Here is a 72,089-nt window from a genome sequence, read left to right on the forward strand (position 1 = left end):
GGGTTTTGATTACTCCCAGATCAAAAGGTCAACCAACTAAGGCACTTGAATGCCCGTTATTCCTGATTAGGGTTTCAAACCAAGCTCAAAGCTCCATAGGCCACATCTCCAACCATGGGCCCACGATTATGGTTCAAAAGTCAGGTCAGTTACACAGAAGGTCAAACACAAGATCCAATAGGAGCAAAGTCAAGAATTAGGGTTGGAACATACAAGTGAATGTCAAGATGTAGATCTCAGGAGTTAAGGTCCCAAAGAATCGAGCAGTTAGGGTTTCAACCCATATGATGAGAAAAACCACCATCTTCAGGCCAAAGCCCTGATATACTTGTTAGCAAATGTTAATCCCGAATGAATGATGCACATGCATAAGACATGGATGAGTATAAATGGATCTCAAGTTATAGGTTAGCAAAAATGGAGGGAGAATTTTGTGGTACAACAATGCTCATGCAAGTTTTGAAACTCAAATAGGTTCACTAAGATTATGACATATAGTGAATGAATCACATATTAGAATTCTATATCAGTATGAATACAGATAACAAGCAAATCTTTAGGAGTCCGCTTTACGCAATCTTACCATAGTATGATTTCGAAATAAACCCTGCTTCAATTAGGTCTTTTGAGGGTTTTAACGTGGCCTAGTTCACAATTTCAGAAAGAAAGGATATAAGACTCAAAACCTATTCTAACCCACTCATTCTCCGTGATGTTCTCCAGTCCTACGTTCAGTTAGCTTAAAACTAGCGTCCATCTTTTAGAAAAGGATTTTGGATATTATCAGAGATGGTTATGGAACCCAATAAGAATTTGGAGCGACAATCACTCACCTTTTGCTTTTGTTTACAATCATAGAGATTTTCTCTTGCTGAGGATTTTCATATTGATCCCCTTGTTCTTTTGTGTTACTTCCCTTTATTTTTTCCTGGACTGATCCTTTGGGATTCACAGTCCATTGGAATACCCTAACTTTTGCCCAAGTCAATCTTGTTTTCGAGCATTTGACTTAGCGGGCTTTTGATTGATTTTTTTCACTCATTTTTTGTATCGGAGTAAATCATGTGATATTCTGCTTGTTTGATTTGTTGCAAGGTTTGTGACTATCCCACTCCTTTTGTATGTGAGGGAAAACCATTCTGAATTTGTGATTTCAACCTTTTGAGAGGGATATGATATGATTGATCACTTGATGGGATACTCTCCTTTTTGAAATTTGAACGAAATGTCAAACTAACTGAAGACTACCATTCCTATGGTTAAACATGCAGGTTTTATGTGTAAAGAAAGAAACTCCTACTTCAAGGCCCAAAAGGATTGACTAGGGATTAACTTCCTTATATCTCCGATGTTTAGGGATTGGACAATGCCTTACATCATCAACACGGTCTTATTCAAAAGCATACAGGCAATGATCTTGTGCACTTTAATTGCACCATTCTCTTTTGATTTTGCTTGAGCAATAATTTAATACTGATAAGTAAAATATGAGTGAACACGAATGGATTTAATCAAAACCTACACGTTTATTGCATTATGATCATTATACAAAAACAAACAAGTTCACAATTGAACAATACATTGACAAACACAAAAATATTACAAATGAAAAGATTGAAAAATAATATGATTGTTGGCGGGATTAGCCTCATTATTCTTCTGCAGATGCAACCTCAATTATGAGCATTCTTCATCAGTGACTGCACTTACCCTTCTCAATCTTGACATTGGGCCATGCACTAGAGAAGGACAAAATCTTCTGATCCATAAGTTCTCGTACCCTAGTTTTGAACAGACCACAATCCTCGGTAGCATGTCCTACGTATCCGGCATGGAATGCACAAGAAGCCTTAGGATTATACTTCGGGCCATATTGGTAAACAACATGTGGTATTCCCTTCGGCACAATGAGTCCTTGATGGACAAGGTAAGCTAGCAACTGAGCATATGTCATAGGGATATGATCACATTGAGGCCGCTTCTTGTCATAATATTTGGTTTGTCTCTGCCCTTGATGGTTCTGTGGCGCAATTTGTTGACTTTTCAGCATTTGAACCTGATGGGCTGTTGATATTGGGACGTAACACCATGTGGGGATGAGTAGTATGGCATATGCACCAAAGGTATTTGTAACTGAGGATGATTCTGAGGAGTAGCCATTGGTAAGAACATCTGAGCAGAGTGCACCAAGCCAAGATTGACTATCCGACTAAAAGTTTGACCATATTGAACTCCAAATGGGATATAGGGTGCCTCGGTATATATGCACTAAGGTGCAACAATAATAGAATATGATTCCCCAGAATAGGCCAACAACATTCCAGGGGGGTATCGTTGATTTGGATACTGCATAATAGGTTGAACTATAGATGGAGGAGCCTGCACATGAATTGGAGGACCCTTGTATTTAAACCTCTTCTCCGTAGGTGCCTTAGTAGTCACAAGTGTAAAGCACAACAACTTCTGATTAATGAGCTCTTGAACTTTGGTCTTGAAAGGGTAATAATTCTCTATTGAATGCCCTATATGTTCGACATGATATCCACATATAGCATGAGGGTCATGCTTACGGTTGTAGGGGAACTTAGCAGGCTCGATTTGTTTAGGCACAATTGCCCCAACATTAACTAGAATATGTAGCAGATGTGCATAACTCATAGGAATTGGATCATTGCTTCTTTTGGTTGATTTGCTTCTGCTTCAGGTTCTGGTTGCTTTGAGCAGGCCTCTGATATGGAGGTGGACGTTGTTCTTGAGAAGGAAGTGGCATAATGCCTGCAACCATCTTATGTTTGTTATCTTTCTTTAGAATGTCTTCAACTTGCTCATCAATCACAACCTGATTTGTGTGGTCCGTTGTCATGCCATCCAAGAATATCCCTAAGACCATGTCAACTCTGTCAATGCTCTTACCCTCTTCCATGATTCTTCGATGATCGGTGTCAGCGAATTGTTGTCTTTCTGACGGAGGAATGAATATGGTGAGTTTTCTAGTTAACATGCATGAAATGCAAATGAATGAATGCATATGCTAGGGATGGAATGCAAATAATTATGGAACATCCATAGATTCAAAGCCTTAATGGTGTAGCAACCCAGGTTCAAGGCTCCGATATATGTTTAACAATGCAATAACATAGGTTAACAACACCAACAATCCGAATAATCTGCATATACTGCCTGATGTAGGATCAAAGGTTCGACGACCAAGAGAATAAGGTGTGTAGAGTCTATGATTTCCTACAGATAAACCCATATCCCCCTCACAGGTAGGTTATAGTCTTCAAAAGGTAGTCCTTATAAGGTCCCCTAGAGTCATCGACTCAAAATAAAAATACCCTGCCGGAGTGAATTCTCACAGGACAAAAGTACTTTCAAGTTAATCTAGTATGGGTGTGGTTTTTGTGACAACCCAACGCGCGAAACACAGGTGTACACGACTATCCACGAGTCTATCCTGAGTATGTACTCAGCTCGGGTATAGAGTTTTGTAAGAACAAAAATTGTTCTACAACAGATTCCATGATTTTGATGATAACAAAGGATGAAACCAAAAATGGCACCCTAACGAAAAGTTTCTAAGTGTGCAGGGTTCTAAGGAAAGAAGGAAGAAATCATCAGATACAGAATCATATCAGATACAAATTATCAGAAGACCAGAAGCATCTGAAGTAGAAACACGTTTGAGAAAGTCTAACTCTGAGCAAAACAGCAAAGTATCAGAAGCATCTGAACAAGAAGTACGCTCTAGAAGTTCTGACTCTGAACAACGTATGTCAAACTTCAGAAGTTCTCAGCGCTATCTGAAGTAACCATCAGAACTCTCAACAGATCAACATCAGAAGTTAGATAGCAAGATTCCAAGATCTCCAGAAACACGAAGACCTTGATTATGGAATTGCTAAATAAGGAAGAGTAACGTTAACTTCAAGTAAAGTTATGGAAACGGACTTCCTAATACAGAAAGAGACGTTAACTCCAAATTCAAATGAATATGAACTATTTTTGGAAAGTAATCATTCAAGAAGAGAAAGTTACTTTGGCAACAAGTAACATAAGTTATGGCACTAATTATTATTCAAGAGTTATTATCTGCTATGATCTTTCAAACGGCTCTTTCTCTCCTATATAAAGGATTGCAAATCAACATTGGGAAGTTAGAGAAAACAAGCACATACTGAAACATCAACACACATAAATTCATTTTATTCTCTCAATCTTCACGAAGCTTTTGCTTGAAACGTGAAACCTTTTTTGTTCTTATTGTTGTAATATTTTGCTTATCTTAGAAGCACTCTAGATTACATAAGCTTTTATCTTTGTTGTATTTCCTCAAGTGACTCTGTGTAGTCTGTATACTTGAGAGGACTAAGAGATCTTTCTCTTAGACGTTGTTTGTAATCAATCTTTCAAGATTAGTGGATTAAGTCCTTGTTGAAGGCGAAATCACCTTGGCTGGGTGGACTGGAGTAGCTTTGTGTTATAAGCGAACCAGTATAAAAATCCTTGGGTGATTTTCATTTTGAAAAAGCGCTTATTTTCAAAACAATTCAAACCCCCCCTTTCTTGTTTTTCTCACCTTCAATTGGTATCAGAGCTCCAGCTCTGTTATTGATTTTCTAATCAAACACTTAACAGTGTAGAGAGATCCAGAACGAGAAAAACTATGGCCCACACAAATGAAAAGGATAGTTACAATGCTAAGCCTCCTGTCTTTGATGGAGAGAAATTCGATTACTGGAAAGATAGAATCGAAAGTTTCTTTCTAGGCTATGATGCTGATCTCTGGGACATTGTCACAGATGGATACAAACCTCCTGTCACAGAGGATGGAGCTGAAGTTCCCAGAAGTAAGATGTCAGATGATCAGAAGCGAGTTTTCAAAAATCATCACAAGGCCAGAACCATACTCCTCAATGCTATATCTTATAACGAGTATGAAAAGATCACCAACAGAGAAACAGCCAAAGACATACTTGACTCTCTAAGGATGACTCATGAAGGAAACTCTCAGGTCAAAGAGACAAAGGCTCTGGCGCTTATTCAGAAATATGAAGCTTTCAAAATGGAAGATGATGAAGCCATAGAGGCAATGTTCTCTAGATTCCAAACTCTGATTGCAGGTCTCAAAGTTCTAGACAAAGGATACACAACTGCAGACCACGTCAAAAAGATAGTCAGAAGTCTGCCAAAGAAATGGAGACCCATGGTTACTGCTCTGAAGCTGTCAAAGGATCTGAACAATATCAGTTTTGAAGAACTTGTTAGCTCCCTCAGAAGTCATGAGATAGAACTAGAGGAAGATGAGCCTCAGAAAAGGAACAAGTCCATAGCATTAAAGTCCAGATATGAAAGACGCAAACCTGACAGAACCAAAGCTCTCCAGGCAGAAACTGAAGATACTGATGACTCTGAACTAGAAGATTCTGATGATGAAGAAGAATTGTTCCTCCTGACCAGAAGAGTTAAACAACTCTGGAAAAAGAGGAACAACAACTTCAGAAGACCAAGACCCAGAGGGGATCGATCAGAATCAACCTCAAAAGGTAAAACTAATAAAGATATTACTTGCTATGAATGTAAAGAAACAGGTCACTACAGAAATGAATGCCCCAAGCTAAAGAAAGACAATTCTAGAAAAGAAAGTTTCAAGAAAAATACCTTCAGGACAAAGAAAGGATTAATGGCTACCTGGGATGATAGTGAATCTGAGTCATCAGAATCTGACTCTGATGAAAAGGCCAACGTGGCACTTATGGCTACCACATCCAGGAGCAGCTCAGATGAAGAATCTGAAGAGGTATTTTCTGAACTCTCTCGATCTGATCTAGAATCATGCTTGTCAGAAACTCTTAACTCATATCAGAAATTAAAACAAAAGCTTAAAAACATAAAAGGCTGTTTTAAAGCAAAATTTGAAGAATGTGGCAAGCTTGAGATGACAATTCTAGCACGAGAAGATACAATCAGATCTTTAACATTAGAAAGAGATGGAGCAAAAAGAAAAAGCTTAGAATTAGAAGAAGCGTTGTCTCAAGCACCACAAACTTCAAATAAAATAATTTTTGAATACGAAGAAGCCTTTCAAGAATTTCTGAAAAATGGAATAGGTAGGAGTATTATGGCATCCATGATTTATGGAGTCAGTCAGAACAATAAAAAGGGAATTGGGTATGATCCTAAGGAAGTTAAAACTTCTTCTAGTGACCAACTTAAATCTCCATTTTCATATCACTATACACACACACAAGAACAAAAATTTGAAAATGCTAGAAAACCCAAAGTTATAAGAAACTCTGGGAAGACTAATAAAAAAGGACCCAAGAGATTCTGGGTACCGAAGGATAAGATTGTCTATGTTGCAGATATCCTATGCAGCAAAGTTCAGACACCAGTCATGATACCTGGACTCTGGATGCTCGCGACACATGACGGGAAGAAAGTCTATGTTCCAAAGTCTGGAACTTAAAGACGCTGGATTTATAGGCTTTGGAGGAGATCAGAAAGGAAGGATCAGAGGCTCCGGAACTATTGGTAATGGTACTCTTCCCTCTATATCTGATGTTCTTTACGTAGAAGGATTAATGCATAACTTGTTATCCATAAGTCAATTAAGTGATAACGGTTATGATGTAATCTTTAATCAAAAAACATGTAAAGCCATTAATCAGAACAATGGCTCTGTCCTTTTCACAGGCAAGAGGAAAAACAACATTTATAAAATTAATCTTTCTGATTTAAAAGAACAAAATGTTAAATGTCTGATGACTGTTCACGAAGAGCAATGGGTATGGCATAGACGCTTGGGCCACGTTAGCATGAGGAAACTTTCTCAACTAAATAAACTCGAGTTAGTCAGAGGCCTACCTAAACTGAAGTTTTCTTCAGATGCTCTGTGTGAAGCATGTCAGAAAGGAAAATTTTCAAAAACATCCTTTAAAAAGAAAAATGTTGTTTCTACCTCTAAGCCTCTGGAACTTCTCCACATTGACTTATTTGGTCCTGTGAAAACAACATCAGTCAATGGAAAGAAGTATGGACTAGTCATTGTTGATGATTACAGTCGCTGGACATGGGTGAAATTCCTAAAGCACAAGAGTGAGTCTCACTCTGTATTCACTAGTTTCTGCTCCAAAGTGCAAAAAGAATTTGACTCTAAAATTATTAGAGTCAGAAGTGATCATGGTGGAGAATTTGAAAACAAAGATTTTGAGGAATTATTTGACTCTAATGGAATATCCCATGATTTCTCCTGCCCTAGAACTCCACAACGAAATGGAGTTGTAGAGAGGAAGAATAGGACACTCCAAGAGATGGCCAGAACCATGATCAATGAATCTAATGTGGCAAAGCATTTTTGGGCAGAAGCTGTAAATACAGCATGTTACATTCAGAATAGAATCTCTATAAGACCTATTCTGGAAAAGACTCCCTATGAACTGTGTAAAGGAAGAAAACCAAACATTTCATATTTTCATCCTTTTGGATGTTCTTGCTTTATCTTAAACACTAAAGAACATCTGAACAAGTTCGATTCCAAAGCACAGAAAGGTATTATGTTAGGATACTCAGAACGCTCTAAAGGCTACAGAGTATACAACACAGAAACCAAAATTATGGAAGAATCAATTCATGTCAGATTTGATGATAAGCTTGACCCTGAAAAGTCAAAGCTAGTTGAAAATTTTGCAGATTTAGAAATCACTCTTGCAGGATCTGATAAAACTCCAGAAGCAACTGTCACTCAGAATTCTGAAGAAATTAAATCCTCAGAAATCCCAAAGAAAGTTAAAAGTCGTATCAATGTATCTGAAGATTTGATTCTGGGAAACAAAGACGAACCTGTTAGAACCAGATCTACCTTCAGGACCTCTGAAGATACTCCTCTAGGACTAATATCTCTGATTGAGCCTACGTCCTGTGATGAAGCACTTCAAGATAACGACTGGGTTTCAGCCATGCAAGAAGAATTAGATCAATTCACAAAGAATGATGTCTGGGATCTTGTTCCAAAGCCCAGAGGCACTCATGTTATTGGAACCAGATGGGTATTCAGAAACAAGCTGAATGAGAAAGGAGAAGTCGTCAGAAACAAAGCTCGACTGGTAGCTCAAGGTTATAGTCAACAAGAAGGTATTGATTATAATGAAACTTTTGCTCCAGTCGCAAGGTTAGAATCTATTCGTCTTCTTGTATCTTTTGCTATTAACCATTCTATTAAACTATATCAAATGGATGTCAAGAGTGCATTCCTTAATGGTTATATATCAGAAGAAGTATATGTCAACCAACCTCCAGGTTTTGAAAATTCAAATTTTCCAGAACATGTTTTTAAACTTAAAAAATCTTTATATGGACTTAAACAAGCTCCCAGAGCTTGGTATGAACGTTTAAGCAATTTTCTTCTGGAACACAATTTTATCAGAGGGAAAGTTGACTCCACACTCTTCTGTAAGAACCTTAAGAATGATCTCATGATATGCCAGATATACGTTGATGATATTATTTTTGGTTCAGTTAACGCCTCTGTTTGTCAAGAATTCTCTAAGTTAATGCAGGCAGAATTTGAAATGAGCTTAATGCAAGAACTAAAGTTCTTTCTGGGAATTCAAATTAACCAAACTTCAGAAGTTACATATGTTCATCAAAGCAAATATATTAAAGATGTTCTGAAGAAATTTGACATGGCTGACTGCAACTCTGCAAAAACTCCAATGCATCCAACATGCATTCTTGAAAAGGAAGAAGTAAGCGCAAAGGTTTGTCAAAAGCTCTATCGAGGTATGATAGGCTCTCTTCTCTATCTGACTGCTACTCGTCCTGATATTCTCTTTAGTGTCTGTCTCTGTGCCAGATTCCAATCAGATCCTAGAGAATCTCATTTAACAGCAGTTAAGAGAATTCTTAAGTATCTGAAAGGAACTCCTAACCTGGGCCTGATGTATAAGAAAACATCAGAGTATAGACTTTCTGGTTACTGTGATGCAGATTATGCAGGAGATAGACTAGAACGAAAAAGCACATCTGGAAATTGCCAGCTTCTGGGAAACAATCTAATATCCTGGGCTAGCAAAAGACAGTCAACTATCACTCTATCAACTGCAGAAGCAGAATATATCTCAACATCACTGTGCACAACTCAGATGCTCTGGATGAAGCATCAGTTAGAAGATCTGCAAATCTTTGAGAGTAACATTCCTATCTTCTGTGATAATACTGCTGCCATTTGTCTAAGTAAGAATCCCATTCTACATTCCAGAGCTAAACACATTGAAATAAAACATCATTTTATCAGAGACTATGTTCAGAAAGGGATAGTAACATTGAAGTTCATTGATACAGATCATCAATGGGCAGATATCTTTACTAAGCCTCTAGCTGAAGATAGATTTCTTTTTATCTTAGAAAATCTGAACATTCGAAATTGCCCTGAATGAAGTGTGGCTCTGAAGATGTAAAATGAGACTTTGACATAAACAAATGTGTTTCTGCCTCTGACTCTGATACTTCTACCAGTTAAGAAGATATCTGAGTTAGAAATCTCCAGGAACCAATCCTTTGGTATTCCTGAAGATCAGATACATCAACACGTGGAGCACTTAGCGTCTAACCCTAGAACTTCTAGACAGCTGTCCAGAAGAAAAACGTTTAAGATCTCCTCGAGCAGTGTGCATACTGTTGGGATTAGACATTCATTAATGAGCCTTAATCATTTTTCCCCCAAGCGTGCTAACTTGTGCTTTGTGCTAACGCTGAATAGTGTGTCGTTTTGCATGTGTTTTCGTTTAGGGTATTTAAACTCTTTTCTCACATTTCACACACTTATCACTCTCACTCACTCTCAAACCCTCTCTGAAGCATTTCTACAAACTCTTCATCTTCACCTTCATCTTCATCAACTATGGATGCTCAACAACAACAAGTTTTCAACTTTTCTCAGCAAATGGAATCCAACACCACTGCCCAAAGTTCAAGCATTCCAACTCCAACTGTTACAGGCGTTTCCATTACTCCAGTGTACAAGGAACCCCATATTCTAGAGCGTCAACCTCACATTAACCTAGCAACTCCCTTTGAGGGACTGGATGTGTTATGTGAAACACTGGTGGATTTTGACAACATGAGGAGAAATGGAGTAGATCTTACTGAGGAACTCCGTATTCAAGGGTGGGAAAACTACTTCCAAAGGCTTTATGGCCCTGTTTACCCAAATCTCATCAAAGAATTCTGGAGATTTGCTGATGCTGATGACCACTTCATCGTCTCCTTCGTATTGGGGGTAAAGATAGTGATTACTGAAAAGTCAATTGCTTCTTTACTAAACATGGAGAAAACTGGAGGAAAAAGGATTTACAACATCAACCCTAGGTCAAAGCGCATTGCTGAAGTAATCAATCCAACCATCTTCAAACATAACACTGAAGGAAATCCTTCAAAGAACAAAGAGCTTCATCAGAACCTCAGAGTATGGCTCAAGATCATTCTGGGAACCATTCATCATCGCCCAACATCAAACTCCTCTGACTACATCAATGCAGATCAGAAGTGCATTCTTTATTGCATTCACAAGGGTGTAAAGCTCTGCCTTTCTGCACTTCTCTTCAGATATCTCAGAGACTCTGTAAGGGAGACAAGAAACAACATGAAACCCAGATCCTACATCCCTCTGGGAAGGCTTATATCTGATGTTTTCATTGAGAATGGGTTGGTAGATCATCTGGAGAAGAACAGGCTGATGCAAGATCTGGCGATAGATACTGGAAAGCCTCTGAATGCCAGAAATCTCAAGAGTATGGGAATTCTGAAGAAGATTCAAGTCAGACCCACTATGGATACCTCCTGGGATGCCTTGAAAGATCAGAGGAAGCTGCCCCATGGTCTTGCAAGGTTCTTCAAGAATGAACCTGTAGATGCAATCCTCCTCTACATGCAGCGTCTGAAGGATGAAGGAGTTGATATCTCTGACTTCAGACTGGATGAGTGTCTAGAGTCAGAAGAAGACTTTGTCAGATTCAAAAGAGGTCCCTCTAAGCATAAGTCTTCAAAGGCAAAGAGAGCAAGAATAGGAGAAACTTCTGGAACCAGATCTCCAGCGCCTCTGCAAGAAACTACTGGTACGTCTGCTCCCTCTATTCCCTCTGAACAACTTATGGCTTCTTCTAATCCTCTCCCAACACCACCCATATACACAACCTCTGAAACCCCACCTTCTACAATCAGAACCTCACTACCTCCACCTCAAATTAATCTTGCCCAAACATCTTTACCACGTTCTGAAGAAATGAGCCAAACCACTTCCTCTTCATCATCTTCAGCCCCAGAATCACCCCCATACCTTGACCTCTCCTCTGACCAAGAATACTCTGATCCTAACTCTCCAACCTTAGCCCAAATTCAGGCTCAAAACCTTGCTTCACAACAACCAACACAATCTGAAGCAACTTCACCTCCCCCAGAACAAACAACCAACATACCTTCTGAACCTGAAGCTGAAACTGAACCTCTAACATTAGACTTAAACCCTCTTTACGCTTCACCCCAAAGATCTGAACCTCAACCTAAAGCAGAATCTGAACCTCAACCTGAAGCTGAACCTGAACCACTAACTTTAAATCTCAGCCCTCCAACCTCTTCACCTCAAACCTCTGAACCTGACCTTTCTATACCTACCCTTGAGGAAGCCATAATGCTGTTCGCAGAGGCTTCAGTACAAAAGGTCAAGTCTCTGACCATTAACTCTGAAGTCAGTGATGATCCTGACTCTGTAAGGACACACTGGAACAAAGTCATTGGCTGGATGACCTCTGAGGCTTTTAAACTGAAGCACATCTCTGAACAAGTCAGAAACGACTTCACCAGAGATGGTGAGGCAAGACTCCAGGAAAGACTTGCAAGAGAAGCTGAAGCTAGAAGGTTAGAGGAAGAGAGATTGGCAAAGGAAGCTGAAGAAGAAGCCAGAAGGCTGGAAGAAGAAAGAGCAAGGGAAGCTGAAATTCTAAGGGTAAAGGAAACTGAAGCTAAAGCTCTGGCTGATGCTGCTGCTGCTGCCGAAGCTGAGGCACAAGCTGCTGCCGAAGCTGAAGCAAAGGCCGCTGCTGAAGCACAGCAGACTCTGACTCAGGGGGAGTCCTCATCTGTTGTTCCTATGGTTATCCAGACGCTGGAAAAACTGAAGAAAGATCAGAAGGAACTTCGTGCCAGAATGGATAAACAAGACTCTGTCAACGACAACATTCAGAACATGCTGGCTCTATTGCTTCAGAGAATGCCTCCGCCTCCCAACCCTTAGGCACTTAGGATTTTGTTTGCTTGTTGTTTTTGCCTTTCTATGTTTCTGATGTTTACTTGTTCCTTTTGCCTCTGTTGCTTTTTTATCTGAATACAATGTTTTTCTCTTGAATTTTATTTCTACTATGTCTTTTTTATTCTGACAAAAAGGGGGAGAAGTCATTAATAGCTATGATGAAAATACTGTCTAAATACCTTAGGCACTCTGCAACATATTTTTCTTAAAAATAAATTTATCTAACTCTAGACTTAAGAAATTGCAGAAGGTATCAAGAAACCTCATTGCTTGAAAGCTCTGGTAAGAACTTCTGAACTCCCTAGCCTATCTCAGGGGGAGCTCTTGTCTATCTGATCTGATATTGTTTATGTTTCATCTGCTAATTAAGTTTGTTTTGTCATCATCAAAAAGGGGGAGATTGTAAGAACAAAAATTGTTCTACAACAGATTCCATGATTTTGATGATAACAAAGGATGAAACCAAAAATGGCACCCTAACGAAAAGTTTCTAAGTGTGCAGGGTTCTAAGGAAAGAAGGAAGAAATCATCAGATACAGAATCATATCAGATACAAATTATCAGAAGACCAGAAGCATCTGAAGTAGAAACACGTTTGAGAAAGTCTAACTCTGAGCAAAACAGCAAAGTATCAGAAGCATCTGAACAAGAAGTACGCTCTAGAAGTTCTGACTCTGAACAACGTATGTCAAACTTCAGAAGTTCTCAGCGCTATCTGAAGTAACCATCAGAACTCTCAACAGATCAACATCAGAAGTTAGATAGCAAGATTCCAAGATCTCCAGAAACACGAAGACCTTGATTATGGAATTGCTAAATAAGGAAGAGTAACGTTAACTTCAAGTAAAGTTATGGAAACGGACTTCCTAATACAGAAAGAGACGTTAACTCCAAATTCAAATGAATAGGAACTATTTTTGGAAAGTAATCATTCAAGAAGAGAAAGTTACTTTGGCAACAAGCAACATAAGTTATGGCACTAATTATTATTCAAGAGTTATTATCTGCTATGATCTTTCAAACGGCTCTTTCTCTCCTATATAAAGGATTGCAAATCAACATTGGGAAGTTAGAGAAAACAAGCACATACTGAAACATCAACACACATAAACTCATTTTATTCTCTCAATCTTCACGAAGCTTTTGCTTGAAACGTGAAACCTTTTTTGTTCTTATTGTTGTAATATTTTGCTTATCTTAGAAGCACTCTAGATTACATAAGCTTTTATCTTTGTTGTATTTCCTCAAGTGACTCTGTGTAGTCTGTATACTTGAGAGGACTAAGAGATCTTTCTCTTAGACGTTGTTTGTAATCAATCTTTCAAGATTAGTGGATTAAGTCCTTGTTGAAGGCGAAATCACCTTGGCCGGGTGGACTGGAGTAGCTTTGTGTTATAAGCGAACCAGTATAAAAATCCTTGGGTGATTTTCATTTTGAAAAAGCGCTTATTTTCAAAACAATTCAAACCCCCCCTTTCTTGTTTTTCTCACCTTCAAGTTTCACTCATGTATCATAACCCTAACCCAACAGAGAGTATAACAGATAATATCCAATATAAACAGTATTTAAAGCAATAAAGAATACGATAGATAAATAGAGTAAAACAAAACGGTAAACACCTATATCAAGCGAAAAAAACCAAAGCTAGTATCGACTCCTTTTAGCGACTAGGAAGTACTCCAAGTAGCGAAGTGTCGCCAACTAAAGCTAGCGGAAATATGCTCGAACACATCGCACGCCTGAACATATAACAAAGTCTCCATCAAACTTTATTTATTCCCTAAGGAAAGGGAAAACATCAATAAAACCCCGGGGAAAGAGATCTGTTGGGTAAGGAAGTCAGTTATGCAAGGGGAAGGTATTAACACCCTTAACATCCATGGTACTCCATGAGAACCGTTTTGATTGTTCTTGCTCGACTAGGTGTTATATCTAAAGATTAATCGTGAAAGAATCAAGGAAAAGGAAGAGAAATAGATAAAGTGCTCAGTGAGGATTGAGGCCCTCCTGCCTACATATCCTCATAGTGCAATGAGGAATTCAGATCTTTATAGTTCATAGAACTAGTGGTGGGAGGTGAAAAGAAGTTGTGATAACAGTATGGTCTAAACCAAAGAATCAGTGTGTTTGAACTCCAACAAGGGGTGAAGTATGAACCCAAGAGTAAAGGTGGAGTTGACCAATATGTGGACTAGCCGGAAGCGTCGGCCACTATATGGTATAGTCGAAAACAAGGAGAATTAAGTGTTTGGGTACGAGACAAACAACTCTTGGTTCACAAGATGACACAAGATGAAGCTCAAAGAGATAATGTATTTGGCTCAAAGAATTGGTATATCACATAGAGTGAATGAAGTTAGAATATGAATTCATCATGGAGATGAATGACCAAAGTCACAGAAGTGAAGGGTTTGGTAACAAGTGACTGGAAAGGTATACTTTCAAACCAAAAGTAGAGTGTATTGGAATTCATAGGAGAAATGGGTTTTGTACCATAGAGGGAAACAATGTCTTAGTAAAAAAAAAGGAATTAAATGTCTAGGTACGAGCCAAATAACTCTAGGTACAAATGCGGATTACCACTATATGGTCCTAAAAGGGTGTATATGGAATTCCCAAAGAAAATGTATCTGATTTCAAAGAAACAGTATGTCATTAAGGTGAACGATTCAATGATTGAAGATAGATAATGGATCTTGAAAGATATGGATGATGCCCTAAGGCGGAAGAAGGAATAATTAAAAGTATGCTCACCAAGGATTCACATCCTCGTGCCTATGTATTCTCATTGTGTAATGAGAAAATTAGAGTGTTTGTAGTTCATGGAACCATGAAAATAAAGAAAGATTGAAAGTGATGAAAAGTATAACTTGTACTAACAAAATGGTAACAGGGGAACCCACAAAGGAGAGTGAGCTTTGAACCAAAGAGTAAACAATCGTCTTATCCAAAAAGAATGTATTAAATGTCTGGGTACGATCCAAACAACTCTTGGTTCATAAGATGGATTGTCGTTATATCATCCTAAAATGGTATATACAGGGCCCAAAGAAAGTATTGAAGTGTACAAGGAACAATATATCACTGGTTGGGGAACAAACAGTTCGAGATCAAGTAAGAATGGTATCTTGGATCCATGGAAGAATAAACTCTGAATCAAAGAGTAAACAAGCGTCTTAGCCAAAAAAGAATGAATTAAATGTTTGGGGACGATCCAAACAACTCTCGATTCATGAGATGGACTGCCGTTATATATTCCTAAAAGGATGTACATGGAGTCCAATGAGAAGTATATTTGATCTCAAAAAGATGGTATTAATTGATGAATGAAGAATGAATGATTAATAAATAAGGTATCCCACGAAGAATCTAAATTCTCTTGCCTATGTATTCTCACTGTGCAATGAGAAAGTAAGAGCTTTCGTAGTTCAACCTACTACGAATGAAACAAAGGAAGATATATTTATTTTCCGGGATACACAACCCTTCAAGGCTGAAAAAGAAGTGCCAAGGTTCACCACCTTCTAGGCACGATATCACTACCAGAGTTTATAATTCTGAAGGCATGAAATTGAACTGCCAAGGTTTACCACCTCTCAAGGCAAGGAACTGAATCAGAGTGCCAAGGTTTATCACCTTATAGGGAAAAGAGAAACATATGCCAAAGTCCATGACTCTTAGGGAAAAGAACTGAATTGGACTACCAAGGTTTATCACCTTACAAGGCAAGGAAACTGATTAGACTGCCAATGTTTATCACCTTACACGACAAAGAGAAATAGATGCCAGAGTCCATAACTCTCAGGGCAAAGAACTGAATTGAATTACCAAGGTTTATCACCTTACAAGGCAAAGAGAAATAGATGCTAGAGTCTATGACTCTCAAGGAAGAACTATATTGGATTGCCAAGGTTTATCACCTTTCAAGGCTATTTCCAAGGTTTACTACCTTACAAGGCAAATAGTTGATTGAAAGAGGGTGTACAACCATAAGTTACTAGTAGCAAATGTGCTCCATTATTGAAGTGTTGAATGAGATAATGCTAACTTGAAGAAGACTTGTCAGTTGTATGATTCAAATTGCACTAAAGTCTATGAACAAAGGAAAATACCTTGATCAACTGGGTTATGCGTCTCATACCCAAGGATATCCTAGACAAGGATATGAATTCTCGACTCTCATCATTCTTTGTTTCTTAAGGCTTATAACATGCAACTCAAATCAAAATTAACAAGTTGTTAATATCAGATCATGTATGTCGATCTTATTGATGTAATACTACTTGTTGTAGGAGAAGACTTGACAATCATATAATTCGAATTGTGCTCAAGTCTATGAATAAAGATGAATACGATGAGCATCTGGGTCGTACGTCCCGTACCCAAAGATATTCATAATGAGTTAATGGAATTCTCCAATATAATTCCATCTCTATTTCTTAAGGCTTGTGCCACACACTCATAATTATGATCGTTAAGCGTTGATACCTTTGTTGTGCTTGAGAAGTAGTCCACTTTGATAGCTATGCTTGATTGATGTTGACTTTAAAGACTTGATCTTGCATTTGAACCTTGAGGTCTTGAGCTCCTGAGATTCAGAATGTCCACAATAGGTTGAGCACCATGGACTTGCTATATCAAGTGATCAAGGGTCTTTTGATCACTTGAATAGGCTTGGGGTTTTACAGTACAAGTACAAAGGATTTGGTTTACCAAAGTGACCTTTGGTCAACACTAATAAGTGAGATTGAAATGAATAATTGAATCATGTACAATAATAGCCTATTGAATTAATCAACTAAGATAAAAAAAATTAGACAAATCTGATTAAGGCCCTAAGCTAAGGGAGCATGTATTAAAAATCAAGATTTTAAGCTGTAAGGGCAAAATGGTCATTTCACATGAATATTCAATTTAAGGACAAAATTAAACCCTAATCAATATCCTAACTAAAAACTAAAAGTTAATCAAGTTCTAAGAAAACTATTTTTATCAAATCAAAGAAACCTAATTATTTTTAGAAATCTAACTAAACAAAAAAAATCACTAATATTCTAATTAATCCTAATTTTTATTCTAATTAAAATCCTAATTCTAATTAGTCCTAAAAATCTAACTTAATTAAACTAATCCTAAAAAACTCTAAATGACATAATTAATAAAAAAACTAAAAAAACAAAATGAATCAAGAACAAAAGAAATAATGAGCTCAAATTAAGGGTGTAAAAAGCAATTAAAATAAGGCTCAATGACCCAAAAGACCCACATAAGCAGTTTTGTTTTATTCCGTTTTGTCTTATATTCTGTTTTGTCTTATATGTCATGCTGAACCAGTCATGCTACGACACATGGCGCTGTCCAGAAAAGTGAAAAAAAAGAAAAAGAGGTAGAACACGTGTCACGATTCTGGGAGTTCTGAGTTTAATCAATAATTGTTCATTAATTAATTACACACAATCTTGAATTTTGATCTACTAAAAATTAATAAATCAAAAAACTAATATACAAATTATATATCATCGAACTCGATTTTTTGTGAGGAATCCAAATATGCGATCGAATTTTGCAAATGAGCCACAAATTTTGAAGAATTAGGCGAAAAGGTGAAAATAAAGTATGTAAAAAATTGAATGATTCGCATTCATTATAATGATTCATGAAAAAATAATCACATATTCAGAATCATGATGAAAAAACACTTCTAATGATATATTCATACGTAATTAACGATTAAGAATTAAAAAATCACTATTTTTAAGTTTATGTGTTTTGTGCAAAATAAGTGTTTATTTAATAAACAACATTCAAAATAATAGCTAAAATTAATCAACAAGCAAAAATTCAATAATTCATGACAAAGGTGTGAAAGAGATAAAAGATTACCAACGGAACGGAGAATTGCTCCGGTTAGTGTTGAAAATTGAAGCGTCGAAAAGAAATCTGAAAAACTTCAAGAATAAGCTCCATTAATCCAATTAACTTTCAAGCTTTGATAACTATTCTTGATGATGAATGAACGTAGAAGATGAATCGTGAATGTAGAATATTGATGAATAAGTTTAAATTGATGAATCTTGGATGATGATTGTTGATAAATCTTGATAAACTTTAAATGATGATTGTTGATGATAATGCTTGAATTGTTGATTGATGATTTATTGAAATTGGATTGTGGCTAAGTTCCACCATTTTAGAACTTCAATGTGAAGTTCTAAATGGTGATGAAGATGAACTTTAGTGAGGGTGAGGGAGAAGATAAATATTGAGAGAGAAATTGAGAAGAAAAAGTGGTAGAAAAATAATGTTTAATTGTGAATTTTCCAAGTTAGGTTAGTTAACCCCCAAATATGAAAAATAACATGTTTATATAGAATTGGTATGTGAATGATCATCCTTGGATTGTGATCCAAGTAATTGATTTATCAACGGTTAGGAGTTAATTTAATCCTTAGCTACGGATCGAAAATTTCAACCATAGGATTAAATGTTAAGAGTGGCTAGGATTGAGTGAAAAAATGGAAGTTAATATTTGTGTTTGTTTGGAAGTTTTGTGTTAGTTTGGAAGTTATGGTAGTTAAGGGTAATTAGGTAAATGAATGACTTGTGGAGAAATAGGTAGTTAAGGATAGTTAAAGACCAATGATGTTGAAGTTTAACAAAAGTACCAAGTTAGGATGTAAGGCAGAGAGTCACTAGTAATTGAACTTGATTTTTCATACATTTGCCTTGATTTTTCTACCACTTTTGGCTTGAACTTTGAGTGGCTTAACCCATGACTTTTAGTACTTTTGAGAAGTGATTTTTTCCACTAAATGAATGAAATTTCCCTTTTATTCCAACTTTGTCCTTTCCTTTGAATCCAAGCAATCCTCTGAATTAATTGATGGTCGTTTCAATCTCTTATGATAACCATGAATCTCAAATAAAGAGATGATCCCCACCACAAGTAATACGGGAAATAAACCTAAATAATTACCAAATAATATCCACCTCTAAAATCCACTTAAACTGATTAAATCCATTATCATCGAACCTTTGACCTAAATGTATTACCATATGCAAATGCCGATGAGTGCATGATCAAAATAGAAAGAAATATGCAAATGAACAAAACCACAAACCAGGAAAATTAAAAAAAGTAGGGCAAATTTTGGGGTATGACAACGACCATCAACTTGACAATCTTCCTCTTCGTCATACCTTTGGAGGGATTCCTTTCCCTCAGGGAAGTACTAGTGATGGAAGCAGTGTATTTTAATTTACCCATATGTCCTTCCTCTTACGTAGTATTTGTATCCTTTCCTTTGGCCCAACAACAACTTTTCTTCTTTGAGGAGTCTTCCTGGAATTTCTTGTTATCCCTAATATACTCATTTATCTTTTCTTTATTATTCACCCCTTTAATTGCATCCTTCATTTCAATATAATCATTTGTGTTATGGTTGTGACTTTCGTTGAAATGATATTATTTGGGTTGGTTTGTCCAAGAAGACTTTCTTACTGGATACAAGTTCCTAATCTCTACTTCTTTGAACTCTTTGTTTGAATATTCTTTCCAAATTTTATCCCGTGAAATGTTCAATGAAGTATAAGCATCAAATCATGACTATGGTCCACACTCTCTTTCTTCTTTATGGTGACAAACATCTCTCTCCGACAGAAGGCTAGGTCCTAAATTCCATGATCCCTATTTGATCCACATGACCAAGAGTTTTCACTCATAATTGATACAAGATTATTCCCTAATAAGTAAATATTTCAAACTATGGGTTTCCTTGAGTCCCATATTTTCCCAAAATTTACAGTTCAACCTCAAACTTCTAAGATCCATATGTCCAATCCTTTATTTGTGCCCCCATGGCTACTGCCACTTTGGTAAAATGGTCAATGTACCTGCATAGAGTTTCCTTCTTTCCTGATTAATCCCACTGAGAATGACCATAATAGTGGGTTGACACTTCAGTGCAGTGAAGTTGGAGATAAAGGCTTTGCAGAAGTCTATATATGAACATGTGCTTTTTCCTAGGAGGATTTTGTACTAGGTCATTGCATATCTAATTAGGATTAGTGAAAAGAGTTTTCACTTTACAACCTCTTTGATAAGGTAGTAATCCAATCAATCATCCACGTACATGACAGGTTTGTTTAGATCCCAATCGCATCATAGCTTTGGACCTGGGAGGTTTTTTTTACCGATATTGGGATTCTACTCTCTAAGATGCATGAGGATAAGAGATTTCTCTTCCTCTTCGGGATTGGATCATCTTTTTCATATTTTTCCCTTTTACAAGGATGTAGGACTTCTATGAGGGAGTGCGACCGTTGCTTCCTCCTTCACGACCGAGGGAAGGAGTATGATGTATTTGGTGGCGTCAACCTTGTGATTTGGAACTTCTCTTTTAGGTGTTGTCGTCCTAACTGAGGCCAGTTCTAGAACGGCAATTTGATTTCTTTGGGAGACCATATTTTGTCCCACGTTGTTCTTCAGGTTAACTTGTTGCAGGCTATCTTCAATTCTGAATAGTCTTTCTCATAGGGCAAGTTAGTTTTATTGTTGAACCATGTTGTAAATACTATTCAGCAAATCATTTTCTCCCCGTACGTCGAGGTTAGCCTATGATAGATGAAAGCCAAAAAATATTTATTGTCTAGGTATCATAGGCAGTGGTGGAGGTTTGAGCGAAGGCTGACCCTGATGAAATTATTGCACAGATCTGGGGCATAGAAAAGGCTGGAAAACTCAATGGTCTGCTCTAGGTTGAATGAGATGTTACTCAAAGGAAGAGATAAAGATTTCACTAGGACTGGATCATCTACTATTTTAGGAAGAGGTAGTGGATCTTTGACAAATTTGATAGTGGCGCCAAAAGCTTGTCTTTGAACGGAAAAACGAGTGGCTTTGGTTGCCACCATATTCGATGGATATTAAAGAGGATCTGCTATAAGGAAAGTTAGAAATCAAGGGAAGTGATCAGGAACAGAGATCTATAGTTAGAATGGAGGAGATCTAAATTTCTAATTATAGAGATCTAAATTTTGAAATAAGCGGAAATTAGATTGATGTTTCCCACAAACGACGCCAATATTCCATAGTGGAACTAGAGTTGATTGGTAAACAAAGAGGCAGAGCTACCTATGGTGGTTCTGGGCTTCTGATGCGATGGATATGGGATTGATCTACAAAGTTAGTACTCAAACGCTCAAGTTAGCAAGAGAGTAAAAAATAGTGTACGAATTGGAATGGATTTGAGTACTTGAGAAATGGTGTGTTTTCCTTTTTAAATGAGAGAAGAGGTTGGCAGTTGAAAGCATGAAGTGAAACATGAATCATAATTAGTCGTTAGATTGATCTAAACAGTCAGTAGAACTCCTTTATGCAGAATTACTTATTCAAAGGATAATTAAAGTCTACATGTTTTATGTTTTACTCTTCTGACCTTGTTATTAAGCCTTTATCTTTAGGCGTCGTGGACAACACAAAACAAAAATATTTTGCTAGAATAAAGTATAACTTGAGATGAAAAGAGTAATATAACGAAACCTTTTTATATTTATTGTCTGTGTTTTGAAAACCAGTTGAGAAAATCTATAAGAAAAAAAGAATTCTATCTGATTTGTAACAATAAAATTTATTTTAAAAAATCTAATTAAGTCTAAAGAAAGACTTAAAATCCCAAAATGAAATAGTAAATTTTGACTTTTGATTAAAGAGGGATCCATATTTATTATTAATAATTATTTGAGGAATTTTATGCAATTTGTTTTACTAATAATTAAAAATATTACATGTGTCATTGTTGCACAATTTACCCTTATAAACAAGGTGTTTTGGGGAAGCTTTGTGTTATATGCATTTGGGTTGAGTCAATGTACATTTCTTTTGTCTAATCTTCTCTATAATTTCATATTTTCCCTTGCATCATGTTCTGATCAGATTCTGTGTATTTTCGCATCCAAACTCACTCTTTTCTTAGTCCTTTTTTTCAATTAACTTTGAAGAATATAATAAATTTTTATTTCTCTACATTGTCCTCAATTATTTTTTGTCATACTCATACTTTTATTTTGTTTTCAGGGAATATGGCTTGTCCTCAAAAAGATGGTACCACTCTACTTCATCATTTTTACAAATTTGATTGATTTTTTTATCGATTTGATTTATACATAGATCTATACATATTCAGACACTATGTTTTTTCTTTGGATTATTTACAGGATCAAACAAAACACATCCTTTATTTGGGCAAGAATGACTTGATTTTGAGGTAATTTTACTCAATTAAAATGTTATTTCTTTTCAATTTGAGAATTGTATCTAATGTCAATAATTATTGATTGATTCACATCACATGTTTCTTCTCTATACATTGATTTAAAATAGGTTTTTATTAGTTTTTTTTTATATGAAACAGATATTAAATGGTTCTGCTTTATACCCTTTAGTAATGCCTGGATAAACTTAGAAAACTTGTGAATTAATTCTAAAACCTCATGAAACGAGATACTAACCTGAAGTGTTGTCAACATTTCTATAAATTTTTCAAACATTTCTGCCTTATCTTCATGTACCAATTTCTTCTTAATGAAGGGGTAAGGTGGTTTTAAGTAATCCGATAATTATGAATTTGGATTACTCAAGACTTGCTTCTTTGTTCTCCTCCAATGGGAGTTTTTATCTATCAGTTGATCAATGGTGAATCCTCTTTCCTCTTCGTCACCCTGATTTCCACTCTCCTTTTTTTAATCACATATTCTTCTTTCTCAACCACATCCTCTTTAATTTTTTCATCTTCACCCTTTTCGGTAATCACCCAAAAACCTATTTCTACAGCCTTGCATGATTCATTCTTAGGATTATCTACAGTGTTACCTGCATCTCTAAATTTTTGATCGACACATCATGCTTTCTACTCATTATTTCATGGTTCTTATTCACCTGATCAAATCTACTCATCATTTCATGGTTCTGCAAGGTCTCTTCTAACTGTGAAGGTTCAAACAGAGCTTGTTGGCCGTGTTGCATACCCTGATTAGCACTTGAATTTTGATTATTGCTCCAACAAAAATTCGGGTTATCCTTCCATTCTAGATTGTAGGTGTTGGAATAAGGGTTGTTCTTCTAAAAATTAGCAAATTGGACTTCTTCGCTTGACCCTTCCAAAGAGAACCTTTCATTTGCATGTTCTCATCCACAAAAATAAAACCTAAGTGTTTGTACCTGGCCCACGTTAGCTTTACCTAAGTTGCTTTCAACTAGCTTTTTATTTAATAATTCAATATGAGCTAACAATGCAGTATGGGTATCAACAACTAACATACCTTTGGGCGTGCCCACAATTTCGATTTTTACTGATCTTTCACTTTTTGAATGGTTATGATTCATACACATCTTCTCAATAAGGTATTTTGCTTGTGGTTTGGTCATTAATCGGATAGTGCCTCCCGCAGAAGCATCCAAAACATGTGTGACTGACTCTTGAGACCTTTAATGAAATTTTTCATCTGCTCCATATTATTCATATTGTGATTCGGGCATCTGCGTCACAAAAGTTTGAATCTTTCCCATGAGTCATAAAGCGACTCAGTTTTATGTGCTCGAAATTTACAATCTCTGCTTTTCACTCGGTAAACTAAGTAGCAGTGAAGAATATTTCTAGGAATTTTTCCTCCAATACCTTTGAAGTTAGAATTGTTCCATTTGGAAGGCAAAGTAACCAATCCTTAGCCCTTCCAATTAGTGAGAACCCAAACAACCTTAATTTAACTTGGTCTTCAGTGGCATCAGTTGGTTTGTACATCAAAGTTATTTTGTAGAAGCATGCAAGATGCTCCCACAGGTCTTTAATCGCACTCCGGTTGAACGGATTGTCTCTTAAACCTGAAGCAAAAAATTATTAATATCAAAGTTAGTAGGGTTTGCTGGTACAAACCCTCTCAAAACATGTCCTTGATCGGTTCTTTTACAGTAATCCCCCGTAGTTTGGGGTGGTATAACTGCCATGGTGATTTCCTCTTTAGGGTCAGAATAAATCAGTGGTTGATCTTCAGCTAAGATCCCTTGAGCTATATTTGCCTCTCTGACTGCTATCCTAATAGCACGTGCAGTTATTTCAATTTCTAGACCAAATGGTGTCAACACTGATCCTGAGCTGTGCATACACAAATAGGAAATACCTCAGTAGCACTATGATTATTAAGAAAATAAAATAAAAAAGATTAAAAATAACATGTTGCATAAACATCGCCTTGTTGAAATATCGACAGTCACCGACAACGACGCCAAAGACATGATAACTTCTCAGCAAGTGTACCAATAATGTCGCAGTAATAAAAAGATCGAATCGATAGGGACTTCTCTTTAATAAGACAAATTGTGTGCAATATATAGAAAATAGGAAAAAGGGGGGACGAGGTTTGAGTTTGCAATGCGAAAATTAAATAAGTGTTTGAACAAAATTACGAAAGCGGACAGGTTGTGTTTAGAATTCTCTATTTCTCTATAGTTGATGTTTGATGTCTTATATGAATGATCCTATCACTATAACCTCACAGGAAATTAACAAATCCGTTATAACCGATCCCTCGCGAAATAACTCACTAATCGCTACTCGGAGCTTCTCATCCCTAGTCCACCAACATAATTAAGATTATGTGATGCATATAACGTTAATTCCATATGCCACTACTCGAGGTCTCCTATTCCTATTCAACCAACATAAGTACAATAATTTCCATAGGTCCAACACATTGACTAATGGTCAGTATTCTCTATGTTCCCACAATCAATATAAAAGAGTATCTCACATCAAAATCATTAATAACAACAAGCAATTGGATAGGATTATAGATCAAAAAGTTTATACAAAGTCAAATCAACATATTACCCAACAATATTGAAATATGTTCATCATAACACAACCTAACCTAGAGGATCTTAGCTACTCATAATTCAGATTATAATCCCAAAATGATAGATGAAAATAGCATGTGAATTCCCTTGAAGTAATGGCCTCCAATGACTTCCAAAGCCCTAAAAATCATCCTTGATGATGTAAAAATCATGATTTGCTCTCCAAAATTCGTAACCCTTACCAAAGTGCAGAATTTCCCCTTAAAAAGAGATCAGAATGGATCAAACGCATTAGAAAGAGCCTAGAAAAAGGGGTCATCGCACACGTGATGACTTGCATCGCGCACAATGTAACCTTTATGTTAGTATCGTGTGTGCGATGATGCGCGTGATTGACCCAAATTGCACTCTTTTGCTCCCTTTTTCACCTAAATTTTCATTAAGTACAATCTCTTCATACTTAGCTATTTTCCTCATTCTTTGGTCTTTCTTCTTCATTTAAGCTCATATTTCACTTGTTTTGATCCGATTCTTCGACTAAATTAATGGAATAACAGACTATCATCAAGGGGTGAGCCCATATTTGAAACTTTGTACCTTGCTTTCTTTGTGTGTATGAGAGTTGGCATAGTGGAAATTTTGATTGCTTTAGGCATACACTTATGGAATTTTAGAAAGCACCCATGAGTTTTTGTGATGGGGGTTTGATCTCTTTTGCTTGTACCCTAAACTCATTGTTACCTTACATAATCATGATGAAAAGAGAGAGTTTAGTTTTAAAGTTGTTGTTTCTTTAATCAAATAACATAATACATTATAGTAGTGTGTTATTGCATTTACAAAACAACTGCATTAAGATAACCAGGTGGCATAGCCACTATTTATTTGCCACCGGGGACGTGGTGGTTAGCTTTGACTTCACATGGATCAACCACTTGTACTTTTCTAGCAGAGATGATATGCCTTACTTGTAGGAGGCCAGATAATCATATCTCGAAACTGTCTGATCACAAAAGCTAAATTAATATCCATATATTTTCCTTGCCTTCTTTCTGATCCTGCTGCAAAGCCTTATAGATCATTTATCCCCCATATATGTAAACATTTATCATTATAGGCTCGTCATAGAAAAATAACAAGGAGTCCTTAGATGATGAAGAGGCCAGTATCTGTCACATGAAAAATCATCAAGATGATGAGGTAACCTCTTAGTTTTCTTATCAAGATCTTTTCTACATTTGTAAGAAGCTAATAAAAGAAACAAGTAAATTAGAGAAAACTTTTCTCTATTTCCAAGGATACTAACTCTTCCCTTGAATCTAAAACTAAGACCTATTGGAAGAAATATAAAATCTTAGGGAGATACAAAATGTTCTAATATATAAATCTTTCACTTCGAATGAAGAAGTAGATGGACTTATCAAATGATATGAATGTGATGCTTTGAAAAATGAAATTTGTGATCTTCAAAAAACACTTGGCAATTTTACTAAAGGAAGAGACAACTTGAATATTTTGTTAGGAAACCAAAAAGCTTCCTACAATAAAGTCGGTATTTGCTACAAACCCAAGAACAATAGTAAGAACTTTAGTAATATTTTTAATACAAAATCTACACCTCATTGAAAAATCTTAAAATTTAATTATAGAATAAAGATGGTCATACCACCATGTTCTTCTTCATTAAAAAGGGTAACCAAAACAAATAATGACACTCTCCTTCATACTTTTATAAAAGGCATTTTGATCACAAAATGAAAAATATATTTTTCTCATCACATCCTTGTGTTTCTAATATAAAATCTAGTGGTGAAAATATTTCTGAAACTAATAGTATATGACTCAAAATGGTCTACATACCTAATGTTAAGACCTAAGTTTTTATTTCATGAAGCATGATTTATAGTTTCAAACGCTAAATGGTACCTTGATAGAGGCTGATCAAAGCATATGACCAGTTGAAACTTTATTCTTCTCATTCACTCCTAAGTATGGAGGTTAATTCTCTTATGTTGATAAAAACAAGGGAAATTTCTAGGTTTTGGTATTGTTGGTAAGTCCCCCAATCCAACGATTGAGGGGGTTCTTTTGGTTTAAGGGTTAAAACATGATTTACTAGGAAAGCTTATTTTTTTCTAAGAGATGAACTAGGAATCTTAAATAAATCATGCATGGATTAATATGATGAATTGTTTCTTCTCCTTCTTCTTGCTCCCTTTATCTAAATGATTATATGTGATTTATGTGAAATTTTTGTTTCCCGCCTTTTTGATTATGCCAAAGGAGGAGAAGTATACTCTTAGGGGGAGTAGAGCATACTCTTTACTCATCTAAGGAGGAGTTTAATAACTCCAAAATTTATTTATCTATTTTCTTGTTTACCACCTCCTTGTGAGATGAATTTTCATCATAAAAAGGGGGAGAATATTGAACTATGTGCTTGCAGGTATGGAGCTAAGGATCCTAATATGGTTGACTATCTTGGTGTTTTGATGATAACCATGATGACACTTGCTGAAGTTTGTGGTGATATCTTTTCAACTCCTAGGTGATAGTGATTAACTTGAAGATATATCAAGTCTTTTCAAGTATAAGATTTAAGGTTCTAGTCAAGTGCTTATATGATAGGTGTATCTAGCAAAGGAATTTGAAAGCTTCAAAGTTGTGAAAGAGAGGAAGTGTGAAAGCTCATCGGGTCGTGTATGTCTGAGTGACTAGAGTGTTATGAAAGTAGGAGAGTAACTCCTGATGTACTCAGGAAACTCACACACACACATACTTTTTTTTAAAGGTCTCTCTTTATTTGAAAAAATCACCTAAAAATGTTCTTAGGGCATATCTAAGTGATTAAAGGAGTGTTTGATTGATTGGAAATATTTTTCTAACTAAAGAATCCATTAGACCTAATAACCTAATCAATTATTTTTTATTGTTTGCGTAAAAAAATGATTGGAACATTCTCTTAATGACCGGTAATAGCTAAATAACAAAACCTTCCATTTGTGGCTTGAAAAATCAATTATTGGGGGTCAATAATCAATCATCCTATAAATTTGGCCCATGGTTTGTTTCCTTTTTTATTTGTATTTTATCATATATAAAAGAGGCCTCTCCTCATTCGAAAACACATAAAAATTTAAAGTTTTCCTATTTCTTACCATTTTATTGATATCCTCTTCTCTATTAAATATTTTCTCTCAACCAAAGTTGCCTTAGTGCCTTGTGAGTGAAAACTACAAGTGAGGAAAGTGTTCTACTAGTGTCGTGCTATTGTTTATTTCAAGAGTTCGATTCTCTTAAAGGTTCGTGTTTGGTTCTTGAGATAAACCAGTGAAATTTTATTTTTGGTGCTAGAACTTAGTTGGTAAAATTATTGTTTAGTTATTGAGATTAGTTGGTAAAATTTGTACTTTGTTTGTGAGCTCGGCCCATGTAAAAGCTCATGTTTGGTTGGGGGAATAAGCCAATGTAAAATATCTTGATTCACTTGTAACGAAGGTTCGTGGGATAACTTGTAAAAGCTTGAGATTATTATTAAAACTCTTAATAATATCTCTTAGGGATAGGAGTCAGCTAACATTTGGCAGAACCTGTTTAAATCTTAGTGCCATCTTTCTAACCCTAACTCTTTAATTTCTTTCATTTACTTTAGTATTTCAAATTATTTTCGCTGCTTTTCTCTCTGTCTTTTTACTAATACAAATTGTTGTTTTAAGTAAGAAAACTTTTAAATTAATCACTAAATTTAAATACCACAATTCACACCCTCATGTGCTTGAATTCAATTGTCCAACAGAAAGCATGTAGGTTGGACTCTTCATATTGCCACAACTTCTCCTTTTTTAGCCTCATTTTCTCGAAAAGATATGAGTACATGATGTCATGAGAAATGCAACCATCAATAAAATCATGAGAGGTACTGAAGTTAGCGGTTATGTTCATTATTAATAAAGGGAAGACCTCGTTCGGGATCCCCTTTATTTTATGTCAGTCGCAGAATCCAAGGATTGGCGTCTCCGACTTTTTGGTCGAAGTGCTTCCGTCCTTCTTGATGACGACCATCAACTTGATAATCTTCCTCTTTGTCATACCTTTGGAGGGATTCCTTTCCCTCATGGAATTACTAGTGATGGAAGTGATGTATTTTAATTTCCCCATATGTCTTTCCTCTTACCTAGTATTGATATCCTTTTCTTTGGCCCAACAACAACTTTGACAATTTTCTTAGGATATTGCTCCCTTTGCAGGAAACTTTTCTTCTTTGAGGAGTCTTCCTTGAATTTCTTGTTATCCCTATTATACTCATTTAACTTTTATTTATTATTCACCCCTTCAATTGCATCTTTCACTTGAATATAATCATTTGCGTTATGGTTGTGACTTTTGTTGAAATGATATTATTTGGACTGGTTTGTTCCAGAAGACTTTCTGACTAGATACAAGTTCCTAATCTCTACTTCTTTGAACTCTTTGTTTGTATATTCTTTCCAAATTTTATCCTGTGAAGTGTTAAATGGAGCATAAGCATCAAATCATGACTAAGGTCCACACTCTCTTTCTTCTTTATGGTGACAAACATCTCTCTCTGACAGAAGGCTAGGTCCGGAATTCCATGATCCCCAGTTGATCCACATGACCAAGAGTTTTCACTCATAATTGATGAAATATTATTCCCTAATAAGTAAATCTTTCAAACTATGGGTTTCCATTAGTCTTATATTTTCCCAAAATTTGCAGTTCAACCTCAAAATTCTAAGATTCATATGTCCAATCCTTTATTTGTGCCCCTATGGCTACTACCATTTTGGTAAAATGGTCAATGTACATGCATAGGGTTTCCTTCTTCCGTGATTAATCCCATTGATAATGCCCATAAAAGTGGGTTAACACTTTCGTGCAGTGAAGTTGAAGGTAAAGGCTTTGCATAAGTCTTTCCATGAATATATGCTTCTACATAGGAGGATTTTGTACTAGGTCGTTGCATATCTAATTAGGATTAGTGAAAAGAGTTTTCACTTTACAACCTCGTCGATAAGGTAGTAATCCAATCAATCGTCCACGTACTTGACATGTTTGTTTGGATCCCAATCTCATCATAGCTTTGGACTTGAGAGATTTTTTTATCGATCTCAGGATTCTGCTCTCTAAGATGCATGGGGATAAGAGATTTCTCTTCCTTTTCGAGATTGGAGCATCTTTTTCATATTTCTCCCTTCTACGAGGATGGCGGACCACTATGAGGGAGTGTGACTGTTGCTTCCTCCTTCACGAATGAGGGAAGGAGTATGATGTATTTGATGGCGTCAACCTGATGATATGGAACTTCTCTTCTAGGCGTTGTCGTCCTAACTGAGGCCAATTCTAGAACGACAATTTGATTTCTTTGGGAGACTACATTTTTGTCCCACGTTGTTCTTCGGGTTAACTTATTGTAGGCTATCTTCAATTCTGAATAGTCTTTCTCATAGGGCATCTTAGTTCTGCTGCTGAACGATGTTGTAAATACTATTCAACATATTGTTTTCTCCTTGTACATCGAGGTTAGCCTATGATAGCTGAAAGCCAAAAAACATTTCTTGTCTAGGTATCATAGGCAGTGATGGAGGCTTGAGCGAAAGCTGACCCTGATAAAATTGTTGCACAGATCTGGGGCATAGAAAAGGCTGGAAAATTCAATGGTCTGCTCTAGGTTGAATAAGATTGAATAAGATGTTACTTAAAGGAAGAGACAAAGATGTCACTAGGACTGGATCATCTACTATTTTAGGAAGAGGTAGTGGATCTCTGACAGCTTTAATAGTGGCGCCAAAAGCTTACCTTTGAACGGAAAAACAAGTGGATTTGGATGCCACCATATTCGATAGATATTAAAGAGGATTTGATATAAGGAAAGTTAGAAATCAAGGGAAATGATCAGGAACAGAGATCTATAGTTAGAATGGAGGAGATCTAAATTTCTAACCGTGGAGATCTAAACTTTGAAATGAACGGAAATTAGATTGATGTTTCCCACAAACGACGCCAATATTTCATAGTGGAACTAGAGTTGATTCGTAAACAAAGAGGCAGAGCTACCTACAATGGTCTTGGACTTCTGATGTGATGGATATGGGACTGATCTACAAACTTAGTATTTAAACGCTTAAGTTAGCAAGAGAGTGAAAAATAGTGTACGAATAGGAACGAATTTGAATACTTGAGAAATTACGTGTTTTCCTTCTTAAATGAGAGAAGCGGTTGGCAGTTGAAAGCGTGAAGTGAAACATGGATCATACTCAGTCGTTAGATTGATCTAAACAGTCAATATAACTCCTTTATGCAGAATTACTTATTCAAAAGATAATTAAAGTCTACATATTTTGTGTTTTACTCCTCTAACCTTATTATTAAGCCTTTATCTTTGGGCGTCGTGGACAACACAAAACAAAAATATTTTGCTAGATTAACGTATAACTTGAGATGAAAAGAGTAATAAAATGAAACCTTTTTATATTTGTTGTCTGTGTTTTGAAAATAATAATAACCAGTTGAGAAAATCTATAAGAAAAAAAGAATTCTATCTGATTTGTAACAATAAAATTTATTTAAAAAAATCTAATTAAGTCTAAAGAAAGACTTAAAATCCCAAAATGAAATAGTAAATTTTGACTTTTGACTAAAGAGGGGTCCACATTTATTATTAATAATTATTTGAGGAATTTTATGCAATTTTTTTACTAATAATTAAAAATATTACAGATGTCATTGTTGCACAATTTGTCCTTATAAACAAGGTGTTTTTGGGAAGCTTTGTGTTATATGCATTTGGGTTGAGTTAAGGTACATTTCTTTTGTCTAATCATCTCCATATTTTCATATTTTCCTTTGTATCATGTTCTGATCAGATTCTGTGTATTTTCACATCCAAACTCACTCTTTTCTTAGTCCTCTTTTTCAATTAACTTTGAAGAATAAAATATATTTTTTATTTCTCTACATTGTCATCAATGATTTTTTGTCATACTCATACTTTTATTTTGTTTGCAGGGAATATGGCCTGTCCTCAAAAAGATGGTACCACTCTACTTCATCATTTTTGCAAATTTGATTGATTTTTTTTATCGATTTGATTTATACATAGATCTATACATATTCAGACACTATATTTTTTCTTTGGATTATTTTCAGGATCAAACACAACACATCCTTTATTTGCGCAAGAATGGCTTGATTTTGAGGTAATTTTACTCAATTAAAATGTTATTTCTTTTCAATTTGAGAATTGTATCTAATGTCAATAATTTTTGATTGGTTCACATCACATGTTTCTTCTCTATACATTGATTTTCAATTGATTTTTATTAGTTTTTTTTATATGAAACAGATTTTAAATGGTTTTTCTCTAGTCTGATTCGTCATCTATAAAATTGATAAATATTATGGATCAAGAATATATAGTCAAATGTGTTTACTGGGTTGGTTGTGAAAAAGTTTTATTTAATATTCTGAATTTTATTTTGGATCATTATATTTTCTTTGTTTGCAAATATTTGTTTGAATATGTTGATCACTAAAATGATTTTTTTTCAATTTATTTTATAAGTTCAATGTATTTGCTCTAAAATTTAGAAAAAAAACATTTATTATTTAAAACCTTTCAGTTATATATATATATATTCTATTTTATACAAAGTGTAATTTTATTTTTTTAATTTATTTTTTATATAAAGTTGGTTTGTAACGTCACAGAATTGTCACTTTATATAAAGTTGGATTGAAATTTTTACAATACACTTTCTCATTTCTAACACTTTTAAATTATATATGTAAATATAATCGGAAACGAACTTTTGATTTTCCCAATACATTTTTTCACATCTAATATTCTTTTAAAATTTAGTGTATGAATATAAACGATGGACATCCATGTTTTGATCGATAAATTTTAATATTATTTTAAAATTTGATATAATTTATTTTTATTAAATCAATTTATATATTAAAATATATCATTTTATATAAACTCTTTCAATATTTTATTTTTAATAAATGTAAAATTTGTTTTTTTTTAAAAACTATATATGTTTTCAACTTAAAAGGCTTAAATATATTAATTCAGATAAATGTTTATAAAATAAGTCGAGCAAGAAAAGTATGATATAGAAATAAACTTTATGTATTTTTTAGCCGTTACTTTTCTGAAGTCAACTATTTTTAATTTTTTAATAAAAAAATAATACTTCAAATTTTAAACTAATTTTATCATTACGATATTGCTTAGAATTTTCACACATTTCATTGAAATATTTCCCTTTTTTTTTAACATTCGTTTGACCATTTTGTAAATTTAAGTACATTTCATTGAAATATTTCCCTTTTCTCTAACATTCGTTTTTGTCGAAATTGTTTATTCAATTTTATTTTGATTATTTTGTAAATTTAAGTACTATTTTGTAAATTTTATTGAAATATTTTTCTTATCGTAACTATTTTGTAAATTTAAGTATTATTTTATCAATATTATATTTAACTATTTTTGTAATAAGTGAGACTTTTGAAATGAAAATTATATATATATATATATATATATATATATATATATATATATATATATATATATATATATATATATATATATATATATATATTTGTGTGTGTAATAGTGGAATTAGAAGGGTCTATAAGGGGGCGTTTCACATATCGTCCTTTCAAAGTCGCCTTTCTTATGGTTCGAGCACGTATTTGTGGGATAAGACGTCCCTTCTTTAGATATGTCGTCTAAATTTCGTCCATATATCGTGATCGTGGGGGATGACGTGTGTTTGGTCCATGACAATGCAGAAGGAGTCGTGGGAGTTAACTGCGCTCCCTGATTACCACCAGGGAATCAACAATTTATTTTCTAGGTGGTTGTTATTTCTAAGGAGACCTTGGATTTAGGCACAATGTTCTTATATATACATCGACACCACAATTGAGAAATTAAAACCGAACTAGAATATAGAAATACACACATACAAAGCTTATCATCCTTACGTGAGCTAGCTCTCAACCTCGCAACAAATATTGAAGCCTCTAACATCCCTTAGTCACTAGGAGTTGTAACGCATTTGTACTTTCAACAAGTATAATTGGCGTCCATTATGATCCCCTGATAAAATTAGTCTGGGTAACACTCATCGTTACCCACTATTGCTTTCACCATCTTCTTACGAGGATGTTTCAGAAAAGTTTCAAGAAGGATGTCAATACCATCATCTGAGGTTTCGTGCACGCACAACGGACGAGGGTGGGTGAGGGATCTAGCTCCTCTTGGAGAAGGTATGCTTGAGAGGTGATAACAATAAGCATTATGCCTGTTAAGACTTCTTGAACCTCAGGGAGAGACTAAGAGCCCATAATTACCTTTTCGAGGGAATACATAGTCAATGTTCTCCCCCATAATAATGATCACATGGTCATCACAATCCAGTACACCAATTGGGTTGTGAACCGAGTGTTGATCGTCCTTGGAAGCTCAATGAATGTCTTGTTCAAGAGCACCTTCTATGGGATCCAACTTGATCCTAATAACATCAAATTCTTCCTCGGATCCCTGATTGGCCTTTCCGGTGAGCAGGTGCATGCTAAGGGTCACATCACACTCAAAACAACATTCATTTCATGGATGAGCGCCAAAACCATTTAAGTGAGGTATCTTGGGGTATACGCCAATGTCCCCTTACAATTCCATCATATGAAGTCATGCTCTTAACTTGTAAGGGATTATCTTGTCCACTATTCATTTAAGCCTCAAATACCCGCTACTAGATGGCTCGTTGGTACAGTTAAAATGGACCAAGCAATCACCCGAGAATGTTATCATAGTAGCCTAGAAATGACGATGGAACCCACTGTCATGGGCATCATCCCTTGTCTAGAGGTAATTGAATTTGATACTATAAGATGAGACCTTAGGTTGGGGTAGATAGTGAAAGGCTTACCCCAATACAAGATTTAAAAGAGGTCTAGATTGGGCCTTTGCACCGCCAAATCACCAAGCTAGGTACCTCTTTGTCAAAGTCTCAAAGTAGATTTGTTCGTCTGAGCTCCCTCTGATGTGTTTGACATTGATACAAGTGTAGTGTGTAATCGAATCACCATAGATCCCGCGGTCAAGCCAGTATCTCAACGGAAGCGCAAAGTTGGTGATCAGAAGATAACAACCAATCACGAAGAAGTACAGAAGCTAGCAAGCTTCAGTTTCTTAACAGAGGTAAAATACCCGTCATGGTTGGCTAGAAATGACGATGGAACCCACTGTCCTGGGCACCATCCCTTGTCTAGAGGTAATTGAATTTGATACTATAAGATGAGACCTTAGGTTGGGGTAGATAGTGAAAGGCTTACCCCAATACAAGATTTAAAAGAGGTCTAGATTGGGCCTTTGCACCGCCAAATCACCAAGCTAGATACCTCTTTGTCAAAGTCTCAAAGTAGATTTGTTCGTCTGAGCTCCCTCTGATGTGTTTGACATTGATACAAGTGTAGTGTGTAATCGACTCACCATAGATCCCGCGGTCAAGCCAGTATCTCAACGGAAGCGCAAAGTTGGTGATGAGAAGATAACAACCAATCACGAAGAAGTACAGAAGCTAGCAAGCTTCAGTTTCTTAACAGAGGTTAAATACCCGTCATGGTTGGCTAATGTGGTCTTGGGAAGAAAGGCATCAAACAAATGACATATGTGCGTTGATTTCACTAGCCAAAATGATGTCTTCCCCAAAGATCCACGGTCTCTTCCAAACATATATCACCTGATTGATGGGTCTTCGGGTTACAAAACATTGAGATGGACCTCAAAGATATACCCAAGACAACATTCATGTCCAACCGTGTCAACTACTATTAAAATGTCACACCATTTGGGCTTAAGAATGCATGTTCCACCTATCAGAGACTCGTGGATATGGTGTTCTCAAAATAGATAGGTTACAACCTAGAGGTTTACATTGTTGATATGATAGTTAAGATGTTAGAAAAGGAGAGTCACACAACAGACTTAGAAGATATCCTAAGGTCAGTTAGGAATTATAACATGCGTTTGAACCTAGCTAAGTGCTCATTTGGAATACAATTAAGTAAATTGTTGAGTTTCATTCTCACCAAAAGGGGCATAGAGGAAAAACTAGACAAATGTTAAGCCATCATATACATCATAAGTCCCTCCAAAATTAAGGAGGTTCACTAACTAACCGGCCATTTAGTTGTGCTATCTCGTTTTTTTTTTCATATGCACGTGACAAGGCTTTCCACTTCTTTGTCACGTTAAAGAAAAAGGAGAGGTTTGGATGGACGTGTGAACACAATATGTCATTCTCAAAACTGGAAGTGTTCCTAGCATCATCGCCATCTTGACACACATGATAACAAGTTCGCCTTCATATCTTTACTTATTTGTTACTGACCATGAGTTAAGCTCAACACTCATCCAAGAAATAGATAAAGTGTAATGACCTTTCTATTCCATGAGTAAAGTGTTCAGGGGCGCTGAGGCTAGATATCAAAAGATATAAAGGCTCGCATTGGCCGTTTTGGTAACCACAAGAAAGCCCGTGCCTTATTTTTAGGGACATATCATATTGGTAAAAATAGACTACCCCATACGTCAGATTCTCAAGAATCCAGATCTAGTAGGAAGGATGGTATCTTAGGCAGCTGAGTAAAGTGAATATGAAATCTAATACATACCCAGGGGAATCATCAAATCACATGCATTGGCAAATTTTTTGACAGAGTTTAGAACGCCGGTTGGACCCTTTCCGATTGACGGTGCTTCTAATGTGAAAGGGAGAAGCACTAGGATAATGTTGTAAGGTCCAGATGACCCGTTGATCGAGAAATCACTGAAGTTTGAGTTAAAAGTTAGCAATAATCAGGTCAACTACGAAGCTGTCATCATTGACATGTCCCTCGCCCTAGAAGTGGGCACATAAACTCTAAAGGATAAGAGCGGCTCTTAGTTGGTAGAATAACAACCTTTTGATGAGTACCAAATGAAGGATCTTCAGCTCAACATTTTTTAAAAGAAGTTATGTGATTTGTTAGAGCGTTTCAAAACTTTCGAGATAATGCATGTGCCTAAGGAGTTGAATTTTAGGGCGAGACTGTTTTTCATGCTTTCCAGTTTGAAGAAAACAGGGTTCAACTACAAAGTAATACAAGAAACTCATGTTATCCCTAGAATCAAGGCGATGGAAATCAATATCGATTCCGCCCAGGTTGGTAGTTGGATGACGTCTATCATTCATCACTTGCAATCAGGTGAACTATCACAAGACGAGTTAGAGGCGAAGTAAATCTGCAAACATGAAACAAAGTACACTCTGATATCAGGAAAGCTCTATAAATTTGGAAGAGTCTTTCCCGTGTTAAGTTTCTTGGGTGAATAAGAAATCGCCTTGGTCATATATGAAGTTCACTAAGGGGCTTGCGGAAGCCATATTGGTGGATGAGCTTTGGCTCACAAGCTGCTAAGGATTGGATACTACCGGCCTTCAGTAAAGAGGCACAACATGGAGTTTGTCATGAAATGTGGAAAATTCCAGAGGCACGCTAGTGTACTTCATGCACCATTTGAACTCCTATTACCACACCCTAGCAATTTTATCAGTGGGGAGTGGACATTCTAGGACCTTTTGCCATAGCTCTTTACTAGTTAAAGTTTATGATCGTGAGAGTGGACAACTTTACGAAATTGATAGAGGCATAAGCCATGTCCAAGATTATGACAGAAAGGGTTCGCCGCTTTTATTGGTAAAAGATTATGTGTAGGTTTGATTTATCTAGAATTATTGTGTCAGACAATGGAACTCGATTCACCAGGACTGCTATGATCAGTTTTTGCAATGACCTGGGAGTACAAATCAAGTTCATTTCAGTCATTCATCCAGAGGTGAACAGGCAGGTGGAATTTAAAAATATAGTATTACTGAAAGGGGATTAAGAAAAAGCTTGATAATGCCAATGGATTGTGGGACGAGCAATTGCATAAACTGTTGTGGTCATATCACACCACCCCTTATTAAACTACCAAAGAAACTCCTATTACCCTAGTGTACGGGGCGAGTGCCATGCTGCCTGTCGAAATTAATACGCCTTCATGGTAACATTCTTAGTTCAATAAGAAGGACAATGGGGTAGGGTGAATATATTTCACTGACCTAATTGATGAGGCAAGAGATGTCACCGATATTATAGATTTCTTCGACAAACAAAGGAAAGCCAAGAGATATAACTCTAAGGTTGTTCGAAGAGAAATGCAAGAGGCCGACTTAGTACTACCACAAGTCGTCGTGCCAGCCTAACAAGGAAAGATGCAACCTAACTGGGAAAAACAATATGCATATATCATAAGTTGTCTAATGAAGCCTACAAGCTCAAAGAATTGGATGGACGACTCATTCCCTGAACTTGGAACTCAGTCAGTTTGAGATATTATTACAGTTGATTGGTAAAAAGGAGAGTCACATGTTTATAAAATCCCTTGTAAACAGCTTCTATTATTTGCAATATGTTATTATGATTTGGATGTCGACTTAAAATGTTGGCCTTCAACGGGAATATCCTTGCCTCCTTATGGAGTAATTAAATTGACGTACTTCCACAAAAAGATCTTTTTTGTCCTACTAGGTAATTCAATTTCTAGACTTCTACACGAAGATCCTTGTCGTCCAATAGAGTAATTAAATTGTTGGACTTCCACATGAAGATTCCTTCCGACGTTCGGGGTAATTAAATTCCTCGACTTCCACAGGAAGATCTTTTCTGCCCTACGGGGTAAATACATTGCTAAACTTCCACAGCAAGATCCTTTCCTCCATACGTGGTAATTTAATTGATGGACTTTCACAAAAAGTTCATTGCTGCCCTACGAGATAATTAAATTGTCGGAATTCCATGAGAAGATCATTTTCTCCCTACGGGGTAATTAAATTACTAGACTTCCACAGGAAGATCCTTGCCGCCCTATGGGGTAATTAATTTGTTGGACTGTCACAGGAAGAACCTTTCCGCCCTATGGGGTAGTTAAATTGTTGGATTTCCACACAAAGATCCTTGTCTCTCTAAGGGGTAAATACACTACAGAGAGATCTCTTGCCACCCTAATGGATTACACAACTAAGTCTCGTCAGGAAGAATCAACTAAGTATCACTTGAGGGATTCAACTAAATCTTGCATGAGGGACTCAACTAAGTCTCATTAGGAAGATTCAAATAAGTCTCATTTGAGGGACTCAACTAAGTATTGTCAAAAAGACTCAACTAAGGGCTCAACTAAGTCTTGTTAGGAAGACTCAACTAAGTCTCGTCTGAGAGACTTAACTAAGTTTCGTGTGAGGGACTCAACTAAGTCTCGTTAGGAAGACACAACTAAGTATCTAGTGATTGACTCAACTAAATCTCGTCAAAAAGACTCCACTAAATCTCCCTAGAGGGACGTAACTAAGTCTCGTCAGGTAGACTCAACATAGTCTTGTAAGGAAGACTCAACTAAGTCTTTCCTAAGGGACTTAACTATGTCTCTCATGAGGGACTCAACTATGTATCGTTATAAAGACTCAATTAAGTCTTGATTGAGGAGTTGAACTAAGTCTCATCAAGAAGACTCAACTAAGTCTCGTATGAGGGAATTAAGTCTCGTCGGGAAGACTCAACTAAGTCTCACCTAAGAGACCCGATTAAGTATCTTCAGGAAGATTAGAGTCATGCATACAATTTTGATAAAACCCTTGTAAAACGTTCAAAGATGAGAAATGAAACTAAATCATTCCGGCCTCGACAAACCATCTTACTTGAGGAATTGTGTAGTGGTGTAATTGGAGAGACCCTCAAGGAACATAGCGGAAGTATGCGTCTCGCTTATTGAGAGTACAAATTCTAGTGATTTATTTAGGAAACCAAAAATTGTTTTATAATTTGGTTAAATTTAATTATTAATTGTTTACTGTGTAAAATAAGTTTATTCATACAAATAATTTTAAAATACTTTCAATTATACTATATAATATTTATTTTTAATAGTGCAAAAAATTCAACATAAATATATAGTTGGATTTTGTGTTTTAAATATGAAATGAGACGTAGATTCTTACTCTTTTTTTTTTTAAACATGTATGCATAATTGAGTAAAATAATGAAAATGTTTGCATAATAAATGCAACTAATTATTCACATGTTAGGGGCTAAAATTCATTTAAGAATCTAGCAAAAGTAATTTCTGCATAGTTTGATATTATACATGTTTGTTTTAACAGGGACAGCAACCTGAACGGGATCTCCAATCAGAAGTTTTTGAAACTCTTCAAAACCAAAACAATGTTTTAGGTTCTACACCTTTGGTAAATACTAATTAAGTTCTCACTAGTTTACTTTACTAATTTAAATTTGATTATACATAATTGTACTAGTAACGTTAATTAAATAATTTGCGACTTTCAGTATGACTTGGATGGACTAGGACGACAAATCGCAACTCAAAATCAAGTCCAAACCTCTGAGCTTATACCAACTTCCTCAAACTATACAAATAATGTTGTTCAAGATTTTTCTATGTATCAATCTTCACAGAGCTCTATGATGCAGAATGTTTTCTATCCACAGTCTCAAATGTTAATGCATCCAAATTTCTATGAGCCACAAATGTTTACTGCAAATCCAGTCATGAATTATCAAACGGCTCAAAGTTCCAGGTGATTTATGAGTTTTTTTAAAAATAAATATTCAACTTAGAAAACAGATATTGTGTCTCAATGTGAGTGACTCACAATTTTATATGGTATTTCTAAAATGTCTTAAAATTTTATTATGTTCTTTTATTGAGATAATGGTGCTTATAGGTTGGAGCACCAGAACCAAGACTACAATCAAATTCATGCTCCTAACATTAGAGGTCCACAATATGCTCCCAACTACATCATGTATGATTCTTTCACTTCTTATAACAATCACTTTATTACTATTTTGTTACGAATATATTAATTATTTTATTTACAAACATACTCTCTATAATTATGCTCCCTCTTCTTCAATTGGTAATAAACATTATGATATAAACATAAGCGTATAAAATAATATCAAATGTCAAAAATTTAATACTATTTCTGAATTTTTTTACTCTTATGATGTAGTCGTATTTTAGAGATAAAAGTAGTCATTATTAATTAACTAAAAATAAATACATGAAACTATTTATTGATTATTATATGTATTCAGACCATCGCAAGATCAGTTGTTAACAACACCAGTGTATCAAGCAACTCAGAGTCCTCAAATGTTGGCTGATTCTTATTCACAATTTCAACTTCCAAGCCAACAAACTTTTTCACTAGAAGATATCAATACTAGGTATCAAAATATCTCTCTTCAACTTAGTTGATTCTTATGTGTCGTTTATATTTATTTATTTTGTAGTATATATATATATATATATATATATATATATATATATATATATATATATATATATATATATATATATTACTTTAAAGAGAAAAAGCATGAAGTCCTGAGAAAAATATTGGTTATTATTTATGCAAGACCCTATTAAAATATTGAACCTTTTTCAATAGCGGAATCCTTATTTAATGAAGTTGATATTTACATTATACCAAATCCTTTATGTAGACAATTAAAGCTCAAGACCAAAAATTTACAACCCAAACCCAAACATACAAGTTATATTTTGACTTCAATACAACAGTTAAATGTTGTATTCAACTTCTACTACTTCGACTAGCCACTTCGAGATACTCAAATGTTAGTTTTCTACAAAAGTATGAATTATAACAAACACACCACCTAATTCATGTTTTTGAGACTTCTCATCTCAATGTTTTTCTTCAACTTGTCGAATCTGATTTTTTTTAGGGATTTGGTGAGTATATCAACTAGTTTTCATTCTGTCTTGCAATACTCATGTTTAAGTTTTCTTTTGTAAACTTAATCCCTCAGAAAATGATATCTTCTGTGTGTGTGTGTGTGTTTACTTCGACTTTGACACACTACATGATTCATTAGATCAATAGTTGACTTATTGTAACAAACAACTTTATTTTCCTAGGTTCCATTATCTTGAGCTCTTCGAGCAACATCTATATCCATGTTGCTTGATATGTTGCATATGATATAACCACATACTCAGCTTCATAAGATGACAAATCCACAATGTTTGACTGCCTTGAGCTCCATGAGATTGTAGTGTCTTCAATCATGAATATGTAGCCTACAATACTCTTTTCTCGTCTTGATCTCCACTGAAATCTGAAATAGTGTAGTCATATACTTCTGCATCTGTCATGGTCTTCTTCTGCCTCGACATCAACACATCATGATCAATTGTACCTTCAATGTTTCTCAACACTCTCTTGACTACTATGAGATGGAATTCTTGGGGTTTCTCCAAGAATCTGCTTAACAATATGACATTTTGACAGATATTTGTCATGGTGTTGCAAAGATACCTCAAGGATCCAATGATTTGCTTGTACAATGTTGCACTTACAAACTCATCATATGTATCCTTCCTCAACTTTGCTCCAGTTTCTAATAGCGTAGTAGTTTCATTATAATTACGCATCTTGAACCTCGTCAAGATATCTTGGGCATACTTCTTCTAGTGCAAGAACACTCATTCACCTATGTTTTCGAACTACATCCCTAAGAAATATGACAAATTCCCTAGGTCGTACATTTCAAACTCATGCATCAACTTCGACTTGACTCCTTTTATCTATGATTCATCTGCACCTATAATCAACAAGTCATCTATATACATGCATAAGATGATTCGGTTGACATTACATGTACTATTGACATACACTCCATGTTCGGAGACACACTTTGTGAAACCCACTTCGATCAGGAAGCTATATATTCTTTTATTCCAAGCTCTTAGGGCTTGCTTCAAACCATATAGAGTCTTCCTCAATTTGTACATCTTCGACTCCTGCCCTTTGATTTCGAATCTTGGTGGTTCGCTGACATACATTTCTTCTTCCAGAGGTCCATTAAGAAATGTTGCTTTTACATTCAACTGAGGATCTTCCACCCTCTGTATGTTGTCGTCGATACAACAATTCTGATTGTCTCCATCCTTGCAACAGGTGTGTAGACTTCGTCAAAATCAATACCAGGTTTTTGCAGAAAACCTTTCGCAACTATTCTTGCCATTATGCTTGGAAAATTCACCATTTGGCCTTCGTTTCAACTTGTAAACCCACTTCACGTCAATTGGATTCTTGATTTACTCTTGGACAAGCTCCCATGTCTTGTTCTTATTGATTGCCGTAAGTTCTTCTTTCATGGCTGCTAGCCAATTCGAGTCATTCATGACTTGATCCAAATTCATTGGTTCTGCTTCAGCCATCATCATTACTTCTTCTATTAAGTCACCATATGCATCGACTACTTGATCTGGAAGTCTCTCATATCCAGCCAACCTTGTCGACTTAGTTCTTGCTCTACTTGATCTTCTAACATTCTCCTCAGGTGGTCCTTCATTTTGATTGGGCGTGGCTTCAGTTTATTGATCTTCTTCAAACACAATTGTAATTGTATCTGATTTTTGTTGAACTGACCCATGACTCTAATCCCACCTTTTTCCTTCATCAACTAGAACATCTCGACTTATCATAAGTTTATCAACATTTGGTGAATACAAATTATATGCATTATTCGAATGATAATCTATGAGCACAATGGTCTGACTTCGATCATGTAGCTTCTTCCTTAATTGTTCAGGTACATTCCTTAAGCAAATTGATCCAAACATTCTAAGATGACTAACATTCAGCTTCACACCTATCCAAGCCTCGTAAGGAGTCCTATCGACTATCTTCTTGTTTGTTGTAGTGTGTGTTTCCGTTTGCCATTTCAGATTCTCTCTGAATCTCAATCCGAGTTCCTTGATACCAATTTATTGAAACAAAAGTGTTTTCAAGAAAGATGAGAGAAGAATAAGAAGAGAGAAATTATAAACTGGATTTGTGAAAAGCAGAATCCTTATGGAGTGAAGTTGATATTACATCATATCATGTCCTCTATATAGACAATTAAAGTTCAGACCTAAAAACTTACAATCCAAGCCCAATCATACAAGTTATATTTTGACTTCAACACAAAAACAAATATTATATTCAATTCCCACTACTTCGACTGGCCACTTTGACACAGTCAAATGTTAGTTTTCTACAAAATTATGAACTACAACTAACATGTATGTGCTAAATTTTCATCGTGTAAGCTAAAAAAAATTGTTACATGTTTAGATTATCATCTAATCAAATTATTAAGATTGGATGGTAAAAAATTAATTTTATCGTTTTGTAGATATGTGAACCTAATTCATTTAGTTTAAGATCTCATGGAACTTGAATATATGTATGACTGAACTTTATTAACATATCTACTCTGTAAATTTCAAAGTCCAGTAATTAATATTATTAAAATCAAATTTTAACTCGTAAAATCTTACTATTCTATGTTTTCATAATATATATGATCAATTGTTGCAGGCACCCTGTACTGGTGCACAGTCAAGAGAATACCTCCCAAGTCATAGCCTCTAGTGGTAACATACAACATAATGTTTTTTCTCCAATGCAACAACTCTCAATGTAAGCAATTCTACCAATTATTTATCGTAACAAAATATAAACAAAAAAGTACATGTATCTAGTTTATATTTAGTAACAATTACTTCTACATGATACTGTTAAATAATATTAATTCACTATTTAAACATAAAGGTTCCAAAATAGGTTAAATCAGATGATTTACAATGTAGGGGTGAGTAATAGTAATTTTCAACCACAAAATACTCCATTGCAGGAGCCAACAAAAATGATGGTCAAGGCAACTTTAGAAGTGAAAAGAAAAGGTTTGATAAAATCAAGGATCAATGTTTTATGTGTCAAAGTTCAATCATTTTGCAAGGAATAAGAAGGAAACTTAATAAGATGGAGCAAAGGCTGTAAGGAGAATACACTCTTGGTCATGACCACATAAGACAAATGCAGCAGCAGCAGGCTGCGGGACAACAATAACAACAATTTTGGGAATGCTGGAAAAACAGGAAGTAACCGGTTATGTGAAAGTTATAACCGGTTACTTCCAGGAATCAAATGTAACCTTCTAAGTAATGGTCAATTGCTTGAGAAGCACTACAAGATTAACATGGAAAATAAGGGATTGCATGTTATGGATGCAAATGAGGTTTTGGTCCTTAAAACTCGTATGACTGCCAATAGAACTTTCAAGGTTGAACTGAAGGTCATGGATCATAGATGTATTGTTACCGTGGCTAGTCAAGAAGAGTGCATATGACATTATTGTCTTGGGCATCTCAATTTCTGAAATCTCAAAGATTTGCAAACAAACGAAATGGTAACGGGGTTGTCATTGACCAACATAACAGATGAAATTTGTGAATAATGTGCCCAAGAGAAGAAACATAAGGGTAAATTAAGCAAGGATACAAGTTATAGAACCAAGAATCACCTTGAGGTGGTGTATTTAAATGTGTGTGCACCGATGCAAGAAGATGTGGTTGTAGATATTTTGTCACATTCATCGACGATCATAATAGAAATCTATGGACCTACCTAATTAAAAGAAAGGATTAGGTATTTGAAGTGTTTAAGAAGTTCAAGTCCATGGTTGAGAGGCAAAGCGGCCACCAGCTCAAAGTGCTCAAAATGGATGGTGGAGGCGAATATGTCTCAAAAGACTTTGAGAGGTTTTGTAATCAAGAAGGGATAGTACATGAGATCGTACCATATTATACGCCGCAGTAAAACGGTGTTTCTGAAAGAAAGAACCGATCAATCATGAACATGGTAAGAAACATGTTAAAGGGGAATAATATGCCAAAATAGTTATGGGGAGAAGAGGTATCCATTATTGTCTATTTGTTGAATAAGTGTCCTACAAAGAAGCTTGATAAGGTAAAACCGGAGAAAGCATGGTCATGATTCAAACCAAATCTAAACTATTTGAGAGTTTTTGATTTCGTAGCATATCAATATGTTCTGGGGAAACTTAGAAAGAAGCTGGATGATAAGGGAGAAATGATGACACTTGTAGGGTATCACTCTACCGGTGGTTACAATTTGTTTGATGCAGAAAACAGGAGGGTTGTGATCATACGATAGGTCATTTTCAACGAAATAAAGCAAATACAACAACTTGTAATCGGTTATGTAAAAGTTATATTCGGTTACAGCTTTGAAAATTCACATTTTGCAAAAACGGGAAGTGCAGAAACGTCCATTGCTGAAACCCGAATTGAAGATAATGCGAGAAAATCAACAAGGCAAAGAGGTTTGCCTCAAAGACTACAAGATTATGAGTTATTCCGAGATAACAAAGTCAATGATGATGGTGATTTCGTCCATTTTGCACATATGGCCGAATCCAAACCTATTAACATGGAAAACACTTTAAGTCATCCAAAATGGATTTGTTCTATGAAGGGGGAGCTGGAATCTATTGAGAAGAACAATACTTGGGAGATGGTTGATCTATCAGACTGGAAAAAGTCAATTGGTGTGATATGGGTGTTCAAAATGAAGACAAATCCCAAGGGTGAAATAATCAAGCATAAGGCTCGATTAGTTGCAAAGAGATTCTTGTAAAGAGAAGGCATAGATTTTGAAGATGTATTCATACCAGTTGCTAGGATTGAAACCAATAGGCTAGTTATTCGTATTACAAATAACAACAATTGGCTCATCTACCAAATGGACGTCAAATATGTATTTTTGAACGGACTTGTTGAAGAAGAGGTGTATGTATAACAACCCCTTGGTTTTGTTGTGAGAAACCAAGAGCTAAAGTTCTACAAGTTGAAGAAATTTTTTTACGGTTTAAAGCAAGCTCCAAGAGCTTGGAACAAGAGAATATATGGTTTCCTAAAGGAGGTTGTCTTCAAGAAATGTGTATCCAAGCATGACGTGTATGTGAAAACGTATACAAGTGAATGAGTGATCATCCTTGTCTAAATGTAGATGATTTGTTGATAACGGGAAGCAATAAAAAGTTCATTTCTAAGTTCAAGAGTGAACTTATGAAAGAATTTGAGATGACCGACCTTGTCTTCATGACATACTTCCTTGGCATTGAGTTCCAGAAGTCCAAAAGGGGACTGCTCATGCACCAAAAAAGGAATGTATTTGAGATATTGAAGAAGTTTGAAATGGAGCATTGTAATGCTGCCATTACTCAGGCTGAACCGTGGCTATAATTATCGAAGAATGAGGATGACCAAGATGTTGATCCAACTCAGTATATAAGATTGATTGGATCCTTGCGCTATTTGCAATAAGCGACCGAACTTGGCATTTAGTGTCGATATTGTGAGTAAATTCATGGAGAGACCAAAGGTGTCTCACTTGGAAAAAGTCAAGAGGATCCTAAGATACGTTAAAGGATCGATTGGTTGCGGAATTCTCTTTCCTGCAACGGATATAGGTAGAAAATGCAATTTACTGGCTTTTACTAATTCCAATTGGTATGGAGATGAAGATGATAAAAATTATATAGATGGATACATCTTTATGTTAGGCGGAACACCAATCTCATGGTGTTTGAAGAAGGAACCAAACTGTACTTTGTCGTTTCTTTATGTGTGTGCCAAACTGTATGGCTAATGAATCTATTGAAGGAGTTGGAAAGCAATAAAGGTGAGGTTGTTATACTCTTGATTGATAACGTTTCCACAATTAATCTTGTTAAGAAACCAATTGCACATGGGAAGAGCAAGCACATTGAGATGAGATTTCATTATTTGAGGGAACTTGTTAGTGAAGGAAAGTTAATATTGGAATATATTAAAAGTTAAGACCAAGTGGTTGATTTGTTAACTAAGGGAGTCACAAATGATGTGTTCAAAAGATTGAAGATGAACGTGGACTTGGAAGACTTGGAGCACTTGAATTAAGATGGTGTCTTAAATGAAATTTGATAATTCAAGTGTTGTATCTGGTTAACATGGGGTGTAACATGTTAAAGCAGGGCAAAAATAACTTATGCATCTAAAAAATAGAAAAACTTTGTGGGAGTAACCGACCAACATAATCGGTTACCACTGAAAGCTTTTTTTAACATCTGTAATCGGTTACAAAATTAGTGTAACTGGTTATAGGTTCGAGAAAAATATTTTTTCTTTTATTTGTGTAATTTGTATCCCATTTATCTTGGAATGCTTGTTATATGTCTTGGAGACATTCTCATTAAAGTTAATGAAACATACATTCGCACCCTTAATTATCTCTCTCAATTCCTCTCTCTTCATACTCTAATTTTCTCCATTATTCATGAAAATCATGTGGTTTCAACTTCTAACATGAATGAATTATCTAATCAAATTATAATCTGATCAAATTATTAAGATTGGATGGTGTAGAAAGAAATTCATTTATCTTAATATCTCATGGAACTTAAATATATAAATGATTGAACTTTATTAACATATATACTCTTTAAATTTCAAAGTCCAGTCATTAAGATTGTTAAAATCAAATTTTAATTCGTAAACTTTTACTATTCTATGTTCTCATAATATACATAATCAATTGTTGCAGGCACCCTGCATTAATGCATAGTCAAGAGAATACCTCCCAAGTCATCGCCTCTAGTGGTAACATACAACATAATGTTTTTTCCCCAATGCAACAACTCTCAATGTAAGCAATTCTACCAATTATTTATCGTAACAAAATATAAACAAAAATGTACATGTATCTATATTATATTTAGTAATAATTATTTCTACATGATACTGTTAAATAATATTAATACGCTATTTTCAAAATAAAGGTTCCAAAATAGGTCAGATCAATGATTTACAATGTAAGGATGAGTAATAGTAATTTTCAACCATAAAATGCTCCATTGCATGAGCTAACAAAAATGGATGTCAAGACAACTTTAGAGGTGAAAAGAAAAGGTTTGACAAAATCAAAGAGCAATGCTTTAAGTGTCAAAAGTTTAATCATTTTGCATGAAAGTGCAATGTGAATAAGAAGGAACCTCGAGAAGATAAAGTAAAGGTTGCAATATAAGACTTTGATGAGGATAATATACTGTTGGTCATGATCACATAAGGGAAATGCAGCAGCAACAACAATTTTGAGAATCCTGCAAAAACAGGTTGTAACCGGTTACATGCAAAATAAGATGTTATAGTGACTGTAAGAGAAGGATTCAAGTGTAGAAAAGAATGGTATTTGGATTCCGGTTGGTATAATCATATGGCTGGGAGAAATAATTGGTTTGTTAAAATCAATTGTTCCATGAAGAACAAAGTGAAGTTTGCGACTGACACCACTCTAGCGGCCGATGAGATCAGTGATGTTTTGATCATGAGAAAGGATGGTTGACATTTATTGATGAAAGATGTATTGTACATTCCAGGAATCAAATGTAACCTTATAAGTATTGGCTAATTGCTTGAGAAGGGCTACAAGATTCACATGGAAAACAAGGGGTTGCGCGTTATGGATGCAAATGGGGTTTTGGTCCTTAAAGCTCGTATGGTTTCCAATATAACTTTCAAGGTTGAACTGAAGATTGTGGAGCATAGATGTCTTGCTACAGTGGCAAGTCAAGAAGAGTGGATATGACATTATTGTCTTGGGCATCTCAATTTCTGAGATCTCAAAGACTTGCAAAAGAACGGAATTATAACGGGGCTGCCATTGATCAACATAATAGATGAAATTTGTGGATAATGTGTTCAAGTGAAGCAACATAAGGGTAAATTTAGCAAGGATGCATGTTATAGAACCAAGAATCATCTTGAAGTCGTGTATTCAAATGTGTGTGCACTGACGCAAGTAGATTCCATCGGTGGTTGTAGATACGTTGTCACATTCATCGACGATCATAATAGAAATCAATGGACCTATCTAATCAAAAGAAATTATGGGGTATTTGAAGTGTTTAAGAAGTTTAAGTTCATGGTTGAGAGGTAAAGCGGTCACAAACTCAAAGGGCTCAAAACAGATGGTCGAGGCGAATATGTCTCAAAAGAATTTGAGAGGTTTTATGATCAAGAAAGGATAATACATGAGATTGTACCACCTTATACACGCAGCAAAATGGTGTTTCTGAAAGGAAGAATCGATCAATCATGAACATGGTAAGAAAGATGTTAAAGGGGAAAAACTTATTGAAAGGGTTATGGGGAGAAATGGTATCCATAACTACCTATTTGTTGAATATGTGTCCAACAAAGAAGCTAGATAAGGTAAAACCAGAGGAAGCATGGTAGTGATTCAAACTGAATCTAAACCATTTTAGAGTTTTTGGTTCCGTAGCGTATCAACATGTTCCGGGGCAGCTTAGAAAGAAGTTGGATGATAAGGGAGAAATGATGATCTTGTAGGGTATCACTTTACCAGTGTTTACAATTTGTTTGATGCAGTAAACATGAGGGTTGTGATCAGACGAGACGTCATTTTCGACGGAATAAAGCAACTACAGTAGCCTATAACCGGATATGTAAAAGTTATAACCGGTTACAGGTTTGAAAATTCACATTTTGCAAATACGAGAAATGCAGAAACACCCATTGTGAAAGCGCGAATTGAAGATAATGTGAGAAGATCAACATGGGAAAGAGGTTTTCCTCAAAGGCTCCAATATTGTAAGTTATTCCGAGACATCGAAGTCAATAATTATGGTAATTTCGTCCATTTTGCACTTATGGCCGAATCCAAACTTGTTAAAACGGAGAAGGCCATAAGTGATACAAAATGAGTTTGTGCTATGAAGGAGGAGGTGGAATATATTGAGAAGAACAATACTTGGGAGTTGGTTGATTTAATGGACGGGAATAAGCCAATTGGTGTGAGATAGGTGTTTAAAGTGAAGGCAAATCCCAAGGGTGAAATAATCAAGCATAAAGCTCGATTAGTTGCAAAGAGATTCTTGTAAAGAGAAGTCATAGACTTTGAATAGGTATTCGCACCGATTGCTAGGATTGAAACCAATAGGCTAGTTGTTCGTATTGCGAATAACAACAATTGGCTCATCTACCAAATGGACGTCAAATCTGCATTTTTGAACGGACTTCTTGAAGAAAAGGTGTATGTAGAACAACCCTCTGATTTTGTTGTGAGAAATCAAGAGCTAAAGCTTTATATTGAAGAAAGCATTGTACGGTTTGAACCAAGCTCTAAGAGCTTGGAACTAGAGAGTAGATGGTTTCTTAAAGGATGTTGGCTACACGAAATGTGTATCCAAGCATGGCGTGTATGTGAAGACGGATACAAGTGAAAGTGTAATTTTCCTTTGTCTATATGTAGATGATTTGTTGATAACGAGAAGCAACATAAAGTGCATTTCTAAGTTCAAGAGTGAACTTATGAAAGAATTTGAGATGACTGACCTTATCTTCATGACATACTTCCTTGGCATTGAGTTCCAGAAGTCCAAAAGGGGACTACTCATGCACCAAAAAAGGTATGCGCTTGAGATATTGAAGAAGTTTGAAATTGAGCATTGTAATGTTGTCATTACTCGGGATGAACCGATGCTACAATTGTAGAAGAATGAAGATGAGCAATATGTTGATCCAACTCAGTATATGAGACTAATTGGATTCTTGCGCTATTTGTGCAATAAGCGATTGAACTTGGTGTTTAGTATCAATATTGTGAGTAAATTCATGGAGAGACTGAAGGTGTCTCACTTGGCAAAAGTCAAAAGGATCCTAAGATACATTAAATGACTGATTGGTTGCGAAATTCTCTTAACCACCGCAGATACGAGTAGAAAATGTAATTTATTGGATTTTACTAATACCAATTGGTGCGAAGATAAAGATGATCAAAAGTCTATTACTGGATACATCTTTATGTTCAAGGGAACACCAGTCTCATGGTGTTCGAAGAAGGAACAGGTAGTTGAACTCACGTCTTGTGAGGTCGAGTATATTGTCGTTTCTTTATGTGCGTGCCAAGTCGTGTGGCTAATGAATCTATTGAGTGAGTTGGGCAAACACATTGAGATGATGTTTCATTATTTGAGGGAACTTGTTAGTGAAGGAAAGTTAATATTAGAATATTGTAGAAGTGAAGACCAAGTGGTTGATTTATTGACTAAGAGAGTCACAAATGATGTGTTAAAAAAGGTTGAAGATGAACGTAGGCTTTGAAAACTTGGAGCACTTGAATTAAAGTGGTGTCTTAAATGAAATTTGATAATTCAAGTACTCTAACTGGTTAACACGGGGTGTAATCAGTTACAGCAGGACAAAAATCACTTATGCAACTGAAAAACAAAAAAAAATTGTGGGAGTAACCGGTCAACGTAACCGGTTACCAGTGAAAGAATTATTTTTTTAAACATCTATAATCGGTTACAGAATTAGTGTAACCGGTTACAAATCCGAGAAAACTGATTTTTCTTTATTTATTCGTGTAATTTGTATCTCATCTATCTTGTAATCTTTGTATATATGCCTTAGAGACATTTTCAAAGTTAATGAAACATACATTCTCACCCTCATTTATCTTTCAATTTCTCTCCTTATTCTAATTTTCTCAATTATTCATGAATCTTGTGGTTCCAAATTCTAACATGAATGACTTATCTAATCAAATTATAATCTGATCAAATTATTAAAATTGGTTGACGTAGAAAGAAATTCATTCACCTTAATATCTCATGGAACTTCAATATATAAATGATTGAACTTTATTGACATATATACTCTTTAAATTTCAAAGTCCAGTCATTAAGATTGTTAAAATCAAATTTTAATTCGTAAACTTTTACTATTCTATGTTCTCATAACATATATGATCAATTGTTGCAGGCATCCTGCATTAGTGCATAGTCAAGAGAATACCTCCCAAGTTATAGGCTCTGGTGGTCACATACATCATAATGTTTTTTCCCCAATGCAACAACTTCCAATGTAAGCAATTTTACCAATTATTTATCCTAACAAAATATAAACAAAAAAAAAATACATTTATCTAATTTATATTTAGTAACAATTATTTCTTCATGATACTGTTAAAGAATATTAATTCACTATTTTCAAAATAAAGGTTCCCAAATAGGCCAGATCAGATGATTTACAATGTGGGGATGAGTAATAGTAATTTTCAACCACAAAATGCTCCACTGCATGAGCCAACAACTCTGTCTTTTGGCATTCCAACTTCTGAGGAACTTAGCTTAAGAATTTTGGGTCATTCAGACAAAGGGCCCACTGAAGAAAATAGTTTAAGGTACAATATTTTTCTTCATTTTATAATGTTTTTTCTTTATAGTTTTTTATATTAAAGTAAATATCACTTTTGTTAATTAATTACTCAGGAAAGCAGAAATAGCTGAACAAAGAAACAATGAGGTAAGGTCCCAAGTTGTTTCATGGGATGAAGTTCCTAGGAATACTCAAATTGCTTCATGTAATGAAGTTCCTGCGAACTCTCAAATTGTTTCATTGGATGAAGTTCTTGCAAATAGCCAAAATATTTCGTGGGATGAAATTCTCGCAAATATTGAAACTGTTTCAAGGAATGAAGTACATGCTAATCAACGTAACAAAGGAAAAGGAAAACTTCTCGAATCGCCATCAACTGGGTAATTATCTTGAATTTTTTTGCCGAATGTTTTTATGTGGTTTTAAATAAGACTCCCCGCTAATGAATGGTGGGATTGATCCTTAGATTAATCAGTCGCAACACTGCATATCAAAATTTCAAAAAAAAAACTCGATTTTCTTAGTTTGTGTGACTACAATTTTATAACTTTATAAATATTTTTAATAATTTAATTATATTTTATGATGTTATAGGTTGGAGCATCGCAACAAAAATCAACTAGTTTCTCCAAATATTTGTGATTCGCAGGATTCCCCCAACAATATGTTGTAACATATATTCCTCTATTTCTTATAAAAATATCATTAATGAGTTAACACACAAATGCATGACATTATTTGTTTTATTAATATATTTTCAGGCCACCCCAGATGATGCAGCAAGTGGCTCCAGTTGCTACAACAGATGGAGTTCAAGCAAATCAATGTGATAAAGGAAAGCTTCCAGAGTCTCCATCAACTAGGTATTTAACCAAAAAATACTCAAATTAGTGAAAAATGAATATATTAACACATTGTAAATTAAAAAATATCAATTACACATTCTTTAACACACTTTATTGCATAAATAAATGATACATGTATAGGATACATTCCGGGACAATTAAGAGAATAACATACATAATACCTAATCAAACCGTGACAGTCGTTCCTTCTTCTTCACCTGCAACTCAACAAAATCAAAGAGAAATGGTTGTTAACCAAAAGGTTGATGATCCGGCAAAACAGGTTCGTAAAACTCATATCCTAATTTTCTAATTCTCCCAACATGTTCTCATTTTATTAGTGCAAGTGTATAGATATTTTTGTTTATTGAAAGTGAAATACAACTAAACAACTAAATGTTTGTTGCACTAGGGAAAGAAAGAGAATGAGCCTGTACTGCCCAAACGTCGTGGACGTCCTCCAAAACCACGTGGGCAAGGAGGAAATAATGTGTCCAAAATCACAAAGGTATGTGTTATATAATATACAAAATTTACAACAATATTAGCCATCAATTAAATTAACCATTAACTCAATTGAATTTATTATATTTTGAATGTAATTAATAAAGTCTGGCACATGTAAAAAAATGATATTATTAAAGCTCTTACGCTAGGTTATTTTATTATGTAGAAGCAAAAGACTGGAAGTAGTTCTGCTGTATCAGGAAATGCTGAAACAATTTCTACACCTCAACAGCAGCAAATGACTCATGGAAATGTGTCAAATGTGTCAAATGTTCAAACCAGGTAATATCAATTACCATGTCTTTTCTGTTTAACTCTCACAATTTAATGTTGAAAATATTGTTAACTTATGCCAATGTTTGACTTTGTAGGAGAAAATATGAAAATGCTATTTTTCATAAGGATTGTGATGGACCCTTGGACCCTCATCTTAAAAAGTTCAAAGATATATTTGGTAATTACAATTCTCGCAACACTACTTTATATATATATATATATATATATATATATATATATATATATATATATATATATATATATATATATATATATATATATATATATATATATATATATATATATATATATATATATATATATATATATATATATATATATATATATATAATTTGATCATCTTTTAATACTAGATTCTCTTGCTATTGAGAAATTTAAATAACCACCCTAAGATTATAATGCTAGGTTGAATATTATTATTAGATTACATTAATTGTGTAATAAAATCTAGAATTTGACAAAAACTACATTTTTTTTCTCTCCATGCAGAAGCAAATGAGTAATGTGTCAAGCCAACTCGAAATGGAAATGCAAGTGCTTGAAACTCTTATGAGACCATCTGAATTAAATGACGGCATTTAATAAATTTAATTAGACATAATATTCATATTATTTTCCAAATATGTTGTTACATTATTTATGTATGTCTAAATTTTATCGGTGTGCAGATAGTACTATTTGACCTATGAATATTGACATTATTTTTATAAGAGAAAAGACAAAACTTTAAGACAATATATATGGATCATTTTCTTGAAAAGAGAAAAAAATTAGATAGAAGTTTAAAGTGTTTATAATTAGTGCATTTTATAACGGAGATCTATAGTGTATTTGAATAGTTTTGAGATCTCCATTTCTTTATAACAATAGATGATATGTGTTTATCTAACCGGTATATTTTCAAACAACACAAATAATAAATAAACATAAATTTAGGATAAATGAATAAGTTAAGAAATATATTCCCTTTAGCCATAAACAAATTCATATGTGAAGGAAATATGTATGTTTAAATGTTGCAATAACTAATTAATGATAAGCATGTGTTCTAAGTAGAATTCATACATTGAAATATAATAATTGTTTTACCTAATATATTTTATAATTTACAAAACCAACTATTTATAATTAATAATAATAACAAGCTGATGTTTAAGAGACATGACATGTGAGTCTTGTTCAACCACAATATTATTAACGTCTTTAAAAATAGTAAACTTAGTAGGAAGTTTCTTAATTCAGCTCTTGAAAAATCTTTAAAAATAGTAAACTTAGTAGGAAGTTTCTTAATTCAGCTCTTGAAAATGCATGCTTTTTTAGGAGGATCTATCTGATAATATATTTTAGTACATTTGAAGATATAAAAGATGGATTAAAAAATTATCAATTTAGAATAATTGGCTTTAAACGATTCAAACTTAAATTGTGATTTAAAATAAGTCATGTGATTATTTATTACACTTCATTCTCAAGGTTTGAAAAGAGAATGTTAAAAAATTTAAAACCCAACTTCAAATGGGTAATTTAATTGCTACTATATGAATTTGTTGCTCACCTACAAAAGTTCTTAGACTAAAGCTAATTGTAGGCGTATAATGTACTATCTCTGTCTTTATATATATATATATATATATATATATATATATATATATATATATATATATATATATATATATATATATATATATATATATATATATATATATATATATTTTCTTTTTTCTACCCAATATTTCTTTATCTTTTAAGATATTTAATCTATTAATTGTCTCATTTTCTATATAATCTTAATTGAATTCATCAAGTCTTTGAAGTTTTCATCGGTTACAAATGTACTTTGTGTGCATGTTTTGAAATCTAAGTTTTATTTGTTTCTTTAAGTTATGAGGGTTTAGCACCTTTCTCCATGTTTTGGATTCTAGAATTTGAGAATGCAACATTATGCATGCATTGTGATTCTAGAACCCAAAACATTTTAACAGTGAGTTAGAAACCGATAAAATAGTAATGCCTAGTTGTGTTTTGTCATTGAGGGTTCCTTTTCACTTTGGATGAGGGATGAAGTAGTACTTATAAATCACTCTAACGCAGAAGTCAATAAATGAATAAGGCAAGTAGTAATGTTTTTAGCTTTTTGATAATGTGTGTACCTTGATTTGGTTGGGTTTGGACTCCCTTCTTAAGTGGATAAAGGCTCAAATACGATTAGCCAATTTGTCTCACTTATTTAAATGGAGAAAATTAATTTAGGATTGAGAGAGATAGAGAGAAAACAAGGATTCAAAAGAGAGAAAAGATGAGATAACCCTATTTCCATTTTTCTGCAACCAATCTCACTATATCGACGATCTCGAATTTGTTAACCGTCGGCTCGAGCTTAAATTTAGAGGGAAGGTTTGCAACTTTTGTATCTAACTTTTGACCGTTCAGATATTTGAAACAAAGTCCGAGTTGAGAGATACCTGCTTCGCACTAAAGCTGCAGATTAGGGTAATTTTTTCAGCTTTTTTATTCTTATTTGTAAGTTAGTTTGCTTTGTGATTTGCGGTTGTTAGCACTAGTTTGTGAATCACTTTAAGACCCTTTTGTACCCTTAATTCATTATAATGGAGCTATTTATTTGTTCTGGACGACTCCTGGTTTTGTAATCTCATATTGAGGGATTTTCCACGTTAAAATATTGGTGTTCTTTTGTACCTTTATTTGTTTGATTTGTCATCTTATATTTGTTATTGATCCTCAAAATTCTTACAAGTGTGAGGAATTTTACATTCGCTACATATTAGTCTGTTATTGTATCTTAATTTTCCGTTAGAGTGACATCATAGCTCTTGGTTAAGGGCTATTTTACTTGTTTGAATGATGGAGTCAAATACAAAGATGAAGATGGTATTGTTGAATTGTTCTATTTACCATTATGGAAGTGCAAGATGAAACACTTACTATTTGTGAAGAAATTCCATTTACCGGTTTTAGTTATGCAAAGTCGAATTATGTGTCTGATGAAGAATGAGAGTTTTAACATCAATAGGTATGTGGTTCTATTCGACAATATGTATAAGATAATGTTTATAATCATATTGCTAATGAGACACATGAAAAAACTTTGTGGGAGAAAATAGAGTCCTTGTATGCCTCTAAATTAGGAAATAATAAAGAGTCCTTGTTGAATATCTTCATACGTTTGAAGTATAAGGAGGATACTTCTATTTCAGATCACTTGAGTGAATTTCAAGGACTCCTTGATTAGGTGTCAAGAATGAGTATCAAATTTGATGATGAACTTTTGGGACTATTTATATTGCTATCTTTTCCAGAGTCTTGGGAGATGTTTCAGGTTTTCGCACAAGTTCTGCTCCTATAAGTGTTATTTCTTTGGAAACAGATAAAGGTGGTATTCTTAATGAGGAGATGAGAAGGAAAACACATAGTTCTTCATCTCATTCCGAGGTACTTATCACTAAAAATAGGGGAGAAGTCATAAAAAGGAATCAAAGGGTGGTAGAGAAAATAACAGAAGCAAGTCCAAACCGCGATACAAGAATATGAGTGTCATTATTGTCTCAAAATAGGACACGTTCAAAAGTATTGCTATTAGTGGAAAAGAGATAAAAAAAAAGGCAATAAAGGTAAGTCTAAACAAAGAGACCATGAAGATCATGATGATGATCGTGTTTCTACTGCTACTAGTGATGATCTTGTTATTCTCTGTGATCATGAGTCTGTTAATCTTATATCAGACGAGAGCATGTGGATAGTGGACAGTGGTGCTACATTGTATGTTACACCAAGGAATGATCTCTTCACTTCTTATACTTCTGGGGATTTTGGAGTGTTGAAGAAGGGTAATGATGTTGTATCTAAGGTAATTGGTGTTGAGGATCTTTGCTTGCAAACCAACATGGGAATGTAACTGTTGTTTTGAGGTGTCAAACATGCTCCAGGTGTCGACTTTAATATGATCTTTGTGCACATGCTTGATGATTGTGGTTATGACAATCACTTTAGTTATGGAAAGTGGAAACTCAACAAAGGTAACTTGATTGTGGCTAGATTGGAAAACTTTCTAAACTGTATTAACAAAAGCATTGATTGCTATGGATATTGTGAATGGTATCGACATGGAAGCATCTTAATGGCACCGAAGACTTAGTCATATTAGTGAAAAGGGGTTGAATGTTTTGTCCAAAAACGATGTTTTTCTTGGATTAAAAAATGCGGATTTGAAAAAGTATTCTCATTGCATGGTTGGTAAACAGACTAGAGTATCTTTCAAGAGACATCCTCCCTCAAGGAAGTCAAAGTTGCTTCAATTGGTACATTCTGATGTTTGTGATCCATTAAAGGTAAAATCCTTTAGTGGTTCACTTCATTTTATTACCTTTATTGATGACTGTTCTAGGAAACTATGGGTTTATGCCTTGAAGACAAAAGACCAAGTGTTAGAAAAGTTCAAAAAACTCCATGATTTGGTTCAAAAGAAGACAGACGAGAAGACGAAATATATTCATTTAGAAAATGGTGGAGAGTATTATGGACCATTTGATTCCTATTGTAAGCAACATGCTACTATACATGAAAATGTTCCTTCTAAAACTCCTCAATTGAATGGTTTAGCAGAGAGGATGAATCAAACACTAATTGAGAGAGAAAGGTGTATGCTCTCTGAAGCTAAGTTGCCTAATCATTATTGGGGGCGAGGCACTTTACACTGCAGTGCATGTTCTTAATCTCACTCCTATTGTTGCTTTGAATTGTGAAGTTCCAGAAAAAATTTGGTTTGGAAAGAATGTCAAGTATAATCATTTGAGAGTCTTTGGTTGTAAGGCTTTTATGCATATTCCAAATGATGAAGATGAACGTGGACTTGGAAGACTTGGAACACTTGAATTAAGATGGTGTCTTAAATGAAATTTGATAATTCAAGTGTTGTATCTGGTTAACATGGGGTGTAAAATGTTAAAGCAGGGCAAAAATAACTTATGTAGCTAAAAAACAGAAAAACTTTGTGAGAGTAACCGATCAACGTAATCGGTTACCACTGAAAGATTTTTTAAACATCTGTAATCGGTTACATAATTAGTGTAACTGGTTATAGGTTCGAGAAAACTATTTTTTATTTTATTTGTGTAATTTGTATCCCATTTATCTCGTAATGCTTGTATATATGTCTTGGAGACATTCTCATCAAAGTTAATGAAACATACATTCTCACCCTTAATTATCTCTCTAAATTCCTCTCTCTTCATACTCTAATTTTCTCCATTATTCATGAAAATCATGTGGTTTCAACTTCTAACATGAATGACTTATCTAATCAAATTATAACATGATCAAATTATTAACATTGGCTGGTGTAGAAAGAAATTCATTTATCTTAATATCTCATGGAACTTCAATATATAAATGACTGAACTTTATTAACATATATACTCTTTAAGTTTCAAAGTCCAGTAATTAAGATTGTTAAAAGAATTTTAATTCGCAAACTCTTACTATCCTATGTTATCATAATATATATAATCAATTGTTGCAGGCACCCTGCATTAATGCATAGTCAAGAGAATACCTCCCAAGTCATGGCCTCTAGTGGTAACATACAACATAATGTTTTTTCCCCAATGCAACAACTCTCAATGTAAGCAATTCTACCAATTATTTATCGTAACTAAATATATAAAAAAAAAAATGTACATGTATCTAATTTATATTTAGTAACAATTATTTCTACATGATACTGTTAAATAATATTAACAAACTATTTTCAAAATAAAGGTTCCAAAATAGGTCAGATCAATGATTTACAATGTAAGGATGAGTAATAGTAATTTTCAACCATAAAATGCTCTATTGCATGAGCTAACAAAAATGGATGTCAAGACAACTTTAGAGGTGAAAAGAAAAGGTTTGACAAAATCAAAGAATAATGCTTTAAGTGTCAAAAGTTTAATCATTTTGCATGAAAGTGCAATGTAAATAAGAAGGAACCTCGAGAAGATAAAGTTAAGGTTGCAAGACAAGATTTTGATGAGGATAATATACTATTGGTCATGATCACATAAGGAAAATGCAGCAGCAACAACAATTTTGAGAATGCTGCAAAAACAGGTTGTAACCGGTTACGTGAAAGCTATAACCGGTTACATGCAAAATAAGATGTTATAGTGACTGTAAGAGAAGGATTCAAGTGTAGAAAAGAATGGTATTTGGATTCCAGTTGGTATAATCATATGACTGGGAGAAATAATTGGTGTGTTAAAATCAATTGTTCCATGAAGAACAAAATGAAGTTTACGACTGACACCACTCTAGCGGTCGATGAGATCGGTGATGTTTTGATCATGAGAAATGATGGTTGACATTTCTTGATGAAAGATGTATTATACATTCCAGGAATCAAATGTAACCTTATAAGTATTGGCTAATTGCTTGAGAAGGGCTACAAGATTCACATGGAAAACAAGGGGTTGCGCGTTATGGATGCAAATGGGGATTTGGTCCTTAAAGCTCGTATGGTTTCCAATATAACTTTCAAGGTTGAACTGAATATTGTGGAGCATAGATGTCTTGCTACAGTGGCAAGTCAAGAAGAGTGGATATGACATTATTGTCTTGGACATCTCAATTTCTGAGATCTCAAAGACTTGCAAAAGAACGGAATGATAACGGGGCTGCCATTGATCAACATAACAGATGAAATTTATGGATAATGTGTTCAAGTGAAGCAACATAAGGATAAATTCAGCAAGGATGCAGGTTATAGAACCAAGAATCATCTTGAAGTCGTGTATTCAAATGTGTGTGCACCGACGCAAGTAGATTCCATGGGTGGTCGTAGATACGTTGTCACATTCATCGACGATCATAATAGAAATCAATGGACCTATCTAATCAAAAGAAATTATGGGGTATTTGAAGTGTTTAAGAAGTTCAAGTTCATGGTTGAGAGGTAAAGCGGTCACAAACTCAAAGGGCTCAAAACAGATGGTTGAGGCGAATATGTCTCAAAAGAATTTGAGAGGTTTTATGATCAAGAAAGGATAATACATGAGATTGTACCACCTTATACATACGGAAAAATGGTGTTTCTGAAAGGAAGAATCGATCAATCATGAACATGGTAAGAAAGATGTTAAAGGGGAAAAACTTGTCTAAAGGGTTATGGGGAGAAATGGTATCCACAACTACCTATTTGTTGAATATGTGTCCAACAAAGAAGCTAGATAAGGTAAAATTGGAGGAAGCATGGTAGTGATTCAAACTGAATCTAAATCATTTTAGAGTTTTTGGTTCCATAGCGTATCAACATGTTCCGGGGCAGCTTAGAAAGAAGCTGAATGATAAGGGAGAAATGATGATCTTGTAGGGTATCACTTTACCGGTGTTTACAATTTGTTTGATGCAGTAAACATGAGGGTTGCGATCAGACGCGACGTCATTTTCGACAAAATAAAGCAACTACAGTAGCCTGTAACCGGATATGTAAAAGTTATAACCGGTTACAGGTTTGAAAATTCACATTTTGCAAATACGAGAAGTGCAGAAACACCCATTGTTAAAGCGCGAATTGAAGATAATGTGAGAAGATCAACATGGAAAAGAGGTTTTCCTCAAAGACTCCAATATTGTGAGTTATTCCGAGACATCGAAGTTAATAATTATGGTAATTTCGTCCATTTTTCACTTATGGCCGAATCCAAACCTGTTAAAACGGAGAAGGCCTTAAGTGATACAAAATGAGTTTGTGCTATGAAGGAGGAGGTGTAATCTATTGAGAAGAACAATACTTGGGAGTTGGTTGATTTAACGGAAGGGAATAAGCCAATTGGTGTGAGATGGGTGTTTAAAGTGAAGGCAAATCCCAAGGGTGAAATAATCAAGCATAAAGCTCGATTAGTTGCAAAGAGATTCTTGTAAAGAGAAGTCATAGACTTTGAAGAGGTATTCGCATCGATTGCTAGGATTGAAACCAATAGGCTAGTTGTTCGTATTGCGAATAACAACAATTGGCTCATCTACCAAATGGACGTCAAATCAGCATTTTTGAACGGGCTTCTTGAAGAAAAGGTGTATGTAGAACAACCCTCTGGTTTTGTTGTGAGAAATTAAGAGCTAAAGCTCTATATTGAAGAAAGTGTTGTGCGGTTTGAAGCAAGCTCCAAGAGATTGGAACTAGAGAGTAGATGGTTTCTTAAAGGATGTTGGCTACACAAAATTTGTATCCAAGCATGGCGTGTATGTAAAGACGGATACAAGTGAAAGTGTAATTTTCCTTTGTCTATATGTAGATGATTTGTTGATAACGAGAAGATACATAAAGTGCTTTTCTAAGTTCAAGAGTGAACTTATGAAAGAATTTGAGATGACTAACCTTATCTTCATGACATACTTCCTTGGCATTGAACTCCAGAAGCCCAAAAGGGGACTACTTATGCACCAAAAAAGGTATGCGCTTGAGATATTGAAGAAGTTTGAAATTGAGCATTATAATGATATCATTACTCAGGATGAAGCGATGCTACAATCGTAGAAGAATGAAGATGAGCAATATGTTGATCAAACTCAATATATGAGACTAATTGGATTCTTGCGCTATTTGTGCAATAAGAGATTGGACTTGGTGTTTAGTGTCGATATTGTGAGTAAATTCATGGAGAGACTGAAGGTGTCTCACTTGGCAGAAGTCAAGAGGATCCTAAGATACATTAAATGATCGATTGGTTGCGAAATTCTCTTTCCCACCGCGGATACGAGTAGAAAATGCAATTTATTGGATTTTACTAATACCAATTGGTGCGAAGATAAAGATGATCTAACGTCTATTACTGGATACATCTTTATGTTCAGCGGAACACCAGTCTCATGGTGTTCGAAGAAGGAACAGGTAGTTGAACTCACGTCTTGTGAGGTCGAGTACATTGTTGTTTCTTTATGTGTGTGCCAAGCCGTGTGGCTAATGAATCTATTGAGTGAGTTGGGCAAACACATTGAGATGATGTTTCATTACTTGAGGGAACTTGTTAGTGAAGGAAAGTTAATATTGGAATATTGTAGAAGTGAAGACCAAGTGGTTGATTTATTGACTAAGAGATTCACAAATGACGTTTTCAAAAGGTTGAAGATGAACGTAGGCTTTGAAAACTTGGAACACTTAAAAACATTAAAGTGGTGTGTTAAATGAAATTTGATAATTCAAGTACTCTAACTGGTTAACACAGGGTGTAACCGGTTAGAGCAGGACAAAAATCACTTATGCAGTTGAAAAACAGAAAAAAATTGTGGGAGTAACCGGTTACTAGTGAAAGAATTATTTTTTTAAACATCTATAATCGGTTACAGAATTAGTGTAACTGGTTACAGGTCAGAGAAAACTGATTTTTCTTTATTTATTCGTGTAATTTGTATCTCATCTATCTTGTAATCTTTGTATATATGCCTTAGAGATATTTTCGTCAAAGTTAATGAAACATACATTCTCACCCTCATTTATCTTTCAATTTCTCTCCTTATTCTAATTTTCTCAATTATTCATGAATCTTGTGGTTCCAAATTCTAACATGAATGATTTATCTAATCAAATTATAATCTGATCAAATTATTAAGATTGGTTGGTGTAGAAAGAAATTCATTCACCTTAATATCTCATGGAACTTCAATATATAAATGATTGAACTTTATTGACATATATACTCTTTAAATTTCAAAGTCCTGTCATTAAGATTGTTAAAATCAAATTTTAATTCGTAAACTCTTACTATTCTATGTTCTCATAACATATATGATCAATTGTTGCAGGCATCCTGCATTAGTGCATAATCAAGAGAATACCTCCCAAGTCATAGGCTCTGGTGGTAACATACAACATAATGTTTTTTCCCCAATGCAACAACTTCCAATGTAAGCAATTTTACCAATTATTTATCCTAACAAAAAAATACATTTATCTAATTTATATTTAGTAACAATTATTTCTTCGTGATAATGTTAAATAATATTAATTCACTATTTTCAAAATAAAGGTTTCCAAATAGGCCAGATCAGATGATTTACAATGTGGGGATGAGTAATAGTAATTTTCAACCACAAAATGCTCCATTGCATGAGCCAACAACTTTGTCTTTTGGCATTCCAACTTCTGAGGAACTTAGCTTAAGAATTTTGGGTCATTCAGAAAAAGGGCCCACTGAAGAAAGTAGTTTAACGTACAATATTTTTCTTCATTTTATAATGTTTTTTCTTTATAGTTTTTATATTGAAGTAAATATCACTTTTGTTAATTAATTACTCATGAAAGCAGAAATAGTTGAACAAAGAAACAATGATGTAAGGACCCAAGTTGTTTCATGGGATGAAGTTCCTAGGAATACTCAAATTGCTTCAGGGAATGAAGTTCCTGCGAATTCTCAAATTGGTTCATTGGATGAAGTTCTTGCAAATAGCCAAAATATTTCGTGGGATGAAATTCTCGCAAATATTGAAATTGTTTCAAGGAATGAAGTACATGCTAATCAACGTAACAAAGGAAAAGGAAAACTTCTAGAATCGCCATCAACTACGTAATTATCTTGAATTTTGTTGCCGAATGTTTTTCTGTGGTTTTAAATGAGACTCCCCGCTAATGAATGGTGGGATTGATCCTCTTAGATTAATCGGTCGTAACACTGCATACCAAAATTTCAAAAAAAAAAACTCGATTTTCTTAGTTTGTGTGACTAAAATTTTATAACTTTATAAACATTTTTAATAATTTGATTATATTTTATGATGTTATAGGTTAGAGCATCGCAACAAAAATAAACTAGTTTCTCCAAATATTCGTGATTCGTAGGATTCCCCCAACAATATGTTGTAACATATATTCCTCTATTTCTTATAGAAATATCATTAACGAGTTAACACACAAATGCATGACATTATTTGTTTTATTAATATATTTTCAGGCCACCCCAGATGATGCAGCAAGTGGCTCCAGTTGCTACGACAGATGGAGTTCAAGCAAATCAATGTGATAATGGAAAACTTCCAGAGTCTCCATCAACTAGGTATTTAACCAAAAAATACTCAAACTACTAGTGAAAAATGAATGTATTAACACATTGTAAATTAAAAAATATCAATTACACATTCTGTAACACACTTTATTGCATAAATAAATGATACTTGTATAGGATACATTCTGGGACAATTCAGAGAATAACATACATAATACCTAATCAAACTGTGACGGTCGTTCCTTCTTCTTCACCTGCAATTCAACAAAATCAAAGAGAAATGGTTGTTAACCAAAAGGTTAATGATCCTGCAAAACAGGTTCGTAAAACTCATATCCTAATTTTCTAATTCTCCCAACATGTTCTCATTTTATTAGTGCAAATGTATAGATATTTTTGTTTATTGAAAGATAACCATTTTAAAAGTGAAATACAACTAAATAACTAAATGTTTGTTGCACTAGGGAAAGAAAGAGAATGAGCCTGTACTGCCCAAACGTCGTGGACGTCCTCTGTAACACCCTTCTAAAATACCCCAAATATTTTATTAAAATATAACAACATATCAATCAGAGTAATATGCAATCAAGGGTGTCACACAAGATTTCACACTATTCGCCATAAATATTTAGTCATGCTCATTATTTAACTCAAAACATAAAGTATTGCACAATACGCAGCGGATAGAGATCAAATCGATCATTCAAACATGTAACATACTACATGTAAATTAGTTCAACAATCATCAACAACACAATTAAAATGTTCCCTCCCGATGTTACATCTATCAGAGCATGACCCACTAAGGAGACTACACTAGACTCCAAGCATTAGCTTCTACTCAACTCATTGCTCGTTACCTGAAAAATAGTTGTAAGGGTGAGTTCCTCAATCGATATAATAAGCATTATAGAATATAATGTCATGTTAAGTAATTTAACACATTTCATCACCCAAATCAGATTTACACATTCAGCAACGGCACACCAACTCAAACATCATATTCAACACTAATACAACTCATATTCATACTCAATAGCAACATCACACACGTATAATATTGGAATACATCCATTCATATTATACGCCATACATCATTTATGCAATGAGACTCCACACATGCGGTACCGACTATTCTTGAACATATAGTTCAAGCTCACCGATCAATCCAGATACGGCTACTAAGCTCACTAGTCCCACTCATTTGAGATCTAATGACTCACTCACTAATTCCTCACCATGGGAATTAGCTACAGCCCCAAAGGCTATGCTATGCACACTAATCATCTGGCATGCAAACATCAACAACAAATCCACAATGATTCACTCACTAATTCCTCACCATGGGAATTAGCTACAGCCCCACGGGCTATGCTATGCACGCTAATCATCTAGCAATGCAACATCAACAACAATTTCGTAATGGACATATGCTCACACTCTAAGCCATACAACAGTCCATTCACAAATACATGCATAATATATACATTCACAGCATTATGAATATCATCATACATCATCAACACATGTATCAACACATCATATCATGTTAAAATAATTAAACACAGTATTAGCACACTCTACTAATACCTATACTGCTCAAAACAGCGGGAAATAATCCCTACTATATCACACACCGATATAGGCAACCACAAATTAGGCACACAACATTTTAATTAACACTTTTTCCACTCTGCAACAGTGTTAACCGGTTAACGCCCTGGGTTAACCGGTTAACGCAGCACAACACGCTTCCTGTCCCTAAACTTAACAGTGTTAACCGGTTAACGCCCTGGGTTAACCGGTTAACGCAGCACAAACAACAATATTTTCAGCAATCACAACAGTGTTAACCGGTTAACACCCTGGGTTAACCGGTTAACGCAGACAAAATAGCAAAATTTTCACAATTCAAAACAGTGTTAACCGGTTAACACCCTGGGTTAACCGGTTAACGCAAGACAGAAGCTGTTCCTGCGCTAACTCAAAGCAGAATGCAGAATTCTCCGCATTTTCCGCCATTGGAGGACTTCCGGACCTCCGATTTCAATTCCGTAAAAAGCTACACTTTCGGAAATTTACAACTAACCCAAACACAGATTCAATTACAGTCTAACCCAACTTATTCATCAAAATTTCTCAGCATTTCAAAATCCCAATTAGGGTCAAATCACGGTTTATCACTACCCATTACATGCTAACCCATAATACCCATTAAACGACGATAAACCCCCCTTACCTGATTAATCCGGCAGATCTTTGAGCTCCAAGCTCTTCTCTTCTCCAACCTTTGCTCTCTGGTTCTTCCTCTTACTCTGCCTCTTTCAGCCGCTTCTCTGAGTTTCACGTGAAAACCTTATTTTCCAAAATGAACTCTTTTTACTTATTCCAACTTATATATTTTACAAATTATATTGTTATTCCAATAATAATAATAATTCAATAATTCCAAAATAATAATAATAATAATAATCCAATTATTTAATTAAATTAATAAATATATTATTAACTTAATTTAAATAATTATCATATTATTATCGGGGTGTTACAACTCTCCCCCACTAAAAGAGTTTTCGTCCTCGAAAACATACCTCAAGAGAACAACTCTGGGTAAGACTCCTTCATCTTACTCTCAAGTTCCCAAGTCACATTGCCACCTGCTGGTCCTCCCCAAGCTACCTTCACCAAGGCAATCTCTTTACCCCGCAACTGCTTCAACTCTCGATCCTCGATCCTCGTAGGTGATGTTTCAACAGTCAGGTTATCTCTCACCTGTACATCATCTACTTGGACTATATGCGACGGATCATGAATGTACCTCCTCAACTGAGACACATGAAAAACCTCATGCAAATTCGCAAGCGACGGCGGTAAAGCGACACGATAGGCTACCTCCCCTATCCTCTCCAAAATCTGATAAGGACCAATAAATCGAGGTGTCAACTTCTTCGACTTCAAAGCTCGACCAACACCAGTTATCGGAGTAACACGAAGAAACACATGATCTCCCTCTTGAAACTCAAGTGACTTCCTCCTCTTATCATGATAACTCTTCTGACGACTCTGAGCAATTCTCATCTTCTCCTGAATCATCTTAATCTTTTCTGTAGTCTGTTGAACAATCTCCGGTCCAACCACAGCACTCTCACCGGACTCATACCAACATAACGGTGTCCGACATCTCCTACCATACAAAGCTTCAAACGGTGCCATACCAATGCTCGAATGAAAACTATTATTGTAGGTAAACTCAATCAAAGATAAATAACAATCCCAAGCACCTCCCTTTTCCAAAACACAAGCTCTCAAAAGATCCTCTAATGACTGAATCGTCCTCTCAGTCTGACCATCAGTCTGCGGATGATATGCAGAACTCAATCTCAGCTTAGTTCCCAAAGCCCTCTGCAAACCTTCCCAGAACTTCGATGTAAATCTAGGATCTCTGTCTGAAACAATACTAGACGGAATACCATGCAAACTTACAATCTTCTCAATATACAACTCGGCTAATCTCTCTAACGGATAATCCATTCTGATCGGAATGAAATGAGCCGACTTCGTCAATCTATCCACAATCACCCAAATAGCTTCAAAATTCTTACTTGTCCTCGGCAAACCAGAAACAAAATCCATACTGATACTATCCCACTTCCACTCTGGAATAGCCAACGGTTGCATTAGCCCGGACGGCTTCTGATGCTCAATCTTTGACTTCTGACAAGTCAAACAGGAATAAACAAAACTCGCAATTTCTTTCTTCATTCCCGGCCACCAAAATAACTTTTTCAAATCATGATACATCTTCGTGGCTCCAGGATGAATACTCAGGCCACTACGGTGTCCTTCTTCCAGAATACTCTTCTTAAGTTCGGTAACATCCGGAATACACACCCGATTACCAAATTTCAAAACACCATTCTCATCAACTCTGAATTCACCACCTTGGCCTTGATTCACTAAAGTCAACTTATCAACCAAAAATACATCGGATTTCTGACCCTCTCTGATCTCATCCAGAATACCACTTGTTAACTTCAACATTCCCAATTTAACACTATTGTGAGTACTCTCACACACCAAACTCAAGTCTCTAAACTGCTCAATTAAATCCAATTCTTTAACCATTAACATAGACATATGCAATGATTTCCGACTCAATGCATCAGCTACTACGTTTGCTTTACCCGGATGGTAATTCAAACTAAAGTCATAATCCTTCAGAAATTCTAACCATCTCCTCTGTCTCATATTCAGCTCTTTCTGGTCAAACAAATACTTTAAACTTTTATGGTCACTGAAAACCTCAAATCTTGATCCATACAAGTAATGCCTCCATAATTTCAGAACAAATACCACAGCTGCCAACTCTAAATCATGTGTCGGATAGTTCCTTTCATGAATCCTCAGTTGTCTCGAAGCATAAGTTATAACCTGCTTATTCTGCATCAACACACCATCCAAACCCAACAATGAAGCATCACAGTAAACCGCAAATGATTCCGACGAACTTGGTAATATCAGAATAGGAGCAGTAGTCAACCTTCTCTTTAACTCTTGGAAACCTTCTTCACATTTTGAGTCCCAAACAAACGCTTGCCCCTTTCTAGTCAACATCGTCAACGGTAACGCCAACTTAGAAAATCCCTCAATGAATTTCCTATAGTAACCAGCCAATCCCAGGAAACTGCGAATCTCAGCAACAGACTTCGGAGCTTCCCACTTAGACACCGCTTCTATCTTAGAAGGATCAACAGCAACACCACCTCTTGAAATTACATGACCAAGAAAACTAACCTCTTCTAACCAAAATTCACACTTAGAGAGTTTAGCAAATAACTTCTTTTCTCGTAGAACTTCTAAAACCACTCTCAAATGCTCGACATGCTCTTCTTCAGATTTCGAATACACCAAAATGTCATCAATAAACACCACAACAAACTGGTCTAGGTACGGATGGAAAATCCTATTCATATACTCCATGAATACTCCAGGCGCATTAGTCACACCAAAAGGCATTACGGAATACTCATAATGTCCATACCTTGTTCTGAAAGCAGTCTTCTGAATATCCTCGGTTTTCACACGGATCTGATGATACCCAGATCTCAAATCTATTTTGCTGAACACACTTGCACCAACCAACTGATCCATCAAATCATCAATCCTCGGCAAAGGATACCGATTCTTGATCGTCACTTTATTCAGTTGCCTGTAGTCCACACACAACCTCATAGTACCTTCTTTCTTCTTAACCAATAACACTGGTGCACCCCACGGTGACACACTCGGACGAATAAATTTCTTATCCAACAGATCTTCCAACTGACTCTTCAATTCAGTTAACTCAACAGCAGACATACGGTACGGAGCCATCGATATCGGTCTAGTACCAGGTACCAAATCAATCGAGAACTCAACTTCACGCTCTGGCGGTAATTCATTCACCTCTTCCGGAAACACATCAGGAAAATCACACACCACGGCTAGATCGTCAATCCCTAGTTTATCTTTAGCCTCTAAAGTCGCTAACAGCATAAACAACTCCGCCCCATCTGCTACTTCCTCATTCACCTGCCTGGCTGATAGAAACAAACTCTTTCCTTCTTCAATCTCAGGAAATATCACAGTCTTGTCAAAACAGTTGATGGAAACCCGGTTAACCACCAACCAGTTCATGCCCAAGATAACATCAATCTGCACTAGTGGAAGACACACAAGGTCTATCCTAAAGTCCCTACCAAAAATACTCAAAGGACAATTCAAACAAACTGAAGTAGTAGTCACTGAACCCTTCGCAGGAGTATCAATCACCATACTTCCAAGCATCTCATATATCTCTAACTTAAGTTTCACAGCACAATCCAAAGATATAAAGGAATGAGTAGCACCATTGTCAATAATAGCTACAAGAGGAAAGCCATTAATATAACACGTACCTCGGATCAAACGATCATCTGCAGAAGTCTCAGAACCCGATAAAGCAAAGACCTTGCCTCCTGACTGATTCTCTTTCTTCGGCTTAGGACACTGTGGACTGATATGACCCAACTCTCCACA

The 72,089-nt window shown here is 35.1% G+C and overlaps 1 protein-coding gene across 1 annotated transcript; it reads left to right on the plus strand.

Moving 5' to 3' along the window:
* The first annotated feature begins 22,231 nt into the window (after nucleotides 1–22,231).
* On the plus strand, nucleotides 22,232–55,776 carry LOC127088232 (uncharacterized). The gene is made up of 19 exons (XM_051029144.1): nucleotides 22,232–22,246; nucleotides 32,182–32,208; nucleotides 32,323–32,372; nucleotides 40,431–40,514; nucleotides 40,615–40,865; nucleotides 41,013–41,093; nucleotides 41,389–41,520; nucleotides 44,688–44,789; nucleotides 48,756–48,857; nucleotides 52,997–53,098; nucleotides 53,235–53,417; nucleotides 53,506–53,772; nucleotides 53,987–54,058; nucleotides 54,154–54,255; nucleotides 54,379–54,520; nucleotides 54,650–54,745; nucleotides 54,911–55,026; nucleotides 55,116–55,198; nucleotides 55,531–55,776. The coding sequence occupies exons 2-19, from the start codon at nucleotides 32,187–32,189 to the stop codon at nucleotides 55,542–55,544; spliced, it is 2,001 nt and encodes a 666-aa protein (XP_050885101.1). The 5' UTR covers nucleotides 22,232–22,246; nucleotides 32,182–32,186; the 3' UTR covers nucleotides 55,545–55,776.
* Nucleotides 55,777–72,089: the final 16,313 nt, after the last annotated feature.

Source organism: Lathyrus oleraceus, chromosome 5 (assembly GCF_024323335.1).
Source record: "Lathyrus oleraceus cultivar Zhongwan6 chromosome 5, CAAS_Psat_ZW6_1.0, whole genome shotgun sequence".
Lineage (NCBI taxonomy): Eukaryota > Viridiplantae > Streptophyta > Magnoliopsida > Fabales > Fabaceae > Lathyrus > Lathyrus oleraceus.

What these genes read in the sequence shown, in the direction of transcription:
- LOC127088232 (XM_051029144.1), top strand. Translation starts at nt 32,187, where the DNA reads ATGGCCTGTCCTCAAAAAGATG. An exon ending in TATGCTCCCAACTACATCAT is followed by an intron (nt 41,094 to 41,388) that starts GTATGATTCTTT and finishes ATATGTATTCAG; the next exon opens with ACCATCGCAAGATCAGTTGT. An exon ending in ATGTGTCCAAAATCACAAAG is followed by an intron (nt 54,746 to 54,910) that starts GTATGTGTTATA and finishes TTTATTATGTAG; the next exon opens with AAGCAAAAGACTGGAAGTAG.